Below are 72,089 nucleotides of genomic sequence, written 5' to 3' on the forward strand. Positions count from 1 at the left end.
GGTAATCTTTCTTTACTTCTGCTTATTGCTACTTTCCTTTCCCTCTTGCTTTCATTTTCCACTTATTGTTTTACTTCTTTCTTTTCCCTCTCACTTTCCTTTTCTTCTAACTTTCTTTTCCTTTTGCTTTCCTTTTCCTCTCACGTTCCTTTTCCTCTTACATTCCTTTCCCTCATACTTCCTTTTCTTTCCTTACTCTCCTTTCCTCTTATTTCCTTCTCCTCATTTCTTCCTTTTCTTCCTATTTTCTTTTTCCTCTTACTTTCTCCTCCTTTTACTTTCTTTTCCTCTATCTTTTCATCCTCTCAGTAGCTACAATCATCACCTTTTTTTGCATCGGTTTTCTTTACTGTTTCTCCCACCTTACGTTGTTCCCTCTCTTCTTTCCTTCTTCGTTGCACTTTTTCACCGTTTTCAACATTACCTGCACGCATTTTCTTTTTCACAATCTCTTTTTCTACTCTACCCATTTTTCTCCTTATACTCATTACGTTTTTTTTCCCTCTCTCTTCTTTCCTTCCTCGCCCGCACTCTCCCCGCGCCTCCTCGCCGCCTCAGTCCTCACACCTCTTTAATGGCCCGAGTGCGAGGCGACCAAAGGCATCCTCTGCTCCTCTTTTATCCGCATTACTTCCTCTTTTCTTTACACTTTTCCTTCGCTCTCTTTCTTTCCTCCTTCCTTTGTGTTCATCTCTCTGTTAACTTGTTTCCGAAATAACTAAAGACAACCAGTTTTGTAATGTTTTCCTGACTTCTTTTCATTTTACATCTTACTTTGGTCTTTTTGTCTAATCCTTTCTCTGTTATTTATTTTTCCAGTGTCTCTTCATATTGTTTGTTTCTTTGTGTTCTCATCAACGAAAGGCAGCCATTATTATCCTTCTTTTTTTATTATTCAACTTTCGTTCCACTCCGAGGTTTCTTATCTTTTTCTAATCCTTTAGAAAAAAAGCACAATCCATCTTCACACTTTTCTCAATTTACTCGCATATTTAGCCATAAAAAAGTCATTACTTTTCTTTTATAAGTTTATAATCCATTCGCTTGCCAATTTTTATCAACCTTCCATTCTTTCGCTTTCCCAGACCCCTAAATCTCTTCTTTCCCATTCTCTTACATGTGTTTCTCATCCATATACGACGACGAATACAAAAATAATTTAACCTCTCCTTTCCTAAGCCCTCATTTGTTCCCTTTTTCTACCTGTCTATGAGCGTGTCTATCTATGTTCTCATATTTTCCCAACGTTGATTTCTTTCGATATTAACCCCTTGAATGCGGATTTCCTACAGTTAGACCTCACCAAGCTACTGGAATGGAGCAAAAAGTGGCTGTTACAATTCAATGAAGAAATGTAAAGTCCTGCACCATGGGAGGGGATATCCAGCACACCAATACCACATGGGAAACACTCTACTATCCACCACAGAGGCAGAGAAAGACCTGGCAGTATAATGTTACCAGGCTACCAGGGAAGGCCAAATCCGTGCCAATCGCAGCGGACGGGTTAACAAGCTCAATACTAACTTCAAAAAATGTACGTAATTCCCCAAGGGTCATCTAAAAAAAATAATAATGACAAAATTAAATATATAGAAACCATAATAAAAAGACGCACACGATATATATATATATATATATATATATATATATAGAGAGAGAGAGAGAGAGAGAGAGAGAGAGAGAGAGAGAGAGAGAGAGAGAGAGAGAGAGAGAGAGAGATAGATAGATAGATAGATAGAGAGATAGATAGAGAGAGAGAGATATATACAGAAATATATATATATATATATATAAATATATATATATATATATATATATATATATATATATATATATATATATATATATATATATAAATATTTGATATAGAGAGAGACGGAGTTGAGACTAAATAAAAATATTAAGTAAATATATTAAAAGAGTAATTAAATATAAATAAACTCTATAAACAAACACACCAAAAAACATTCAGTAGATACAAGATATACATGAAGTAGAAAGCACAAAAATACCATACAAATACAAACACAAACATAACATTAAAAAAAAAAGACACAAAAGCTAAAAACAAGACACACCAACAGGTGGATAATTGGCTAAACACACAGGTGAAGCAACAGGTAAACAGGTTAATTATTAGAAGAGAAGATGAAGAAGGAAAAAGGATAAGTGTAGAAAAAGGAAGAACAGGCAGGGAAGCAAGGAAATATGCGTTAAAATAGAAGATAAAGAAGGTAAGAAGAAAGGAAAAAAGGGAAGAAAGGAAGGGAAGGAAGGCTGATCGACGAGGAACGGGAAACAAAAGAAAACAAAACTTACTAACGAGGAGCACCAGACAGGAAATATAAAGAAGGGGATAACGAAGAAACAATGAGGGAGAGAGGAGAGAAGAGAGCGTACGAAAGAAAAGAAATAGGAAGAGGTAAAGGGAAGGGTAGATAATGAAGAAGAAAGAATAGGTGAGCGCATGAAAGAAGTAGGGAAAGATAGAGAGAGTAAGGAGATATTGAAGGAAGAATAAGGGAGAGAGGAGGAAAGAAGGAATGAAGAAGCAGTAGAAAGAAATATAGAAAACGAAGAAAACAAGGCAAGGGAGAACCATGGAGGGATGAAAGAGAAGAATCAGGGACGGATAAGGAGGAAAAATAAAGAAAGGAAGCAGGAGTAGGAGGGAAGGATCAAGGAGGAGAGGAAAGAAAGGTGTGCCTTACGCCCTTCAGTCACCCTGGCACCTGTCCCCTCCACAGGTGTGTTGCGTACCTTTGTGTTGAGCCAGCTAGCAGGGAGTGGGAAGGATGGTGATAACCGACATACAATCACGGGGACTAGTGATGAAGGTGATGGTGGATGACGAAGGTGAAGCTCAAGATAATTATTTTTTTCTGGTTGCTAATTATTAAATACATAATGGAACATCTGTACATAATGGGAGCATACCCTTCAGCTGCGCTTTGACCCTCCCTGTATCCTTTATATTTCCTACCCTTTATTTTGTTCCTCTTCCTTTACCATTGTCTGTTATTTCCGTTAAGTTGCTGCCCCCTTCACCCCCGCTTTAAATACCGACGAAATAAACTGAAAACCTGTAAATAACGGCGATAAAGATTATAGAAATAAGGTAATAGCGCAAATAAAACATGGAAATAGATAAAAAAATGTGATAGTTAAACAAAAAGAAAACAAAACTACTAACGAGGAGCACCAGACAGGAAATAAAGAGGGATAACGAAGAAACAATGAGGGAGAGAGAGAGAAAAAAAAGAGGGAAGAGGTAAAGGAAGGTAGATAATGAAGAAGAAAGAATAGGTGAGCGCATGAAAGAAGTAGGGAAAGATAGAGAGTAAGGAGATATTGAAGGAAGAATAAGGAGAGAGGAGGAAAGAAGGAATGAAGAAGCAGTAGAAAGAAATATAAAACGAAGAAAACAAGGCAAGGAGAACCATGGAGGGATGAAAGAGAAGAATCAGGGACGATAAGGAGAAAATAAAAAGAAAGGAAGCAGGAGTAAGAGGGAAGGATCAAGGAGGAGAGGAAAGAAAGGTGTGCCTTACGCCTTCAGTCACCCTGGCACCTGTCCCCTCCACAGGTGTGTCATACGTACCTTGTGTTGAGCCAGTCACACAAAGGATGGTGATAACCGACATACAATCAGGGGACTAGTGATGAAGGTGATGGTGGATGACGAAGGTGAAGCTCAAGATAATTATTTTTTGCTGGTTACTAATTAATTAAATACATAATGGAACATCTGTACATAATGAGCATACCCTTCAGCTGCGCTTTGACCCCTGTATCCTTTATATTTCCTACTTTATTTTGTATTTCCTTTCAAATGTCTGTTATTTCCGTTAAGTTGCTGCCCCTTCATCTGCTTTAAATACCGACGAAATAAACTGAAAACCTGTAAATAACGGCGATAAGAGATTATAGAAATAAGGTAATAGCGCAAATAAAACATGAAATAGATAAAAATGTGATAGTTATAGAAAAATAATCATGTTTTTGTACAGTTAACAAAGCAGCTAAAAAAAAAAAGGCGATAAGCACTGGCTGGAGTATAGGAAGACACCTACCGAACGGGCGCAACATACTAATCCTTGGTGAGAATATATATAATGAGAAACTGATCCAAAGACCCTTCACGTAATTACTAACGTTTCCTATTGTCTCAACAACAAATTATGAAATATATACATATATATGAAAAGGGCCTTTAACCTGAACTATTCTCGGGCTCCGCACCCGGGGAAAGGAATAATTAAAGAAAAAAAATTATTAGTATCATTATTATTATTATAGCAACACCAGAAAGTGGCATTATCAATATGATCTAAAAGCAATAGTGGTTACTACTATTATGATAACCATTATCTAGCTACTATTACTATCACCATTAGAGGGAGAGGAGCCGAAAATTTTCCTAGCGCATTTCTAGGGCATTTCACACCTCAGTCTAGCGCTTTTGATCCTACACATTTGGCAACACTGCCCGCGAATGACCAGTCTGGGGTTGCCTTGACCGTGAAAGAGACCTTGATTTACTGCGACATATTCTACAGCATATTGCCGAGACTTTAGGATAAATACGTGATTATAGTGACGACACAATGCCGGGGAGGTGTTCCAGCTCTCTGCAGAAGAAATTATTATATTGTTTCTTGTGTTAGTGTCTTCTGAGACTTCTTCAGTAAATATCCAGAGCTGCTGGCCCCATGGGTCCGGGCGGGCCATTCACCGCCAGGAAACTTGTCCCCACAAACCATACCAAAGTAAGTATATCAAATTATTCGTATATGTTATATGTATCTTTCTCTGTCCGACTACACTGTGGATTGAACCAGGCTACTTTGTTGAATCTCACAAGACATTGGAGAAGTATTGGAATCTAATTGTTATTATCAATGTGGCGGGAAGCTGATGAAAACAATGGCTCTCCAGTATGTTCTTATACTGGGAAGGAGGATGGCTATTTTTTTAATTGCATTACTGTTATGAATATTGTTACTAAGGTCCTGATAAAATTCAAGCATCAGCTTTCTAACAAAAAAAAAAAAAAATAACTAGCTGAAATAAAAGACACCCAAATTTTAAGTAAGTTACCCAGCCATATGTCCCGTATACTCAATTTTCTTTAGTCATTTTTAATAGCCTAATCTAATTCTTTTTGACACACACACACACACACACACACACACACACACACATATATATATATATATATATATATATATATATATATATATATATATATATATATATATAAATATATATAAATATATATAAATAAATATATATAGATATATATATATATATATATATATATATATATATATATATATATATATATATATATATATATATATATATATATATATATATATATATATATATATATATATATATATATATATATATATATATATATATATATATATATATATATATATATATATATATATATATATATATATATATATATATATATATATATATATATATATATATATATATATATATATATTTTTTTTACGTCGTTTGCCTGTTGCGCCGGTAGGCATCTTCCTGGTGGGGCTGGATGGTCGGGCCCAAGGCTTCTTCCAGGTGGGGCCTGATGGTCGGCCCAGCCTGTTCTGGCGCAGGCGAGTGTATAGTGGCGCCATCTGCATTGGCTCATGCTGCCCCGGAACTCGTTCTTGATTCGCTTGGACGGCTTCCTCTAGAGTCCAGGTTGATGGGTGGTCTTCAGGACAGCATGTGGGTAGTTTTAAGCCACTCGGCGGTGACTGAAAAAATCCGAGTGGTAGCGTAGGTTCGAACCCGCGTCGTCCATCACGCGGTGAATGTGGGCCCAGTACGCTACCAGTTCGGCCACTGCCTACTCTATATATATATATATATATATATATATATATATATATATATATATATATATATATATATATATATATATATATATATATATATATATATATATATATATATATATATATATATATATATATATATATATATATATATATATATATATATATATATATATTTTTTTTACAGCTAAGGAGACAGCTCATATGCAAAAAAAAAAAAAAAAAAAAAAAGGCCTGCTACTCACTGCTCCTGAACAGAGGTTAAAGGAGTGTCCAAAATCAAAGGTTAATTTCAGGAGGAGAGGTGTCCTGATACCTCCCTTGAAAGAGTTTAAGTCGTAGGCAGGAAGAAATACAGATGAAGGAAGATTGTTCCAGAGTTTACCAGCGTGAGGAATGAAAGAGTGAAGATGCTGGTTAACTTTTTTTTTTTTTTTTTTTTTTTTACGTTGTTGCCTGTTGCGCCGGTAGGCATCTTCCCGGTGGGGCCTGATGGTCGGCCCAAGGCTTCTTCCAGGTGGGGCCTGATGGTCGGCCCAGCCCGTTCTGGCGCAGGCGAGTGTTTATAGTGGCGCCATCTTGCACACAGGTTTCTGAGGCTACTGACAGCAATCTCTACTCTGTTCCCTCCTACTATCTCTATCCTAAATTTCAATCCAAAGCTGGATGTTGCGCCTACGTGCGCAATGAGATCACTTGCTCTCGTGCCCACGACCTTGACTCTTCTGAATTTTCCACCATCTGGCTAAGACTTCATTGTCACTCTATTACTAAATACATCTGTGCTGTTTATCTCTCACCTAACTCTACCAACTATGTAAAATTCTTTGACTATTTGAATTCTAAAGTGGAGCACATTTTGACCCACTCTCCCTTCGCTGAAATCTCCATCCTAGGAGATTTCAATGTTCACCACCAGCTTTGGCTTTCATCCTCTTTCACTGACCATCCTGGTGAACAAGCCTACAACTTTGCTATCCTCAACGACCTACAGCAGTTGGTCCAGCACCCTACACGTATTCCCGACCGTCTTGGAGATCGACCCAACATCCTAGACCTCTTCCTTACCTCAAACCCTTCTGCTTATTCTGTCAAACTGTTCTCTCCGTTGGGCTCCTCCGATCACAATCTTATATCTGCATCCTGTCCTATCGCTCCTGTACACCCTCTGGACCCACCGAAGAGGCGATGCTTCTGGCATTTTGCTTCAGCTCGGTGGGACGACCTGAGGATGTACTTTTCCGATTTCCCGTGGAATGATTATTGCTTCCAGGATAGAGACCCCTCTGTGTGTGCTCAGCGCATCACAGAAGTAATTGTCTCTGGAATGGAGGCATACATTCCTCGTTCTTTCTCTACTCCTCACGCTAAAAAGCCTTGGTTTAGTCACGCTTGTTCTCATGCTGTCAATGATAGAGGTAGCTCACAAAAGGTACCAGAGCCTTCAAACTAATCCTAATTATGAACTTTACATTTCTGCCCGAAATCGTGCCAAATCTATTCTTCGACTAACCAAAAATTCTTTCATTAATAGAAAATGTCAAAACCTTGCTTTCTCTAACTCTTCCCGTGACTTCTGGCATCTAGCCAAAAAATCTCCTCCAACTTCACTTCTGCATCTTTCCTCCACTCCTCAGTCCTGACGGCAACACTGCCGTCTCATCTATCTCTAAGGCTGAACTCTTCTCTCAAACTTTTTCTAAAAACTCCACTCTGGACGATTCTGGGCATATTCCTCCTACTCATACCCCCTCTGACTCCTTTATGCCTGTTATAAAGATTCTTCAAAATGATGTTTTCTACGCCCTCTCTGGCCTCAATCCTCAGAAGGCTTATGGACCTGATGGAGTGCCTCCTATTGTCCTTAAAACTGTGCCTCCGTGCTGTCACCCTGCCTGGTCAGACTCTTTCGCCTCTGCCTGTCAACATCTACCTTTCCTTCTTGCTGGAAGTATGCCTTCATACAGCCTGTGCCTAAGAAGGGTGACCGCTCCAATCCCTCAAACTACCGTCCTATAGCTTTACTTTCTTGTCTATCTAAAGCTTTTGAATCAATCCTTTACCGGAAGATTCAAAAGCACCTTCCACTTCTGACCTTCTATCTGATCGCCAGTATGGGTTCCGCAGGGGGCGTTCTACTGGAAATCTCCTAGCCTGCTTAACTGACTCTTGGTCATCCTCTATTAGCCATTTCGTTGAAACTTTTGCTATTGCGCTGGACATATCAAAGCTTTTGATAGGGTCTGGCACAAATCTTTGCTTTCTAAACTACCTTCCTACGGTTTCTATCCTTCTCTGTACCTTTATCTCCAGTTTCCTTTCTGACCGTTCTATTTCTGCCGTGGTAGACGGTCACTGTTCTTCCCCTAAATCTATTAACAGTGGTGTCCCACAGGGTTCTGTCCTATCTCCCACTCTTTTTCTGTTGTTCATTGAAGATCTTCTTTCCAAAACGAACTGTCCTATCCATTCCTACGCCGATGATTCCACTCTGCATTACTCAACTTCTTTTAATAGAAGACCCACCCTTCAGGAACTTAACGACTCAAGGCTGGAGGCTGCAGAACGCTTAGCCTCAGGCCTTACTATTATTTCCGATTGGGGCAAGAAGAACCTGGTGTCCTTCAACGCCTCAAAAACACAGTTTCTCCACCTATCCACTCGACACTATCTTCCAAACAACTATCCCCTATTCTTTGACAACACCCAGCTATCACCTTCCTCAACACTAAACATCCTTGGTCTATCCTTAACTCAAAATCTCAACTGGAAACTTCATATCTCATCTCTTACTAAATCAGCTTCCTCGAGGCTGGGCGTTCTGTACCGTCTCCGCCAGTTCTTCTCCCCTGCACAGTTGCTGTCCATATACAGGGTCCTTGTACTCCCTCGTATGGAGTATGCATCTCATGTGTGGGGGGGCTCCACTCACACAGCTCTTCTGGACAGAGTGGAGGCTAAGGCTCTTCGTCTCATCAGCTCTCCTCCTCATACTGATAGTCTTCTACCTCTTAAATTCCGCCGCAATGTTGCCTCTCTTTTATCTTCGATCGATATTTCCACGCTGACTGCTCTTTGAACTTGCTAACTGCATGCCTCCCCCTCCTCGGCCCCGCTGCACTCGACTTTCTACTCATGCTCATCCCTATACTGTCCAAACCCTTATGTACAGAGTTAACCAGCATCTTCACTCTTTCATCCCTCACGCTGGTAAACTCTGGAACAATCTTCCTTCATCTGTATTTCCTCCTGCCTACGACTTGAACTCTTTCAAGAGGAGGGTATCAGGACATCTCTCCTCCGTATTTGATCTTACTTTCGGCCACCTCTTTTTGTTACTTTTTTAGAGCAGCGAGTAGCGGGCGTTTTTTTATTATTTTCTTTTTTGTGCTCCCTTGAGCTGCCTCCTTTGTTGTAAAAAAAAATATTAAGAGAGCATTTAATATTATAATAGTGATAAAAAAAACTTCAATATTGTAATGGCAAGTAACAAACATGGCAATGATTAATTAAAGATGAAACAAATACCAGAGCAGGAACACCAACAGCAATGTAGAATAATAATAATAGTAACAATAATAATAATAATAATAATAATAATAATAATAATAATAATAATAATAATAATAATAATAATAATAATAATAATAATAATAATAATAATAATAATAATAATAATAATAATAATAATAATAATAATAATAATAATAATAATAATAATAATAATAATAATAATAATAATAATAATAATAATCATAATAATAATCATAATAATAATAATAATAATAATAATAATAATAATAATAATAATAATAATAATAATAATAATAATAATAATAATAATAATAATAATAATAATAATAATAATAATAATAATGATAATCATAATAATAATAATAATAATAATAATAATAATAATAATAATAATAATAATAATAATAAAATAAAAAATAATTATAATAATAATAATAATAATAATAATAATAATAATAATAATAATAATAATAATAATAATAATAATAATAATAATAATAATAATAATAATAATAATAATAATAATAAACAATAATTATAATATAAAAATGACAATAATAATATAAATAATAAGAGGAAATGGAAGAAACGATAAAATCAATACGCACGACAACGAGGCGTTTGACCCTTGACCTGCAGCAGCCGGCGTCACAGAGGTCAAAGAGATGCGACCCCCCCCCCTCTCTCTCTCTCTCTCTCTCTCTCTCTCTCTCTCTCTCTCTCTCTCTCTCTCTCTCTCTCTCTCTCTCTCTCTCTCTCTCTCTCTCTCTCTCTCTCTCTCTCTCTCTCTCTCTCTCTCTCTCTCTCTCTCTCTCTCTCTCTCTCTCTCTCTCTCCACATTATCTCTGGAAATGATAATAATAATAAAAATAATAATAATAATTATATTATTGTTATTATTATTATTATTATTATTATTATTATTATTATTATTATTATTATTATTATTATTATTACTATTATTATTATTATTATTATCATTATTATTATTATTATTATCATTATCACTTTCATTATTATTGTAACTATTATAATTATTATTATTATTATTATTATTATTATTATTATTATTATTATTATTATTATTATTATTATTATTATTATTATTATTATTATTATTATTATTATTATTATTATTATTATTATTATTATCATTATTCTTATCACCACCACTGACCAACAAACCAACATGCAGGCAGACAGTTAGTAAATCAGTAGGCGAGTAAATTAGCCAATCAGTCAGTCAATCATTCAGGCAGTCAGTCTGTAAGACAGTAACTTAACACTTAACTAGGCAATTAGTCAACCAGCCAATCACTCAGTCACTCAGTCAGTTAGCCAACAATTCAGTTAGTGAGTGAGCTCGTCGCCGGCATCATCGGCCAATTAGTCAGTCAATAAGTAAACCTGTGTCTATGAGCTAGCTAGTCAAGTAGTTAGCCAAACAGTTACCTTGTCTAATGATCAGTCAGTCAATCAGTCCGTCGATCAGTAAGTACGAAAATACCATAGTCAGTCAGTCAGTCAGTCAGTCAGTAAGGTCGTCGCCGCCATGGACTGACCGCCACACCTTGACCTATATTGCTATGTCTTCCTGCCCCTTCTCGCGTGGCCCTTCCAGACGGCCTTGCTTCACGCCACTTTTCCCGATGAAGCCACTTGTCACCTCCAACCTCCTCCTCCTCCTCTTCCTCCTTCATCTATACATCCTCCTCCTCCTCCTCCTCCTCCTCAACTTATCTCGCTTTTCAAGGTATCTATCACCTCTCCCTGTTTCTCCTGCTTCTCAGTCCTCCTCCTCCTCCTCCTCCTCCTTCCGCTTTACCTTTCCTGTTGAACTATTTGCTTTTTCTTTCTCTTAATTAACTCCTCTTGTCTTATACCTCCTCCTTCTTTTCCTCCTCTTACCAAAATCTTTGAATATTATCATTCTAATTCACGCCCTTTTTCATCACCTTTTATTTTTATTTTTTCCACTTTACATATTTTTTCTTGTCCCTCACCACACACCTAATCACACTCCTACATAGCTCCTCCTTCTCCACCTTCCTCCTCCTCCTCTCCTCCCTTTCTCACCGCTTCCCTCAGAAGTAACAACACACTTCAACAACGAAATGTCCGGCTTCAGGCAATTTAATTTTCACGCACTTAATTATGAAGAACTTAATGAAGAGGGATAGCTCCCACGATTACAGGACCCCACCCCGCTCCAACCTACCCCCGACTCACAACACCCTATATGCCTGTCTTTTCTCACCCATCAACTCATTTCCTCACCCATCTAGCCCATCCCACGACTTCCCACTAACCTCAGCCATCTCACGCACTAACATTCATCCACCTACAAAGCACTTACATCCTACTACGTCTCTTCGTCATCCACTTCACACCTACTCGTCATCAACCTTCTCACCCATCTGATACACTTCGTCACCCGTCTCTCCGTGGGGGGACTGCGTGGCACGAGGGTGTCGGAAGAGGAGGTGGAAGAAAGAGGGGGGATGAATGGTGGAGGGAGTGGAGAAAGAAATGAAGGTGGAGGATGATGGATGTGATAAAGAGTGGAGGAAAGAGATAAAGGTGCTGTGGTGGTGGTTGAGGAAGTGGAGGAAAGGTGGAGGTGGTGAAGTGGAGGAAGAGGTGACGGTATTGGCAGGGTGCTGGTGGAGGAAACGTGGAAATGCAGGCAACAGAAAGCCTATTGGCTCATTACGAGGTCGCCCGCTTGGGTGATTTAATCTGCTCGACCGCCACTTGGGGCTTGAGGAGCAGATGAAAGCACCTCGATATTGAGGAGCAGATGAAAGCACCTCGATATTGAGGAGCAGATGAAAGCACCTCGATATTGAGGAGCAGATGAAAGCACCTCGATATTGAGGAGCAGATGAAAGCACCTCGATATTGAGGAGCAGATGAAAGCACCTCGATATTGAGGAGCAGATGAAAGCACCTCGATATTGAGAATCAGATGAAAGCACCTCGATATTGAGAATCAGATGAAAGCACCTCGATATTGAGAATCAGATGAAAACACCTCGATATTGAGAATCAGATGAAAACACCTCGATATTGAGAATCAGATGAAAACACCTCGATATTGAGAATCAGATGAAAGCACCTCGATATTGAGAATCAGATGAAAGCACCTCGATATTGAGAATCAGATGAAAGCACCTCGATATTGAGAATCAGATGAAAGCACCTCGATATTGAGAATCAGATGAAAGCACCTTGATATTGAGAATCAGATGAAAGCACCTCGATATTGAGAATCAGATGAAAGCACCTCGATATTGAGAATCAGATGAAAGCACCTTGATATTGAGAATCAGATGAAAGCACCTCGATATTGAGAATCAGATGAAAGCACCTCGATATTGAGAATCAGATGAAAGCACCTCGATATTGAGAATCAGATGAAAGCACCTCGATATTGAGAATCAGATGAAAGCACCTCGATATTGAGAATCAGATGAAAGCACCTCGATATTGAGAATCAGATGAAAGCACCTCGATATTGAGAATCAGATGAAAGCACCTCGATATTGAGAATCAGATGAAAGCACCTCGATATTGAGAATCAGATGAAAGCACCTCGATATTGAGAATCAGATGAAAGCACCTCGATATTGAGAATCAGATGAAAGCACCTCGATATTGAGAATCAGATGAAAGCACCTCGATATTGAGAATCAGATGAAAGCACCTTGATATTGAGAGTATCAGATGAAAGCACCTCGATATTGAGAATCAGATGAAAGCACCTCGATATTGAGAATCAGATGAAAGCACCTCGATATTGAGAATCAGATGAAAGCACCTCGATATTGAGAATCAGATGAAAACACCTCGATATTGAGGAGCAGATGAAAGCACCTCGATATTGAGAATCAGATGAAAGCACCTCGATATTGAGGAGTAGATGAAAGCACCTCGATATTGAGAATCAGATGAAAGCACCTCGATATTGAGAATCAGATGAAAGCACCTCGATATTGAGGAGCAGATGAAAGCACCTCGATATTGAGGAGTAGATGAAAGCACCTCGATATTGAGAATCAGATGAAAGCACCTCGATATTGAGTAGCAGATGAAAGCACCTCGATATTGAGAATCGGATGAAAGCACCTCGATATTGAGTAGCAGATGAAAGCACCTCGATATTGAGGAGCAGATGAAAGCACCTCGATATTGAGAATCGGATGAAAGCACCTCGTTATTCAGTTTACTCCCGACGCAGCGAAATGACGGTCGATTCTATATTTGAAGGAGTTGATGTTATTCGCGTTTACTACTTCTGAGGGAAGACTGTTCCAGTGGCTGATGACTCGGTTTGAAAAGAAACTCCTTCCAATGTCTGTGTTACATCGACTCGACTGAATGGTTAAACCGTTATTTCTAGTTCTTGAGTTGGTTTGCAGTTCAAAGAATTTGGAGTAATCGACCGAGGAGGAAGTGGAGGTAGTCGAAAAAGTAGGAGAGATGGATGTGGCGGTTGGTGGATGGGTTGTGGTGGCGGGGAGGTGGAGGAAGAGATGGAGGTGGCGGTTTGGTGATGGTGATGGTGGTGGTGAAGGAGGTGAAGAAAGAGGAAAAGGAGGTGGATCGGTGGGGTCAAGCGCGCGCACACACACACACACACACACACACACACACACACACACACACACACACACACTTCAACACTTACATGACGCGGCGGCATGAAGACACAAAACCCACCTTTCTCCTGTAAATGAAAAAAATACAATTAAAATCTTTGGTGGAGAACTTTCTGAATATTTAATGTTATCTCGCCTACACACGCTTGCTTTAATGTTGTACTTTTGTAATGATATGACTCAAATTGACGAAAAAGTACCCACGATTAAATCATGCACAATTGAGGTGTTTTTTTGTTCCTTGTTAATAAGACAAAAATTACAGAGGGGGACAAAAACACCCAAAATCAGAGAGAAACACAAATACACACAAAAAAGATATCAATATATACACACACACAAACAAAAAGAAACAGTTCTACTTAACAGCACACCCCCACGAAAATACAGCAAATATGCAAACAGAAATCACATGATACCGATATATGCACACACACACACACACACACACACACACACACACACGTATAAGGAAAAAAACACGAGAATGCACATAAACTCGTCCCATATTCAGGTAAAGTAAAAATAAAACACACATCCGCAGACTTACAAACGGAACAAGTTAAACCAAACAGAGCAGCACGAGTCACACACACACACAGACACACGCCAGTCCTCCTCGGGTGAGCGGCCCGGCCGCGAAATTTTTTTTCCCAAACGATTTGGAGTGTGGGGGCGGGGCTTAAGTAATGCATGTATTATTGTGCACAAAAAAATCAAACTAAATGACTGAGATGATGCTGAAATGCTCATGTAATGTTGTGTCATTCATGACCACTAAACGTACCCCACACAAAACATTACTGCATGGACACTTCCTGTGGTGCGGAACTCTTAATACTGTGACTATGAACATAATGAGTAGGCTACACATAAGATATAAAGTAAGAGTATTTGAAACATACCTTCAAAGTATTACACACAGGAGAGGGAAACCTTTTCATATCTGCCTGTTGACAGTCGTGCTTGTGATGACGGTACCTGTTTCGTACGCGTGAGAAACGACGCGCTCTATAGAAAACTAGCAAGAGTGACTATTGTATTACCTGTCACGTATCCACAGAATTCCTCTCCAGTAGTTTACCTCAGGAGCTACGTCTACCCCAAAGTTATAGATTTATATTCCATATTCAAGAGAGAGAGAGAGAGAGAGAGAGAGAGAGAGAGAGAGAGAGAGAGAGAGAGAGAGAGAGAGAGAGAGAGAGAGAGAGAGAGAGAGAGAGAGAGAGAGAGAGAGAGAGAGAGAGAGAGAGAGAGAGAGAGAGAGAGAGAGAGAGAGAGAGAGAGAGAGAGAGAGAGAGAGAGAGAGAGAGAGAGAGAGAGAGAGAGAGAGAGAGAGAGAGAGAGAGAGAGAGAGAGAGAGAGAGAGAGAGAGAGAGAGAGAGAGAGAGAGAGAGAGAGAGAGGTGTCTGTGTGTGTGTGTGTGTGTGAGAGAGAGAGAGAGAGAGAGAGAGAGAGAGAGAGAGAGAGAGAGAGAGAGAGAGAGAGAGAGAGAGAGAGAGAGAGAGAGAGAATGTGATTGTTAATAATATATTATAATTAAGTCAGCCATAAAATTCGTTTTCTCTAGACACGCATCACTTAAAGTTACCCATAAAATTCGTTTTCTCTACACATGCATTACTTAAGCCCCGCCCCCACACTCCAAATCGTTTGGGAAAAAAAATTTCGCTGCCGGGGGTGTCAGCCGCCCCCGCATCGGCCGTGGCTGTGCCCAGCTCGTCCCAAACCGACGACTTCACTCACCTCGCTCTCGCCCGGTTTCCTGACCACGCCATTCATTATCTAAAAAAAGCTGAGACCGCCATCGTCTTTCTGGGAAAATTCTTGCATCACACTAGTATGAATTTGAAACAATACTATGAAACCAAATGTACGAAAGTGAGAGATAAATAGAATGGCGCATAAACATTTTCCTGCACCTCTTTCCCTTCAGCTCCTCATACTCGGCTGTTTTTCCTCCATGCAGGAATATTAGCGGCTGATAAATAGATACAAATAATTAAGTAGAAGGTTGAATAGTAACATACAGATAGATAGATACATAGATAGATAGATTGCCAGGGAGATAAATAGTTCGATATAAATATATTGGAAAGAAAGGAATAGAGAAAACAAAAAAACGATAGAAGTGTTTAGGTAGATATATAGAAGACGAAATAGAGAGCTAAACAGATCAAGGGACACAATGACAAGCAGACAGATAGACAGTTAGATAGAAAAGTATAGAAAAAAAAAGAAATATAAATCAGTACTTGACCTGACATTTCATATGCACCCATTGCCTTCTTGCCATCTATAGTCTTCCCAATATAAAGGTGGGGTGAGAAAGATAAAGGAAAAGAAAGACCAGAGAGATAAAGGAAGGAAAGGAGAGAGCGAAAAGAGGAAAGAAGGAGGAGGTTGGCGTGGGAGGAAAGAATGGAGAGAAGGCAAAAACAGAGGGGTGGAGGGAGGAAAGAAGGGACGAGAGAGACACATAAGAGAAAGAGGAGGAAGCAGGGACAGAGAACAAAAAGGTGGATAGACGTAATAGACATAATAGACGGGTGGAGAGACGGAGTGTACGAGAAAGCGAATGAAAGGGAGAACAGAGAGCCAGAGAAGAAAGTGGAGAAATAAGAGAAAGGAACAATATATGAAGGACAAGGACAGACGTTGAAGATAAGAACGTAGATAGAATAACAAGAACAGAATGAGGAGGAGGAGGAGGAGAAGGGAAAGGCGAAGATGTGTCAGCCAGGGCGTGCAGGAGCTAATAAAATGTGGCTATTTATGCGGTTGTGGGTGACAGTTTAAAGGTCATTACGATATTTTGGCCCTTGGGTACATCTGGCTACACTCTTTTCATGACACACACAAAAAAAGTAAAATAAATGGAATACAGTAAAATAAAATAGTAGAAAATAAAATAAATAAATGATTAAGTAAGATTGAAGGAAACATACATCTATCTGGCTACATTATTTTCATGACGCACACACAAAAAAAGTAAAATAAATGGAATAAAATAAAGTAAAATAATAGAAAATAGAATAAATAAATGAATAAGTAAGATTAAAGGAAACAAACTTCTTTCATTGCAATTCCTCCTCTCTCTCTCTCTCTCTCTCTCTCTCTCTCTCTCTCTCTCTCTCTCTCTCTCTCTCTCTCTCTCTCTCTCTCTCTCTCTCTCCTTCCTCCATCCGTCTCTCCTCCGTCCCTCCTTTCCTCCTTTACCTAAAGAAAAAAAGAAATTAGGAGGGGAAACTATTTATGATTTTCTTCCAGCTCACCGAAGCGTATCACACCAAAACATACCCCGCTTTATATAACAAGAAAAACACGTCGATTTGAATAATAAAAATGAATTAATACACTTTTACTTATTTCGCTGGGCGGAGGCGAATGTTAATAAGGAGATCTAAAAACAGTGATATGGAGGTGTATTGTTTCGGCCACATAAATAAAAGCAACATTGATTTGTATAACAATAATAGATTCGATGCTTTCTCGTGCACTGGCGGCGGGATATGTTAAAATAAGACCTTGATTGGGACACAGCACGGACTTAATGCTGCTTTCTCCCTTCCCCAAAACAGCCCAGCGTCTCTTTCACAATGACTCTGGAGAGGAAAATAATGCTGCGAGTGGGTCTTCCCTATTCATAAACTACAGCTCACCTTCCTCATGTTTTATCTTTTAATTCCAACAGCGCTTCACTTGATCGGGACACAGTCTTAATCCTGCTTTCTCCCTTACCCCAAAAAGCCCAGCATCTCTTTCACAATGACTGGAGAGGAAACTAATATACTGCATTTCAACGAGTGGGTCTTCCCTTTTTCATCATAAACCACAGCTCTCCTTCCACTTAGATTATAGTTTCATCTTCACTTGATCGGGACACATTTTTAAGGCTTTCTCCGACACCCCAAAGCCCAGCATCTCTTTTACAACGGTTCTGGAGAGCAAAACAACTCTGCATTTATATGAGTTGGTCCTTGAAACAGAAAAAAAATGTAATTATTGAGATTTATCTTTAATTCAGTTAGATAGCACTTTACTTGAGCGAGACACACACTTAATACTGCTTTCTCCCTCACCCCCAAAAGCTCAGCATCTCTTCACAACGACTCTGAAAAGCAAAACATGAATGCATATATACGAATTTGCTTTTTCTTCCTCATAAACCACAGCTCTCCTTCAACTTAGGCTCCTAAACAAAAAGAAATGCATGTATTAGGTTTTCTCGCCTCAAAAACCACGTCACTTCTTTCGAAACGCTTCTCAAAACACGAAAAAAAAAACTCCGCATTCTATAATCCGGTCTGCTTTCGCGCCCGGCCGGCAGGAAATGTTTAATAAGACTGCGATGCCGTGTTTGGCCGCGGCGTTACACGGCCCGAGTGCTTGACCCTCTGGCTGCCCGGGGGTCGTTGGCCAGCCTCCTCCCTCGGCCCCGGGGTCAGCGGGTCTCATATAAGGCCACGCGTCGCCTTATGAGTGAGCTGCCCGCGAACACAGACCCGCCGATGGACGCCCGACAAGCAGAGACCAGACACACGCCCTCCTTAGCGGCGATCCGGGCCAAGCATTAGACTTCTCTCTCCTAATTTACTACAGCGTTAAATCGGAGCCCAGGGGCGGAGGGTCCTGAGCTGCTTGCATGGCGGGGCGCACACACACACACACACACACACACACACACACACACACACACACACACACACACACACACACACACACACATCGGCCAAACTAAGCAGCTGCGGGAGTGACACGTAATCCCCTGAAATAATACGCAGATTTATTGACCTTGGTCTCGGGAAGGAAGAGATGAGAGCCAGTTAATAGACAGAAAGCAAGTGTCGCATAACAAGGGGATTGGAGTGAGGGGGAGCTAGTTAGGGGGCCTTGGGGGGTCGGGGAGAGCTGCTGGAGGTGTGGGTCAGGGTGGGTCAGGGTGCTGGGTGTTGTACAGGGCGGGGTGGGGTGCATATTCTGAGTCTCTGAAATGGTATGTGGTCCCTGAGTAAAAATGTTCGGCTGTAGCTTCGAAACTAACCACGGGTTGTTCTGGAAAATACTCTCATTGTGATTCGCATTCAAAACTACCCTAATGACTCCCAACCTAACCTAACCTAACGCAAGCTTCCCTGTTCAAGAGTACCGCCACATACCAGTAGAGAGATAGGGAGAACGCGCTCAGGTTAGGTTAGGGAGGCTCACCGGGTATCTGGCTGAGGGACAAGGCCGAGGCAGGGCGAGGTACAGCCAGACGCGTTGCACAATGTTCCCACACACTGACCTCAATACACGACGGCGAAAACGAGTGTAAACAAGCTCTTAAAATACCTGGAGACGAGTTATGTTTTTCAGCGAGAATAAATAAAAGCTGGTACTCTTAACCCCAAAATATATTACACCCACGAGCATTGTAGACATTTACTCGCACTTTTCAGCATCACTTTTAAGATTACGGTGATTAAGCATTTATTTAAACGTGTCTTTATTACTCATTTCAGAAGCATATTGGGAGACGAGTTATGTTTTTCAGCGAGAGGATAAATAAAAGCTTGTACTCTTAACCCCAAAATATATTACACCCACGAGCATTGCAGACTTTTACTCGCACTTTTCAGCAAGACTTTAAAGATTACGGTGATTAAACATTTATTTAAACGTGTCTTTAATACCCATTTCGGAAGCATATTGGGAGAAGAGTTATGTTTTTCACCGAGCGAATATATAAAAGCTTGTACTCTTAACCCCAAAATATATTACCGCCACGAACAATGAAGACTTTTCCTCGCAATTTTCAGGAAGACTTTATGATTGCAGTGATTAAGCATTTATTTACACGTATCTTTATTACTCATTTCAGAAGCATCCACGCAATATGACTTGACCGAGCACTGAGTACACACAATCATCACTGTTTGGAGATGTCATGTGCTCGATTATCATTACCATTCACAGTATTAAAAAGGAAAAGACTTGCAATTATTATCATTTCCTCCTGCGGTTGTGTTCCTTCCTCGCCCTCCCTTTATCAGCGAATGTTTGCACCATCACCATCAGTTAGTATCTTGCGTCGAGTGGCTGCTGGAAAGTATTGGAGAAGGTAAACACAATCCTGAACACTCGATATTGTGTTGACATTAGACACTCCCACGATGAGTATATATAACTATCATTGTTTAGAGCTTGCGTGTGTTAACAGTTAATTTTCATCTCCTGTTATACAAGATTTACAAAGACGCGCCCACGAGGAGTATGTCTGATTATCATTATTGAAATCTTGCATGTGTTAACAACTATTTTTCATCTTCTAGTCATTTGAATCTACTGTGTACGATGATTTAGCGTACTAGACTTGCCAAGACACGCCCACGCTGAGTGTATCTATTCATCACTGTATATAGATATGTTAACCACTAATTTTCATCTCCTAGTAACATGCATCTACGTACTATGTCCAGTGATGCAATATACCCTACTCGCAAAGACTCGCCACACTGACTATATCTAATTATCGTCGCTGAGAGGCGTGTGCGTACAGCTAAATTTCATCAAGTATTTTGCAACCAATGTGTAAGGCGATACAGTACACTTGACTTTCAGAGACACGCCCACGCTGGGTATAATTTAATTTTCGTTTTTTTAAGGTATCATTTGTTTACGTGTAATTATCCTCTCTTAGGATTTTGCGTCTGCAGGGTGAGGTGTTGTTGTATGGCGGTTTCTCATCTATTGTTGTTCTTGTTTTTCTTCCCTTCTTGTTTTCTTCTACTAATTTTCTTGTTTTCCTTGTTTTCTTCGTCTTCTTGTTCTTATTTTAACTCTTCTTGGTCTATTTTTTTCTTGTTTTTCTTCTCCGTGTTCTTGTTCTCCCAGTTCTTGCTCTTGTTCATCTTGTTCTTGTTTTTCTTACTTTTCTTGTTTTCTTCTACTAATTTTCTTGTTTTCCTTGTTTTCTTAGTCTTCTTGTTCTTATTCTTATTCTTCTTGGTCAAGTTTTTTTCTTGTTTTTCTTCTCCGTGTTCCTGTTCTTCCAGTTCTCGCTCTTGTTAATCTTGTTCTTGCTGTTGTTCTCCTCTTATTGTTCCTTGCTAAGACGCGCCCACACTTGAGTTTATCTAATCATTGCTGGAGACACCATTTGTTTGCAACTAACTCTCATCTAGTATTTAGTATCTTCTGTGTCAGGGGATGTAGTATAGTCGGCTTGCAAAGACAGACGCGCCTAGACTAAGCATATCCTATTATCATTTTTAGATATATCATGTGTAAACTAATTTTCGTCTCTTAGTATTACGCATCTACGGGATAAAGCGTGGCAGTAGAGTTAACTTGCTGAGGCGCGCCCTTACTTACGTATTCTTAATCATTTCTAGAGATATCATTTGTTAACAACTAATTATCATCTACTGTTTTGATTCTGTTGTGTAAAGAGATGTAGTAGAGTCGATTTTTTTTTTTTTTTCGTTCTGCTTATGGCGCAAAGACCTGCAAGGACAGACACACCCACACTGAGCATTCCTAATCATCGTTCCTGGAGATATCATTTGCTTAAGACTAATTATCATCTCAGTATTATGCGTCTACAGGACAAGGTGATGCAGTAGAGACGACTTCGTAACAAACGCCCTCACTAAGTACTCCTAATTACCACTCTTTATAAATACCGTGTTCCTCCTGCTAATGACCATCCTCTGGTATCTAATAATTTCTAGGGATATCACTTGCTTGCAACTAATTTTATCATCTCTTAGAATTATGCGTCTACAGAGGAGAGTATCAAGACACCTCTCCACCCTTATTTGACCTCTCTTTAGGCCTCTCGTTCTTGTTTTCCTTTCCCGGAGCTGCGTTTGCGAGCTTTTCTGTTGCTGTATTTGTATTTTTGTCCTTGACTTGCCTCCCTTGCTGTACAAAAAGTGATATAGCATAGTTGATGCGCCCTACAGCTAATTCCTCCTGATTATCACTGTTTATAAGTACCGTGTCCTTCCTCCCTAACGATCGTCCTGTAGTATCTTCCATCCGTTGAGTGCAAGACGTATTGTTGCTCCAAGCGGGCGGGGGAGATGCACGAGTCGGTACATGCGGGTTGTGTTGACATGGGACGCGCCCTCGCTGAGCACATCTAATTATTATGGTTTAGAGGGTCTGTGTTTGTGGGGGGGAGGGGAGGAGGGACTGTGTTTGTGGGGGGGAGGGGAGGAGGGACTGTGTTTGTGGGGGGGAGGGGAGGAGGGACTGTGTTTGTGGGGGGGAGGGGAGGGTTGAATGTGTGTGTATGTGGTGGGGGATAGGGGGTGAATGTTTGTGTGTGGGGGAGGGGGGGTGGATGTGTGTGCGGTGGGGGGAATGTGTGTGTGGAAGGGGAGGAGCTAAATGTGTGTGTGTGTGTGTGTGTGTGTGTGTGTGTGTGTGTGTGTGTGTGTGTGTGTGTGTGTGTGTGTGTGTGTGTGTTATGTCTACGTGCATTTGTGTCCCTACCTTTCTGTCTACCTGTCTGTCTGTATGTATATATGAATGTGTATGTATGTTTATAGGTATGTATGTGTGTATGTGTGGACGTATGTATGTAAGTGTCGAGGGTATGGCGCCAGTGCGTAGTCAGGCCGGTGCATCACGTCCCTCTCGCCCTCTCCGCGGCTAAGTTGTTGGTCCAATCACGCGGCGAATTAAAGCCTCGAGTGATAATCAGAGGCAATGCTTTGTTTGGCCGCCCCGACCCGCCGCTGCTACAGACCTCAAGGCTCCGGTCCGCTGATGCACGTACTATCCTCCCTCCCTACCCACCTGTCTTATCCACCCACTTCGCAGTATTGAAAAGGATTACCACGGATGAAGAGGAGAATAGAGAGAACAATTAAAAGTAGGAGGAAAAATAATGAGAAAAAAATATTAGACGAGACTAAAGAGTATGTTGTGAACTGCGAGGAAGTGAAGGAGACCATATGAAAAGAGGAGAATAGGAGATTAATTACGGTTGTTTCGGAGTACCACAGATGAAGAGGAGAATAGAGAACAATAAAAGTAGGAGAAAAAATTATAAGAAAAATATATTAGACGAGATGAAGAAGAACAGGTGGTGAACTGTGAAGAGAAAGTGACGGAGATGATATGAAAAAAGAGAAAAGGAGATTAAGTACGGTTGTTTCGGATTACCACGGCTGAAGAGGAGAATAGAGAACAATAAAAGAAGGAGAAAAAAATATAAGAAAAATATATTAGACGAGATGAAGAAGAACAGGTGGTGAACTGTTAAGAGAAAGTGACGGAGATGATATGAAAAGAAGAGCAAAGGGGATTAGTCATAGTTATTTTCGTCCCTCTTAAAAATCGCTTCCAGTTCTCACTCTTCCTCGACCTATGAAAGCAGAAAAATGACGTGATTTCTAAAAGTTTCCATCTCTATATAAATTCTTCTTGTGATCGCGTCCCTTCCTCGCCCTCCCGTATCAACGAACGCTCACACTAATAGAAGATCAAGACTTGCGATCATTATATTTTTCGTGGGTTAAAAATGTACTTTAGACCCCAACCGCGTTCCTTCCTTCACTACCCTCCTCCCTCCTCCCTATTGTATGCTCTCTCTCTCTCTCTCTCTCTCTCTCTCTCTCTCTCTCTCTCTCTCATATATTTCTCTCGACAGAGAGAGAGAGAGAGAGAGAGAGAGAGAGAGAGAGAGAGAGAGAGAGAGAGAGAGAGAGAGAGAGAGAGAGAGAGAGAGAGAGAGAGAGAGAGAGAGAGAGAGAGAGAGAGAGATAGAGAGAGTCAATTGTGTTACATAAACCTATGTGATTCTACAGAGAGAGATGGTCGAGAGAGAGAGATGAGAGAAGAGAGAGATTAGAGAGAAGAGAGAGAGAGAGAGAGAGAGAGAGAGAGAGAGAGAGAGAGAGAGAGAGAGAGAGAGAGAGAGAGAGAGAGAGAGAGAGAGAGAGAATCAAATAAACATTAGAGTAAACGAAAATGAAAAAAAAGGGAGAGAGAGGGGGGAGGGGTCGTTCATTATCATGGCTATTATTATTATTATTAAGGGAGTCTAGTTGGTCATTATTAGCATTTCCTATCTCCCATTTCCTTATATTGATAAAATTTGTATTTATTTTGCAGATTTGAGTCAACAGGAGGAAGAAGAAGGAGGAGGAAACATGGAAACATGGAAACGCAGGCAACAGAAAGCCTATTGGCTCATTACGAGGCTGCCCGCTTTGGTGATTTAATCTGCTCGACAGCCTGGGGCCTGGGGAGCAGATGAAAGCACCTCGACATTGAGGAGTAGATGAAAGCACCTCGATATTGAGGAGCAGATGAAAGCAACTCAATATTCAGTTTACTCCCGACGCAGCGAAGTGACGGTCGATTCTATATTTGAAGGAGTTGATAGTGTTCGCATTTACTACTTCTGAAGGAAGATTGTTCCAGTGACGGATGACTCGGTTTGAAAAGAAACTCCTTCCGATGTCTGTGTTACATCGACTAGACTGAATGGGTAAACCGTTATTTCTAGTTCTTAGGTTGGTTTGCAATTCAAAGAAATTGGAGTAATCGACGTTATTGAATTTTTTCAGATACTTGAAGACTTGAATCATATCTCCTCGTAGGCGTCTTTTCTCTAATGTAAAGAGATTGAGTCGCTTGAGTCGTTCCTCGTACGGTTGAGCCCTTAAGGTTGGTATCATTTTCGTGGCGCGTCGCTGAATCCTTTCCAGTAAATCAATGTCCTTTCTGTAATTAGGAGACCAGAACTGTACTGCATACTCGAGGTGCGGTCTTACCATGGAATTATACAAGGATAGCATCACGTCTGGCGTTTTACACTCGAAGTTCCTCGCTATGAACCCGAGCATAGTGTTGGCTTTGTTGTATGCTTTTTTACAGTGATTCGCGTGTTTCAGGTCACTGCTGATAGTGACTCCAAGATCCCTTTCCTCCTGCATCGCTTGCAGAGGTCTCCCATTCATGATGTATGTGTGGTTACTATTTCTGGACCCAATGTGCATGACTTTGCATTTGTCAACATTAAAGGAGGAGGAAGTGATAATAAGAGGAATACCAAAAGAAGAACAAGAATTTGAACAGTAGTAATAGTATTTGCCTCTACACATTCTCTCTCTCTCTCTCTCTCTCTCTCTCTCTCTCTCTCACACACACACACACACAGACACACAGAGAAAACACTTGAAAATTCCTTATTTCTAATGTTTATTAATTTATATTCTTACATCAATTTCCAAGTCAGTCTCAATAGTACATACAACACGAACATATACATACATAAGTGTTTTCTCCTCCCTATCTTTTTATACTCCAGTTAGGTTCCTTCTTCTTGTGCTCAGTTCATTGTATTCCTTCTTTCCTGTTCTATTTCTTCCCTCTCTGTCTCTTCCCTCTCTCCCTCTCCATTCCTTCCTCATATCTGCTTCCTTTCCATTCCATATTTCTATCTCTTCATTAGGTTTTTATCCATTTTTCTTTCATTACACACACACATATTTGAGGCATTTGGAGGGGAGGGGACGTAAGGGAAAGGCCCATTGTGTTCTAGTCTGCACTGGGAAAGGAAGGTCCGGCTATTCTATGCATTCTGAGAAACAAGTTGCAAGGGAAAAGCGACCTTGTGTTGGGCGTACCAAGAGTTGCTTTCCCCTTGTAACTTGTGTTTTGTTCCTCCTGGGATGTGTAGGATAGCCAGACTTTCCCTTCCCAGTACAAACTAGAAAAAAATAGGACTGTTCCTTATGTCCCACCTCCTCTGAAAGCCTCAAATACACATTAACCTTGTATATATTTCCTTTTTCTCAGCTCTGTTTAACTTCCTTATTTATCACTCAAGTTCTTTCTCCCTCCCTTTCATGCATCTTTCTTCATCTGTTTACCTGTCTACTCCTTCCTTGGGCTACCAGTCAGTCAGTCAGTCAGTCAGTCTCTCTCTCTCTCTCTCTCTCTCTCTCTCTCTCTCTCTCTCTCTCTCTCTCTCTCTCTCAGCTCACAGGCCACACAGGATGTCACCCACAGGAAGTTGATAACATCCCACAGACACATGCCCTCCCCCAGACACATAATGGACCCTATCCTGACCCGCCCCCCTACATAGCCACATGACCTTCCTTATGTCACTATGTGTATGTGTGTGTGTTTGTGTTCTAGCAATAAAAATATCAATTTGCAAATTGTGTTTTGTATTACATTCAAATGGGTTTCGAGAAAGAGAGAGAGAGAAGGAAGAAGAGATGAGAGAGGACGGGAGGTAAAAAGGTGACAAGAGAGAGAGGAAGAAAGCATCCAGAACAACAACAGTTTCCCTTGAGCTGCTTCACTAAATAACAATAAAAATCATGATGAAACTAAATCAAAAGATACACCTAATAAACAAATATATAACAGAAAACCCATGAAATTAATACAGGAAATCTCTGGTGTCCAACTAGCCAGGAATAAATAGCATAGGATACCAGTGCCAAGTACTAGTATAATACATGGCTCCATGGTGCTGTGGCTGGCATGCCTACCTACCAATCCGCTGGCCAGGGTTTGAATCCCGGCCTGGGCAGTCAGTATGCAGGTCATCCTTTGTGTCTGGGTGATCATGTGTACCTGGAGACCCCTGGGGAGGCACCTGTGGTAGTCTGAGTGTCTCCCTGTGTCCCGGGGTGCTGGATTCCTGCCCCCACAGCCTCCAGGGGCAGTGTAACAGAGATGAACACTGAGGCCATGCACACCAAACTTTACTTTTGACCTGGCCTAAGGATATGGGATGTCTGGATTTAACTCTACAAGAACACAACTAAATAAGGATTGGCGTACAGCAGCCGGGCTGCTCAAGTGGTGGCCGCAGTCTGCATCTGGACCTTGTGAGTGTTGCGGCTGGACCCCCGGGCCGGGCGTTGGGAGTACAGGAATGTAATAACATAACATGAAGGACGTGTAATGGACTGTATGAGTCTTCTGAGATTATCTTCCTTCCTTCCTTCCTTTCTTCATTTTTCAGAGCTGTGGACAAAGACGTTCATTAATATACCTAGTGTTCTCATTATTATTATTATTATTATTATTTTATTATCATTATTCTTTCTTATTCTCTTTTCTTCCTTCTTGTTCCTCTCTTTATCTTATTTTCTCTCTCCTCCTTCCTTCCTATATTTCCTTTCCTATTCTGTTATTTTTCTTTATTTTAATTTCCCTTCCCTTCCCTTTCCTTTACCTTCCTTTCCTTTCCTTTATCTTCTTTTCCTTTCCTTCCCTCTCCTTTCCTTTCCCTTCCCTCTCCTTCCCTTCCCTTCCCTTCCTTTTCTTTCCTTTCCTTTCCCTTCCTTTCCCTTCCCTTCCCTTCCTTTCCTTTCCCTTCTTTTACATTCCTTTCTTTTACATTCCTTTCTTTTACCTTCCTTTCCTTTCCTTTATTTCCTTTATTTCCTTTCCTTACTTTCCTTGCCTTTCCTTTCCTTTCCTTTCCATTACCTTCCTTTTTTTTACATTCCTTTCTTTCCTTTTCTGTCCCTTCCCTTTCCTTTCCCGAGCTGCCCCTCCCCTCCCAAGTCCCCCGGCAGGATGGATCAACTTTCCCCGCAAGCCCCCGCCACTTCCCCCAAAAAGGAGCCCCCGGACCCCCGCCCGCCAGCCCCGAGGGGAGTCCTACATCAAGATCTCCAACCTCATAAAAGTCCCCAACCTCCTCCTCCATGAAGAGTGATGCCCCGCAGGGAATCAACACTCCAGCCCCACCCCGCCCCGGACACACCCACCACACCCCGCCCCCACTTACAGTGTGAGGGTCCCTCCTTCTCCTTCCCACACAAACAAGGTCTTGGCATTTCCTTCCCCTTTGTTTACATAGCTCAGGTTTACTCAGTATACATCTATGCCTCAGTGTTCAGTTTGTAATTAAATGTACTAACCCTTAGAATGTTAGCTAGTCAGAGCATAGCAGATCCACAAACAAGCCAGCCAGCCAGACAGTTCTCAAAGTAATCTGACCTCCTCACTATTCTCTCCTATGTAAACTAACCCAATTCCTTCTTATATTACTCTCACAAAGGTAGGCGGTGGCTGAGTGGTTAGTGCGCGGGCCCAGCATTCACTGCGTGCTGGACAAAGTTTTTTTTTTTTTTTTTTTTTTTTCAGCTTAGGAGATAGTTCAAGGGCACAAAGAAAAATATTAAAAAAAAGGCCACTACCTACTGCTCCTGAATAGAGGTCAAAGGAGTGTCCAAAAAGAGAGGTCAATTCGGGAGGAGAGGTGTCCTGATACCCTCCTCTTGAAAGAGTTCAAGTCGTAGGCAGGAGGAAATACAGATGAAGGAAGATTGTTCCAGAGTTTACCAGCGTGAGGGATGAAAGAGTGAAGATGCTGGTTGACTCTTGCATAAGGGGGGTGTACAGTATAGGGATGAGCATGAGTAGAAAGTCTTGTGCAGTGGGGCCGCGGAATGGGGGGAGGCAAGCAGTTAGCAAGTTCAAAGGAGCAGTCAAGATGAAAATATCGATAGAAGATAGAAAGGGATGCAACATGGCCGCGGAACTTAAGAGGTAGAAGACTATCAGTATGAGGAGGAGAGCTGTTGAGACGATGAGCCTTTGATTCCACTCTGTCAAGGAGAGCTGTGTGAGTGGAGCCCCCCCACACATGAGATGCATACTTCATACGAGGGCAGACAAGGCCCCTGTATATGGATAGCAACTGTGTGGAGGAGAAGAACTGGCGGAGACGGTACAAAACGCCCAGCCTCGAGGAAGCTGATTTAGTAAGAGCTGAGATATAAAGTTTCCAGTTGAGATTTTGAGTTAAGGATAGACCGAGGATGTTTAGTGTTGAGGAAGGTGATAGCTGAGTGTTGTCAAAGAATAGGGGATAGTTGTTTGGAAGACTGTGTCGAGTGGATAGGTGGAGAAACTGTGTTTTTGAGGCGTTGAAGGACACCAGGTTCCTCTTGCCCCAATCGGAAATAATAGTAAGGTCTGAGGCAAAGCGAATCCCCACGCTACCACCTGGGATTTTTTAGTCACCGGCGAGTGGCCTAAGACTACCCACGTGCTGTCCTGAAGACCACCCATCAACCCGGACTCTAGAATAAATCGTTCAAGTGAATCAAGAATGAGTTCCAGGGGGGCAACATGAGCCAAGAATAAATGGCGCCACTATGAAAATTGCCTGTCGACCACCAGGCCCCTGAAGAAAGCCCATGGAAGCTATAGGCGAACACGCAATTAAAAAATAAATTAATAAATAAAAAATAAATAAAAAAAAACAGTTCCTTTATCTCATCACAGCACAGTAGGTTCCGTAACATGGGGTAATGTTGACTGATTTTCAAGAAAACTCAATAATATCAACCAAATAAAATTGCTTTCATTGAAATGTTACATATGTTAAATTTGTATCTCCATTAGTACTACTTGTACCCACAATGCTAATTGAAAACAAAAATATTTAGTATAGGATGTACCAAAATATATGGGTGGTCAACTTTACCCACACAATTGGGGTAATCATGACCAAGGATCAAAATTGCTAGGGTAAAGGTGACCACCTACTTGAAATGCCTGTATACCCCTCTAATGACTTTGGAGGTGTAATCCTGACCACTTTTTAGATAATGTAGAGTAAACCTGACCATTGGTCATTCATAGGCAATCAAAAAAATTGTTTTTTTTTCCTTTTTAACACGAACTTAAACAATATTTCTTGAACATAAAAAGATTATTTTTCACATTAACTGTAGGCCTTGTAGGCCTATAATTTTAAAGTGTACTGCTAAGCATTATTTTAAAGCATTCTCTTTTTCTATGGATCCAACTTAAATATCCAGTGATTCTGCAAAGACATATTGATCCCTTTGATTTAGTGTTGGCTGTTGCACCTTCACTTTAATATCTCTCAGAAAAATGTCATCTATATCTTTATGATTTGGAATGAATTTTGTCCTATCACTACCAGGAACTGGTTTATAATACATGATTTGAAACTTCTTCTCTGAGCCATCTTCAGGCAATACTGTAGACATTACCTGAGCTAAGAAGACCTTACAACCACCTCGATTTTTTGGCACATTAACCAACACAAAATCAGAAACTGTAAGGTCCTTGTTGCTTTTTTGAACTACTGATGAGACTGAGATGTAATTTGATGTTCCACTTGTGCCACTTGTACTGGGTCTTGGTTCATTTAGGTCCTCTTGGGCTGGGTTCTCTGCATGGCGCTGCTTCTTATGGCGGAAGGTGACATCAGCTAATGATGAGGAGGGGATGACTTGACCAGGCTTAATCTTTGGTCCTCTCCGCTGTGTTTTCTGTTCAGCAGGGTTTTTTTCTTGGGGAACCTAGCCTCTTTCAGGAACTCTGTCAACGATGTATCCATGGCTTCAGTTTCTTCCTCTGGTGACATTTCTTGGCCTACCTTACGTTTCTTGCCAGTCAGCCGTTTCAGTAGTGGATCAATACTAAGTGGGTTGATACCTGTGGCTCTGAGTCCACTCTTGATAGAGGAGTGTACATTGTCATTGATGATAGGGTGAAGAAGTAGCTGCTTCAAAAGGCCTGGGAATAAGATTTTGTTGGTGCAGCTGCTAGTTGGATGATCTATCTTGAATTTGGTGACAACATCAGACCATGCCTGTTTCAGAGGGCGGAAGACTGCTACATCTAGCGGCTGGGCCAAGTGTGTGGCATTTGGTGGCAGGCAAATAAACTTGATATTATGTTGCTCACAAAGGGCCAGCACCTCGTACGAGAAGTTGTCTCCAATAAGTGCTTTTGGTCCGGAAAGTTTTCCTGCATGGGGAATGACGACAGTCTTAAACCACTGACTGAAGCTGATGTGGTCGAACCACCCACTTGCAGTACAACTATAGTTCACACCACCTTTGCAGCACACTTCATTGCAACATGGTTTACCTCTATGTCCATTAGTTGTCCAGCTTTGGTACATGTTTAAAGCCTTGTAAACCACGAAGGGTGGCAAAAGTGTGCCATCTGCAGCACAACAAAACATAAGTGATATTGCTGATTTAGTTGTATTCATAATGTTGTTACAGTGTTTTGCACCCTTTACGAATACATGTTTCTTTCTACCCGGACTGTCTGTTAAGTTTGTTTCATCGTAGTTGAAGATATTTGATGGAGGAACGTCTTTCAGTTCTTTCTGTAGGTCTGTATGATATTCTCTCAACATCTCTTCACTAACTTCTGCTCTAGCGCGTTTGATGTTGTTAGCAATTCTCTCTGTCAGTGATGTACTGTGTCTCTTTAGAAATGAACGAAGCCAGTCAAGACCTGGGAGATTACTTTTAAATTGAGACACATCTCTCCCAGTAGATTCAAGATATGTTTTGATGACGATTCTAAGATCCATCGATACACACATGGTCAACATTACCCAACCCAAATGGTCAACATTTGCCCCCAAATTAAATCCGTCCCTGTGCCATAACTCTTGCAATTAGGTGTTTTTTAATGGCAAAAATGGATTTTTCAGGTATTTTTTTATAAGGAAACCTATTTTTTTTTCATTTATTGGTATTTGTCTTTTAGTTATCAATATGATATAAATTGTCGCTTTCGAACAGTGTAAAATCTCCAAAATATTCTCGACGAACGTTACTTTGGTCAGGGTCGTAACAGTTATATTTTAAGTTTCTTTAATATTTTTAAATAATTCTATAAACATTTCTGATCATTTTGAGCTTTATCCCATGTTTCTAGCTTAAAATGGCAAAGCACAATTAATATTTGAAGGAAAATATTTGCGTTAAAAAAAGTTTTGGTCAACATTACACCACGGGTCAACATTACCCAATGTTACGGTTCATCAGTTAACAAGCTGCCCATTTACTTCTGACTTCATTATACTCTCTAACTGCATCATTTGTGACCTATACTCCCCAGTGTTTAGTTCACGTATAAATCACGTACAAATCTTGCTCTCCCACAGTTCCTTCAGCCAGTAGCTAATACAACAACATTAACAAGCTCGCCATGACGTTTGTAGGTAATTTTCTCCACCAGTAATTAGTGTTTCAGTTCACAAAAAAATCTTGCTCCCCCACAGTTCCTCGAGGCAGCAAGTCCCCGAACAACATCTTAGAGGACAAGTCAGCCACGGCAATCTTGGTTAACTCTGTGCCTTGTCTGGCAACGGCTTGCTTTGATTAACCTTTTAGACTTGAGACAAATTAGAGAAGCTTTACATCATTTTAGTCAGCAAGGAGGCCTGGCTATGTCTGGTATGCAGTGTTTCCCTTCCATAAACACTCCCTCTAGTGCACCTCTCCGGCACATAAACTACTTAACGTTAAGGAATGTGTGAGCCAATTGGTGAGGACTTTAACGGTAAAGTCTTGCTCTGGCCTGACTATGCACTGGGTCTGATAGTGTTGCTTCCATTCTATGATACACCTAAATAGTCTTATTGCTGACCACTACGGCATGACCTGGGACTAATGTATTACTGTTATATGGATTCATGTATGTATGCATGTATGTTCTAATAATGATACAGAACAGAAACAAGGTTGCAAACACACACACACACACACTCACTCACACACACACACACACACACACACACACACACACACACACACACACACACACACTCACTCACTCACTCACTCACTCACACACACTCACTCACTCACTCACTCACTCACTCTCTTCTCTCTCTGGCACTTACCTGTTCTCTGTGTTCTCTGCCTGCATGACGGCATGGCACTCCCCTCCTCCTCCGGCTCCTCCTTCATGCCGGCACACTTGAGGTGGAACACATCTGGCAGCAGGTGAACACGCCTTCCCGATGACACTCCCGGCAGTACTGTCATGGTTCTGGCAGTCCTGTAGGGAAGGGAAAGGTGTTACAAGCCACCCCATGGTAGAACAAGGGATACACAAGCCTGGCAGTACTGTCATGGTTCTGGCAGTCCTGTAGGGAAGGGAAAGGTGTTACAAGCCACCCCATGGTAGAACAAGGGATACACAAGCCTGGCAGTACTGTCATGGTTCTGGCAGTCCTGTAGGGAAGGGAAAGGTGTTACAAGCCACTCCATGGTAGAACAAGGGATACACAAGCCTGGCAGTACTGTCATGGTTCTGGCAGTCCTGTAGGGAAGGGAAAGGTGTTAAAAGCCACTCCATGGTAGAACAAGGGATATACAAGCCTGGCAGTACTGTTATGGTTCTGGCAGTCCTGTAGGGAAGGGAAAGGTGTTACAAGCCACTCCATGGTAGAACAAGGGATACACAAGCCTAGCAGTACTGTTATGGTTCTGGCAGTCCTGTAGGGATGGGAAAGGTGTTACAAGCCACTCCATGGTAGATAGAAGACCCTCTCAACAAGAAGTACACAACTCCAGGCTGGAGGCTGCAGAACGCTTAACCTCAGACCTTGCTATCATTTCCGATTGGGGCAGAAGGAACCTTGTGTCCTTCAATGCCTCAAAAACTCAATTTCTCCACCTATCAACTCGACACAATCTTCCAAACACCTATCCCCTATTCTTTGACAACACTCAGCTGTCACCGTCTTCTACACTAAACATCCTCGGTCTATCCTTATTTCAAAATTTCAACTGGAAACTTCATATCTCCTCTCTCACTAAATCAGCCTCCTCGAGGTTGGGCTTTCTGTATCGTCTCTGCCAGTTCTTCTCCCCTGTAGCAGTTGCTATCCATTTACAGGGGCCTTATCCGCCCTCATATAGAGTATGCATCTCACGTGTGGGGAGGCTCCACTCACACAGCTCTTCTGGACAGAGTGGAGTCTAAGGCTCTTCGTCTCATCAGCTCTCCTCCTCCTACTGAAAGTCTTCTACCTCTTAAATTCCGTTGCGATGTTGCCTCTCTTTCTATCGATATTTCCACGCTGACTGCTCTTCTGAACTTGCTAACTGCATGCCTCCCCCCCTCCCGCGGCCCCGCTGCACATGACTTTCTACTGATGCTCATCCCTATACTGTCCGAACCCCTTATGCAAGAGTTAACCAGCATCTTCACTCTTTCATCCCTCATGCTGGTAAACTCTGGAACAATCTTCCTTCATCTGTATTTCCTCCTGCCTACGACTTGAACTCTTTCAAGAGGAGGGTATCAGGACACCTCTCCTCCCGAAATTGACTTCTTTCGGTCATCTCTTTTGATTCTTTTTTGGGAGCAGCGAGTGGCGGGCTTTTTTTATTATTGTTTTTTTTTTTTTTGTGCCCTTGAGCTGTCTCCTTTGTTGTAAGAAAAAAAAAAAAGAAAAAGAAAAAAAAAAAAAGGAACAAGGGATACACAAGCCTGGCAGTACTGTTATGGTTCTGGCAGTCCTGTAGGGAAGGGAAAGGTGTTACAAGCCACTCCATGGTGGAACAAGGGATACACAAGCCTGGCAGTACTGTTATGGTTCTGGCAGTCCTGTAGGGAAGGGAAAGGTGTTACAAGCCACTCCATGGTGGAACAAGGGATACACAAGCCTGGCAGTACTGTTATGGTTCTGGCAGTCCTGTAGGGATGGGAAAGGTGTTACAAGCCACTCCATGGTGGAACAAGGGATACACAAGCCTGTAAGATATGTTTACACAAGCAGTTGATGGGGAAGAAAAAGGACAGATGACAAATCAGCCTGCTGTGCACTGCTGTAGCAAAAGAAAACAGGACAGAGGCTCAATTTCTTTCCCCTGGAGGTGTCTTGCTCCTGAAGTAGGTCAAGTCACAGGCAGGAGGAGGCTGTTTCAAAGCTTGCCAGTGAAGGGGAGAAAAAAAGAAGCTTAGTTATGTCCAACAATGTTGTGCCCAGAAGGTAGTCAAGTATTTATTGTTCTGGTAATACTGTGTGGCTAGACAGAGTTAGAACAGCTCAAAAAATAATGTAAGAGGCAAATTGGCCTCCTAAGTTATGGTCCCACAATGACAATGGCTTGTTCAGCAGTTATAATTCAGGCAAAGCAAGTCATGAGGCCAGTATAAGTAGGAAAATGGCCCTTAAGCTACATGGTTAAGGCCCCTCAATGGTACATCAAATGCCATGCCGTGCAGTGGCCAGCGTGCCGGGCTGAGTCCACACACAGGCCAGGGTTCACATCCCAGCCCAGGCAGAAAGAAAACACAACAAGGAAAAAGGAATAGTAACCTCAACAAAAACAATAACAAAAATATTAATAACAATAATAATTACAAAAACAAAAATAAACAAATATAGAAATAATAAGCTAGAAAACACCACCACTACACACACACACACACACACACACACACACACCACTTTGGTAGCTCAATCGGTTAGAGCGCTGCACTGCAAGGCTTCACGGCCAAACAGGCGGCGGTTCGAGCCCCGCTTAGGCCGAATTCTTTCCATTGACTAGGAGTGGTTACTGTCCCCCCTTGAGCAAGGGGGATGGGGTGTGTGGTGTGTGAGGTCTTGGCAGTACCCAGAGATCAACGATAATGAGCACTTGCTCATGTCGGCAGGGTACCTGCTGGCGAGAGTGAGTCCAACTTGTGATCAAGCCGTGGTGAATTACACACACACACACACACACACACACACACACCGATATATATATATATATATATATATATATATATATATATATATATATATATATATATATATATATATATATATATATATATATATATATATATATATATATATATATATATATATATATATATATATATATATATATATATATATATATATATATATATATATATATATATATATATATATATATATATATATATATATATATATATATATATATATATATATATATATATATATATATATATATATATATATATATATATATATATATATATATATATATATATATATATATATATATATATATATATATATATATATATATATATACATTCGCTGCGTGATGGACGACGTGGGTTCGAATCTCACTACCACTGGATTTTCAGTCACCGCCGAGTGGCTTAAAACTACCACATGCCAACCTGAAGACCACCCATCAACCCGGACTCTAGGAAAGCGTCCAAGCAAATCAGATTCGAGTTTGGGCGCCACTATAAACACTGCCTGCGCCGCCACGGGCTAGCCGATCTCATCGTTCCCCACCTGGAAGAAGCTCTTGGCTGACCATGGGGCCCCACACTGGAGTTTGGGCCGACCATCAGGCCCCACTGAATAGCCTGGGCCCGACATCAGGCCTCACACCATCAAAGTTTGCCGTTTGCCGATTATCAGCCACCTGGAAGTGCTTGGCCACCCATGGGCAATAGGCAATCCACCAGGAAAAATATATATATATATATATATATATATATATATATATATATATATATATATATATATATATATATATATATATATATATATATATATATATATATATATATATATATATATATATATATATATATATATATATATATATATATATATATATATATATATATATATATCTATATATATATCTATATATATATATATATATATCTATATATATATATATATATATATATATATATATATATATATATTTGTCTTTTGCCTATTGCGCTGGTAGGTTTCTTCCTGGTGGACCTCATGGTCGGTCCTTTTTCCCGGTGGGGCCTGATGGTCGGCCCAGCCTGTTCTGGCGCAGGCGAGTGTTTATAGGCACCATCTTGCATTGGCTCATGCTGCCTCCCGGAATCATCTTAATCCTAGAATCCAGAGTCCGTTGATAGGTGGTCTTCTGGACAGCATGTGGGTAGTTTTAAACTCGGCGGCGGCTGAAAATCCCAGCTTGGTGGCACTGGGATTGAACTCGCGTCCTCCTGAACGCGGGGCCATCTCTCTATCTGTTCAGCCACCGCCTCCCCAATATATATATATATATATATATATATATATATATATATATATATATATATATATATATATATATATATATATATAAATATATAAATATATATATATATATATATATAAATATATATATATATATATATATATATATATATATATCTATATATATATGTTTTAGAGTAAACGATATATTAACTATAAATTAATTTCATCATATTTCATGTGTTCTTTTTTTGCTTAACATATCTTATAAACATCTGACCTTTCTTACACAACTCACTAGACTTCTTTTTCTCTCACCACAAGCAAGGAACAAGCTCCCAGCCCTTGTAAACCCTATGGCAACACCTATTAACTATTTCCAAGCCTTGTATTCACTGAACTAGCTCACTCCTACGTCAATAACCTGAAAAATAATATAATGACAAGCCTTTCTCTCACACCACAAGCAAGGAACAAGCTCCCTCTCAGCCCTTGAAATCCATATAGCAAGACTGTTTTAACTACCATTAAGCCTTGTGATAGCTGGGCTACAATCACTACTACTTGTATAGGCTTGTTAGAAATACATTGACAACTCCCTCTCACACACAAGCAACAAATAAGCTTCCAGCCCTTAAAAAACATATGGCAGGACTGTTTTAACTACCACTAAGCCTTGTAACTGCTGGACTAAATCACTATTACTTGTACAAGCTTGTGAGACCTAAATAAATTCATTACTATCACAGTCCAGTCCTCCAGGCCAGTCAGTGTTAGGTTATCCATGAATATGTATTGAGATCTAAATAGCATGTGGAAATGGAGTTAATACTATTTTGCTCTGAGGTGTTAGGTAACTGTGGGTACTGGGGTAAGGTAGGGAAGGGAAGGGAAGGGCTGGAAAAGGGAAGGGTAAGGGATGGGTAAGGGAAAGGAAGGGTAAGGAAGGGAAGGGAACAGAAGGGAGGGGAGGGGAAGTGATGGGAAGAGAAAGGTAGGGAAAGAAAATAGAATGTAAGGAAAGGAAAGGGAAGAGAAGGGAAAAAGATGGGTAAGGGAAAGGAAGGGTAACGAAGGGAAGGGAACAGAAGGGAGGGGAGGGAAAGTGATGGGAAGAGAAAGGTAGGGAAAGAAAATAGAATGTAAGGAAAGGAAAGGGAAGGGAAATGATGGGAAAGGAAAGGAAATCAAAGGGAAAGGAGGGGATGGAAAAAGAAGGGAAGGGAAGGAAAAGGAAAGGGACAGAAAAGGGAAGAGAAGCGAAGGGAAGGGAAGTGAAAGGATGGGAAGGGAAGGAAAGGAAAGGAAATGGAAGGGAAGGGTAACACATAGGGAATGGGAAGAGAAGGGAAGAAAATGGAAGGGAAGGGAAGTGAAAGGATGGGAAGGGAAGGAGAGGAAATGGAAGGAAGGGTAACAGAAAGGAATGGGAAGAGAGGATGGGAAAGGATGGAAGGAAGGAAGGAAAGGAAATGGAAGGGAAGGGTAAGTCATTGGGATTGGGATGAGAAGGGAAGAGAATGGTAGGGAAGGGAAGTGATAGGTTGGGAAGGGAAGGTGAGGAAATGGAAGGGAAGGGTCACAGATAGGGAATGGGAAGAGAATGGAAGGATATGGAAGGAAGGGATGGGAAGGATGGGAAGGGAAGGAAAGGAAAGGAAGGGTAACATAGGGAATGGGAAGAGAAGGAAGAAAATGGAAGGAAGGGAAGTGAATGGATGGGAAGGGAAGGAGAGGAAATGGAAGGGAAGGGTAACAGAAAGGGAATGGGAAGAGAAGGGAAGGATATGGAAGGGAAGGGATGGGAAAGGATGGGAAGGGAAGGAAAGGAAAGGAAATGGAAGGGAAGGGTAACACATAGGGAATGGGAAGAGAAGGGAAGAAAATGGAAGGGAAGGGAAGTGAAAGGATGGGAAGGAGAGGAAATGGAAGGGAAGGGTAACAGAAAGGGAATGGGAAGAGAAGGAAGGATATGGAAGGAAGGGAAGGGAAAGGATGGAAGGAAGGAGAGGAAATGGAAGGGAAGGTAACAGAAAGGAATGGGAAGAGAAGGAAGGATAGGGAAGGGAAGGGAAGGGAAGGGAAGGGAAAGGATGGGAAGGAAAGGAGAGGAAATGGAAGGGAAGGGTAACAGAAAGGGAATGAGAAGAGAAGGAAGGATATGGAAGGGAAGGAAGGAAAGGATGGGAAGGAAGGAGAGGAAATGGAAGGAAGGGTAACAGAAAGGGAATGGGAAGAGAAGGAAGGATATGGAAGGAAGGGAAGGAAGGAAGGAAGGGAAGGAGAGGAAATGGAAGGAAGGGTAACAGAAAGGAATGGGAAGAGAAGGAAGGATATGGAAGGGAAGGAAGGGAAAGGATGGGAAAGGAAGGAGAAATGGAAGGGAAGGGTAACAGAAAGGGAATGGGAAGAGAAGGGAAGGATATGGAAGGAAGGGAAGGAAGGAAGGAAGGAAGGAAGGGAAGGGAAGTGAAAGGATGGGAAGGGAAGGAGAGGAAATGGAAGGAAGGGTAACAGAAAGGAATGGGAAGAAGAAGGAAGGATATGGAAGGGAAGGAAGGAAAATGGAAGGGAAGGGAAAGGATGGGAAGGGAAGGAGAGGAAATGGAAGGGAAGGGTAACAGAAAGGAATGGGAAGAAGGGAAGGATATGGAAGGGAAGGAAGGAAAGGATGGGAAGGAAGGAGAGGAAATGGAAGGAAGGGTAACAGAAAGGGAATGGGAAGAGAAGGGAAGGATATGGAAGGGAAGGAAGGAAGGGAAGGAAGGGAAGAATGGGGAAGAAGGGATGGGAAGAGAAGAGAAAGGTAAGAGGTAGGAAGGGAAGAGGATTTTTAGTACTTAAGCACTGTAGAAAAAAAAAGGATGATTTCAGGCACTACTTAAGTCATTGTGGATGTGAATGTGTAAGAGTCTTTTTCAGCAGTAATGAGACCACTGGGGCCATCTGGCTGCTGGGTGGGAAGGAGAGAGGCTTGAGGGTTACTTAGCGTTAGGGATGTTCAAGTGTAGGGAGTGACAGTCTTTTCTAAGTGTAGCCAAAGTTGTTCCTGGAAAAAGAAGAAAAGGAGGAAGGAAGAAAAGGAAGAAGAAACAAAACTATAAAAAAAGACCACGAATAATAGTAAGAAGAAAAATAGAAAGGAAAAGCAGAATAAGAAGAAAATGAAGAAGAAAACATGAAGAAAAAAAGAAGACAAAAGCAGAAAAAAATGAAGAAGAAACATGAAGAAAAAAAGACAAAAGCAGAAAAAATGAAGAAAAACATGAAGAGAAAAGAAATGATAAAAAAAGAAATAAATGAAAAAAACTAGGAAAAATCAGGAAAAAACTTCCTGTGCTTGTACCCGGAAGCGAGACCCTGGCCAAAGGTGTTCCTGGGAAGTGACAACAGACAGAAGAAGGAAGAAGGAAGAGGAAGGAAGAAGTAAGAGGAAGGAAGAAGTAAGAGGAAGGAAGAAGAAGAAGAAGAGGAAAAGGAAGAAAACTGATGCCTTCTCGAGCACCTTGACACTTCATGGCAGGAGGTGAGTACTGTGGGAAAACATGACGTTGTACAGAAGGTGACACTCATGAAGACTGGGAGGAGGGAATGTACCACAGGGGAGACTGGAAGACTTTTGGCACTCCCATTCTGAAGAAGTTTAAGTCATGGGAAGGAGGAAAGGACTGTGATGAAGACTGGGAGGAGGGAATGTACCACAGGGGAGACTGGAAGACTTTTGGCACTCCCATTCTGAAGAAGTTTAACTCATGGGAAGGAAGAAAGGACTGTGATGAAGACTGGGAGGAGGAATGTACCACAGGGGAGACTGGAAGACTTTGGCACTCCCATTCTGAAAGTTTAACTCATGGGAAGGAGGAAAGGACTGTGATGAAGACTGGGAGGAGGAATGCAGGGGAGACTGGAAGACTTTGGCACTCCCATTCTGAAGAAGTTTAAGTCATGGGAAGGAGGAAAGGACTGTGATGAAGACTGGGAGGAGGAATGTACCACAGGGAGACTGGAAGACTTTGGCACTCCCATTCTGAAGAAGTTTAAGTCATGGGAAGGAGGAAAGGACTGTGATGAAGACTGGGAGGAGGAATGTACCACAGGGGAGACTGGAAGACTTTGGCACTCCATTCTGAAGAAGCTTAAGTCATGGGAAGGAGGAAAGGACTGTGATGAAGACTGGGAGGAGGAATGTACCACAGGGAGACTGGAAGACTTTTGGCACTCCCATTCTGAAGACGTTTAAGTCATGGGAAGGAGGAAAGGACTGTGATGAAGACTGGGAGGAGATAATGTACCACAGGGGAGACTGGAAGACTTTTGGCACTCCCATTCTGAAGAAGTTTAAGTCATGGGAAGGAGGAAAGGACTGTGATGAAGACTGGGAGGAGGAATGTACCACAGGAGACTGGAAGACTTTTGGCACTCCCATTCTGAAGAAGTTTAAGTCATGGGAAGGAGGAAAGGACTGTGATGAAGACTGGGAGGAGGAATGTACCACAGGGAGACTGGAAGACTTTTGGCACTCCCATTCTGAAAGTTTAGGTCATGGGAAGGAAGAAAGGACTGTGATGAAGACTGCACTCCCATTCTGAAGAAGTTTAAGTCATGGGAAGGAGGAAAGGACTGTGATGAAGACTGGGAGGAGGGAATGTACCACAGGGGAGACTGGAAGACTTTTGGCACTCCCATTCTGAAGAAGTTTAGGTCATGGGAAGGAAGAAAGGACTGTGATGAAGACTGGGAGGAGAGAATGTACCACAGGGGAGACTGGAAGACTTTTGGCACTCCCATTCTGAAGACGTTTAAGTCATGGGAAGGAGGAAAGGACTGTGATGAAGACTGGGAGGAGGAATGTACCAGGGGAGACTGGAAGACTTTTGGCACTCCCATTCTGAAGAAGTTTAACTCATGGGAAGGAAGAAAGGACTGTGATGAAGACTGGGAGGAGGGAATGTACCACAGGGGAGACTGGAAGACTTTTGGCACTCCCATTCTGAAGAAGTTTAGGTCATGGGAAGGAAGAAAGGACTGTGATGAAGACTGGGAGGAGGGAATGTACCACAGGGGAGACTGGAAGACTTTTGGCACTCCCATTCTGAAGAAGTTTAAGTCATGGGAAGGAAGAAAGGACTGTGATGAAGACTGGGAGGAGGGAATGTACCACAGGGGAGACTGGAAGACTTTTGGCACTCCCATTCTGAAGAAGTTTAAGTCATAAGGACTGTGATGAAGACTGGGAGGAGGGAATGTACCACAGGGGAGACTGGAAGACTTTTGGCACTCCCATTCTGAAGAAGTTTAACTCGTGGGAAGGAAGAAAGGACTGTGAGTTTTCAGACTAGGAGATGCCAAGAGGGTATCAACTTTAATAGTTCAAGAGGTCTTTTAGTAACAGTACTTAAGTGCTAGAATACCAGAAATCAAGTTGTTCAAGAAATGGAAGAATTAGATACACTACAACTCTTGAATTAGAGAGTTGGAGGCCACCGGGATGAGCTTGTGTTGAAGATCTTGAGCAGTAAGTATGGAAACACTCATAACAAAGGAAGGGAAGCAGCACCAGAGCTTGAAGGCACTCATTCAGAAGCTACAGGACATGTTGTGGGACCATATACTCTGGCAAGGCTTCCACAATGTTTCATCACGTAAGATTCTTACCTCTAACACTTTGACCGTCACGTTGTTGTCAGTCTTGATAAACCCTCGGCCGTCTTGGCTCTCTGTGCCTCGGTCCCAGAGCCTGGCCACTTTGTTTCCTTGGCCTTGTCCTGCAGAGCCTCCAGGAGTGCCCCAAGCATCTGGTCTAGCGCCGTCATCTCCTTGTTGTTGATCTTCAGCTGCCGGAAACACAGAGCCATTAGAGTTTAAGCCTGTATATTTAAAGTTGTCATAACCACTGATGCAAGCATGATATAAGAGTGGAGGAATGAGACGTAGGCTGTCAGTGTTGGCTGTGAAGAAAGTGACGTGCCATCTTGGAGTACTCCCCCAGCACACAGGTACTCTAGGGGTGACTTTATAACCCACAGGCCACACCTTTCCCTGCAGGTGGAGTGGCCGGCTGCTGCTGTCCAGGACACTGCTGTGCTTACCCAGAGTGCTCCAGATAGTCCCTGGCCCCTTACTGAGAGAGTTTTGGTGCTCTGGGTTTGTACAGAACTTGCCCTTACTTAAAAAAAATCACCTTCATAAACAGATTGCTACACTCATACTTCTTATTTATGGCCACAGGGGAGATCAACTTCAGGAGGTAAGGTAAGGTAAGGTAAGGCAAGGTAAGGTTAGTTAAGGTAAGGAATGAAGGTTGAGAATGCTTGATAAGGTAGAGTAAGGTGAGGAAGGGTTGATTCAGGTGAGGTAAGGTAAGGTATGGTATGGTATTGCAGGGTAGGGTACGGTAAGTTAAGGTAAGTTAAGGTAAGGAATGGAGGTTGAGAATGCTTGATAAGGTAGAGTAAGGTAAGGGTTGATTTACGTGAGGTAAGGTAAGGTATGGTATGGTAAGGTAGGGTAAGGTAAGGTAGGGTAAGGTAAGGTAGGGTAAGGTAAGGTAAGGTAAGGTAAGGTAAGGTAGGGTAAGGTAAGGTAAGGTAAAGCAAGGCAGGGTCAGGTCAGGTAAGGTAAGGTATGGAAAAACTAAGGAAAGTTAAGGTGTGGTAAGGCAAAGTTAGATAATGTAAACCAATATAAAATTAGAAGTAGGGTAGGTTAAGGTAAGGTAAGGTAAGGTTGAGGTGAAGGCAAAGTAAAGAAAGGTAAGGTAAGGTAAGGTAACGTAAGGTAAGGTAAAGGTAAGGTAGGATAAGGTAAGATAAGGCAAGGTAAGGTAAGGTAAAGTAAGGTAAAGTAAGGTAAGGTAAGGTAAGGTGGGTAAGTAAGGTAAGGTAAGGTAAAGCAAGGCAGGGTCAGGTCAGGTAAGGTAAGGTATGGAAAAACTAAGGAAAGTTAAGGTGTGGTAAGGCAAAGTTAGATAATGTAAACCAATATAAAATTAGAAGTAGGGTAAGGTAAGGTAAGGTAAGGTAAGGTAGGGTAAGGTAGGGTAAGGTAAGGTAAGGTAGGGTAAGGTAAGGTAAGGTAGGGCAAGGTAAGGTAAGGTAAGGTAGGGTAAGGTAAGGTAAGGTAAAGCAAGGCAGGGTCAGGTCAGGTAAGGTATGGAAAAACTAAGGAAAGTTAAGGTGTGGTAAGGCAAAGTTAGATAATGTAAACCAATATAAAATTAGAAGTAGGGTAAGGTAAGGTAAGGTAAGGTAAGGTAGGGTAAGGTAGGGTAAGGTAAGGTAAGGTAAGGTAGGGTAAGGTAAGGTAAGGTAAGGTAAGGTAGGGCAAGGTAAGGTAAGGTAGGGTAAGGTAACATAAGGTAAGGTAAGGTAAGGTAAAGCAAGGCAGGGTCAGGTCAGGTAAGGTAAGGTATGGAAAAACTAAGGAAAGTTAAGGTGTGGTAAGGCAAAGTTAGATAATGTACACCAATATAAAATTAGAAGTAGGGTAAGGTAAGGTAAGGTAAGGTAAGGTAAGGTAGGGTAAGGTAAAGGTAGGGTAAGGTAAAAGGTAAGGTAAGGTAAGGTAGGTAAGGTAAGGTAAGGTAAGGGTAAGGTAAGGTAGGTAAAGGTGTGGGTATAAGGTAAGGTAAGGTATGTAAGGTAAGGTAAGGTAGGTAAGGTAAAGGTATAAGGTAATGCAAGGCAGGGTCAGGTCAGGTAAGGTAAGGTATGGAAAAACTAAGGAAAGTTAAGGTGTGGTAAGGCAAAGTTAGATAATGTAAACCAATATAAAATTAGAAGTAGGGTGGAGTAAGGTAAGGTAAGGTAGGGTAAAGGTAAGGTAAGTAAGGTAAAGCAAGGCAGGGTCAGGTAAGGTATGGTATGGAAAACTAAGGAAAGTTAAGGTGTGGTAAGGCAAAGTTAGATAATGTAAACCAATATAAAATTAGAAGTAGGGTAAGGTAAGGTAAGGTAAGGTAGGGCAAGGTAAGGTAAGGTAAGGTAAGGTAAGGTAGGGTAAGGTAAGGTAGGGCAAGGTAAGGTAAGGTAAGGTAAGGTAAGGTAAGGTAAGGTAAGGTAGGGTAAGGTAAGGTAAGGTAGGGTAAGGTAAGGTAGGGCAAGGTAAGGTAAGGTAAGGTAAGGTAGGGTAAGGTAAGGTAAGGTAGGGCAAGGTAAGGTAAGGTAAGGTAAAGCAAGGCAGGGTCAGGTCAGGTAAGGTATGGAAAAACTAAGGAAAGTTAAGGTGTGGTAAGGCAAAGTTAGATAATGTACACCAATATAAAATTAGAAGTAGGGTAAGGTAGGGCAAGGTAAGGTAAGGTAAGGTAAGGTAAGGTAAGGTAGGGTAAGGTAAGGTAAAGCAAGGCAGGGTCAGGTCAGGTAAGGTAAGGTATGGAAAAACTAAGGAAAGTTAAGGTGTGGCAAGGCAAAGTTAGATAATAAGAACATAAGAACATAAGAACGCAGGAGTCTGCAAGAGGCCGGTAGGCCTGTACGAGGCAGCTCCTTTGACCCTAAGCTCCCGTGTATCTAACCCCACCTAATATCGCTGTCCATGAATTTATCTAGTCTATTTTTGAATGTGACAATTGTATTGGCACTCACCACATGACTGCTAAGCCTATTCCACTCATCCACCACCCTGTTAGTAAACCAATTTTTGCCTATGTCCCTGTTGAATCTGAATTTATCCAGTTTAAACCCGTTACTTCGTGTCCTACCCGGTTCTCTTACCAACAAAACCTTATGAATGTCTCCCTTATTAAAGCCCTTCATCCATTTATAAACCTCGATCATGTCTCCACGCACCCTTCGCCTTTCTAGAGAATGCAAGTTTAACTGTTTGAGTCTTTCCTCGTATGCCAAGTTTCTCAACCCCTGAATCATCTTAGTCATCCTCCTCTGCACTGATTCTAACATTTTGATATCCATTCTATAGTAGGGTGACCAGAACTGAACCGCATAGTCAAGATGAGGTCTAACTAATGCTAAATATAGTTTGAGGAAGACTTCGGGGCTTCTGTTGCTTACGCTCCTTGAAATAAATCCCAGTACCCTATTAGCTCGATTTCTAGCTTGAATGCATTGTGCCCTTGGACGGAGATCAGAGCTCACTAAGACCCCTAAATCCCTCTCGCACCCAGACCTACTTATGAGAGTGTCATTTAAGCAATAGTTGTGTGAGGGGTTGTTCCTACCTACACTCAGAATACTGCACTTCCCTACATTGAACTCCATCTGCCATTTATCCGCCCAGTCATATAATCTGTTGAGTTCACCTTGGAGAATACTAGCGTCCTGATCCGACTCAATTACTCTACCGATCTTGGTATCATCTGCAAATTTACTAACATCACTACTAATTCCTGTAATGTAAATCAATATAAAATTAGAAGTAGGGTAAGGTAGGGCAAGGTAAGGTAAGGTAAGGTAGGGTATGGTAAGGTAAGGTAAGGTAAGGTAAGGTAAGGTAAGGTAATTTATGGTTGGGCCAAAGAAGGAGATCAGTCAGGTATTTAGGAGTGGTATTTTTAGTCCATGGTTGAGGAGAAGGGTTAAACTGCCACCAGGAATAACCCCACTTTGTTGTGTAGAAAGTCTCATTAGTAAGGAAGCATAGATGAGTTTTCTGAGTCAAGATGCGTAGCGATTGGGTTTTGTTAAATTATGTTAGGTTAAATTCAGGGTATCTTCAAACACATGATAGCCAGCACCTTATGGTATAAATCAACAAAGAATGATCCCACTTTGTTTTATAGAAAGTCTCATTAGTAAGGAAGCATAGATGAGTTTTCTGAGTCAAGACCTATATAGTGACTGGGTTTTGTTAAGTTAGGTTAAATTCAGGATATCTTTCAACACATGATGGCCAGCACCCTATGGTATAAATCAACAAGGAATGACCTCACTTTGTTGTATAGAAAGTTGGTCTCTCTCTCTCTCTCTCTCTCTCTTATTCCCTTTCTTTTTTCCTATTAATTTTTCTTCCATTTTTCCGTCATTATTTTACTTTTATTTTTATTCTCTTAATCGTTCCTCTCTTCCATGCTGCTCTCTTTTCCTCCTCCTCATCTCCTCTTCTCTCACTGTCACCCCCCCCCCCCCCCCGGTCACCTGATGTACAGGAAGCCGTGCAGTGCTATGGTTATTGTTCATTGGCACAACTCAATGAGGCCTCAAAACAAACACTCATATGAACTTAAGAAGAAAACACCACAGAGTGTGAAGTGGGCAGAAAAGAAATACTTCAGTGGAACCTTTACCCAATTGGCTCCTAAATGTTGTTCTTAAAGTGAACTGTTTGTAAAGTGAAGCCAACTTTCCCATGACACACAATGTGATACAAGCCTGACCCCAAATGAAGGCTTCTCTACCAGTGTCTGGGATTTTCTTGGCCAAATCCTCATGCCAATGTCTGGCTTGTCATAGCCTCAGAAACACTGCCACTGGCAAACTGCTTTCATCTTTTTTACAGCAAGGGACAAAAACAACAACAACAAGCCCGCTAGACGCTGCTCCAACAAAAGAGAGGCCAAAAGAAATATCAATCTCGGGAGGAGAGGTGTCCTGGTACTCTCCTTGTGAAAGAGGCCAAGGAAAGATGTTCAGGAATTCACCAGCACAAGGATGAAAGAATAAAGATCCTGGTTAACTCTTGCATAAGGGGTTTGGACAACACAAGGATGAAAGAATGAAGATGCTGGTTAACTCTTGCATAAGGGGTTTGGACTGTATAGGGATGAGCTAGAGTATAAAGTGATGTGCAGCAAGGTAGGAAATAGGAGAGAAGTAAGGGATAGGAAGAAGGAGGAAAAATAAAGAGAGAGAAGTCACAGCGGCTTACTGACAGAACCAAAAGATAAAAAGCACAAATGTGGGCGTTCACAGATTCCTGAGGCTGTTACCGTTTAGCTTGTTCCTGAACCCAGGCCGAGAGAGAAAACTGGAGCATTGTTCATTATGTTTGTGATCCAATTTGTTCAAAAAGACTGTTCAATACCCAAGGTTTGTCTGTAAGTACAGTAACACCTTGGTTTTCAAGTGCCCTACACATAAGTGTTTTGATTTACTAGCAAAAAAAGATCACAAACAATGGCTTGCTTTAGGAGTGGTGACCTGGTTTAGGAGCATCCTGTTTGTACGAGTGGAGGACACGTTCCCTTTGTTCACCGCAGGACCAGAGCGGAAAACAATGGGAGCGGGGTCTCAGTCCACATTGTACGCTCACAGAGGCGGCACCTGCATGCTCAGGCCTGCTCACGTTTGTGCTCCAGGGTGTGATCTTTGGGTTTTCAGCAGAACAGTCTGCGTTTGTTTTGATTTAAGAGTCAAATTCCGGAAGGAATTAAGCTCGTACACCAAGGCATGGCTGTACCAAATTCAGTCTGGGAGGCGGTGGCTGGGTGGAGAGTGTGGGCACAGTGTGCTGGATGACCTGGGATCAAGTTCCCTCCTCCCCTACAAGCTGACACTGTTCAGTCATTGCACAAGACTACCCGCATGCTGTCCTGGTGCCCGCCTGTCAACCCAGACTATGGGGACACTCTCCCAAGAGGATCAAGTGGAGCTCCTCCAGGGGGACAGTATGGGCCAGGCAAGATGGCACCACTATAAAACACTTGCCAGCACCACTAACAGGCTGGGGCCAGCCAACAGGCCCCATCATGAAAGCCCACCAGCACTATGGACCAAACAAAAATATACAAATAAATAGCCTGCCCTTACCTAACAACCTAAAACACTAAATATTAACTAATCTAACCTGACCTGTGTGTTATGCCTTGATAGCAAGTTGGAAAGTTTCGTAGTCGGCGTTCATTTTCCTGTTTCACTTTTATTTTTAACTTTATTTGTAGGAAGAATTTTGATGCTCTTCTCCCTTGTGTTTACTTCCTCATCTTCCCGCTCCCTTCTCTCCTTTATCCCATTTTCTCTTTTTACTCTGCCAGCTATCTTAATTTTTGGTCTTTCATTTTATCAATTTTATTCCTTTATCTCCCTTCCTCCTCCAGCTGTATTTTTGTCTCTCCTTTCCTCCAGATGGCCGTGCCTTCCCTGGCTTTCATTACATTTTCCTGTCTTTCTCCTGCCTCCTTCCACCTCCATGCGGGTGGCGGCCAGTTTTCACCCGCGCCGTCTGAATGGATACGCGGGAAGGCTCGCGTACGCATTATAAGCGCGGACACGGGTCTCGCCCGCAAGTGTGAGAGGCCTTACCCTTCTCACCAGAAGGAGCTTCTTATTTAGATTAATTTTAACCCCATATATACACTCCAAAAAGTATTTATAATGCTGACAGCGATATATAAAGATTAGGTTAAGTTAGTTTGGTTAGGTTAGTTTGGTTAGATTAGGTTAGTTTAGCTAGTTTAGGTTAGGTTAGGAAATTAGTTAGCTAGGCTAACATGTTTGTTGACTTTTTAATAAGGAAAGTGAGGAAGCTATCCGGAACTTCAAAGCCGACGGTTACTGTGGACCCGCTTTGGAAACTCCAGTCCCTGAAATTAAGTTAACAAGCTTTCAACAAGTGGATGTGGCTGTGGTGAAAACTATCATACACAGGTGAACCTGACGTACTGTGATGGTGATTCCTTGCCGATAAGTGACATCATTAAGAGTGGAAACTTTAGTGATTTATTAAATATTATGACTGTGATGGTTAACACTAGTATTGAAAACAAGACTTTCCCTGAGAGTGAGAAAGCGGCGATCGTGAAACCTATCGTTAAAGGTAAACTGGACCCACAGTGTTTAGTTCCTTTAGACCAGTATCCAACTTGACGTTTCTATCTAAGATACTTGAAAATGTGATCTTAAATCAGCTAATGGAGCATTTGCTAGTGGTGCAGGCTTTACCGGATAATGAATCTGCCTACAAGAGGCTTTACTCAACTGAAACTACTCTCTATTTGGTGGTAAACAACTTGCTTGTGCTTATGGATGAAGGGAAGTGTGGTGTTCTGATTTTGTTAGACTTGAGTGCTGCGTTTGACACGGTGGAGCACAGTCTATTGCTTCGGGATTGCAAGAATATTGGATTTGAGGGTGGCGCGCTGGATTATCTGAGGAGTTACCTTGAGAACAGAACTTACTGTGTGCAAATAGGTAAATCGTTCTCCACTCATAAACTTTTGCAAAGAGTAGTCCCCCAGGGAAGTGTACGGGGTCCAATTTTATTCTGTGATTATACTATTGGTCTTTCACATTTTACTAAGAAGGCATGAAGTTGACTTTAAACTGTATGCTGATGATACACAGTTCTATTTGTCGCTGAGTGACGTGGAAAACACTGAAGATAAGCTGAGCAGAATTATGGATGATGTCGGAAAATGGATGAATTCTAAGCAACTGAAGCTGAATGAGGATAAAACTGAATGCTTGATTGTGGGGAAGAACAAGGATGTCAGGAGGCTAGATGTTTCCACTCTTCGGATAAAAGATGACACTAGGACTGTAAAAAAGTCAGTCAAAGATTTAGGTGTGATACTTGACTGCACTCTATCATTCAAAGAACAGATCAATCAGGTGGTGAGAACGGCAGGCTACCATCTGCCCATTAAGGCAAGGCTAATAAAGGGTCTGCCCCCCCGTGAGAGAATAACACCTGCACTTATAGACTTGCATTGGTTACATATCAAGGCACGCATAGTCTACAAAATATTTGTCTTGACTTATCAAGCAATGACACTTGGTAAACCTGGATATTTGAGAAATACTCTACAGGATTTTCATTTGGACACCACCATGTCAGTGAGACACAGTGCAGAACAGTATAGACTCTATGAGCCCAGGGTCAACCTGGAACTGGGTTTCAGAGCATTTGAGAAGAGTGACCCGCGGCTCTTGGATCAGTTATGTGTAAGCATGGTGGTGCAGAGAGAGTGACAAGAGAAAGGGCATTGCAAGGAAGAAGGGTGGTAGGGTCTTTGAGACAAATCATGAATGGCAGAAGTGTGAGCATGGAGGTAAAGAGGGATTTGAGAAATACAATAATAGTACCAACCCTCACATATGCAAGTGAAATGAGGGCCTGCAATGAAAGTCAGAGGTCTAGAGTGCAGGCATTGGAAATGAGTTATTTGAGAAGTGCTTGTGGTGTGAGTAGAATGGATGGAATGAGTAATGAAAGTGTGTACGAACGTTTTGGAATGTGTCACAGGGGTGAAGGGAAGAAGTGTGGAGTGGTGGAAGAAGTGAAGCGACAGACTTTAAAGTGGTTTGGCCACATGGAGCGAATGAAGGAGAGTAAGATGACCAGAAGGATGTATGTGAGTGAGATAGAGGGAGGGAATGCTAGAGGACGACCTCCAGTGAAATGGAGGGATAGGGTGCAAGAGTACGTTAGGGAGAGGGGGGAAAGATCTTTGAGAAGCTTTAAGCAGGCACGTAGGGAGTGTCTGGATAGAGATAGATGGAAACTCTGTAATGTGTGATGACTCTCATACTGGTGTGTCTGTGGGTTGTGTAAGGTTGTGTGTGGCGTCACTGGCACACTACAACGCAGCAGTGACTGGCAACAAAACACCAGCAACCAAATATTACAAAAAATACCACACAAATGACAGGACTCCCATGAGCTGCACACTGTTCACTGACTGACAAAGACACCCACCTGTGTGCTGGATGATGGAGGCGTGGTTGGGGGAGTTGCTGCGCTCACCCTTGTCAAAGTTCTTCAGCTCCAAGTGGCCGTGATGGATCCACAGGTCTGGAGGCTGGACGCCAGGCTTGTTGCTCTCACTGCAGCTGCCACCAACACTGCAAGGAAGTGATGTATCTTACTAGCTGCTAAATACTACTGAGTGCTGCTGCTGTACCTCGCAGGGCTGTCCAGAGGGAGATGGAAGGGCACATGAAATCTTCAAAACAGGATGGATGTTAAAGGCATGAGGTTTGAGTTCAACAAAGCATATTTGAATTCATTTAAAGAAATAGCTCCCAGCCAGCACACTGCAAGCAATCACAAGTTAGAAACACGTGTTAGCTGCTCCACCAAGAGACACAGATATCACAAACAGAGGTCACTTGTTACCCTGCAACTATGTATAGCACAAAATGAAAGTCCATCTTGAACATTTCCTAAGAACAAGTTTACCTTTTTTTTTCTTTCTCTAATCTTGGCAAACTTAAGTCTTTGTGGACTATGCCCTGCAGCCTTGTTCTCCATATTACAAAGTGAATAAAAAGTTCCTGCAGTCAGTGTCAAGGATTGCTGAAATGAGTCATGGGATGAAACACACCAACAAGAAACTGTCCTGCCACCTTACACAATGCTTGGCCTGGGCTCCGCCTTGACCATGGCAGTACAGTGTGGTGGCCAAGAAGGCCCCAGCTGGTCATGGCTCCTGCCACGCCAGCGATCACCAGCACAATCAGGCCTCTCGCTCCACACACCAGCCAGGGGGCTCACCGATGCTCTTGTCAACAGCTGGAACACAGGAGCAGATGTATAATATTTTTAACATTGGCTTAATCAATCAGTCAATCAATGGGGCCTCTGCCAGCCTGCCTCACCCAAACTATGACACCATTCTTGGGGGTTCCTCTGTGCAGGTCCCCATGCAGGCACCTTCCCCATACCATGTACCTCCCAGCAGGATCCATCAACCTGCTCTAACCCAACTTTCTGGGCACACTCTTTACTAAGGATTGTGTCTTACATAAACAACCTGGTAAGCAGGGTTTACCCACATGTCCACAGAGCCAGAGGTGGCATTCACAGAGCATGCAGGTAATGGGCCTCAAGTCAGCCTCAGGGAGGGAGTGCTCCATGATGAGGGACAGTGTGGTGGGACACAACATGTGCATAACTGGGAGAACAGTGACTGATGCACCACAACACACAGCATGCAGGTAATGGGCCTCAAGTCAGCCTCAGGGAGGGAGTGCTCCATGATGAGGGACAGTATGGTGGGACACAACATGTGCATAACTGGGAGAACAGTGACTGATGCACCACAACACACAGCATGCAGGTAATGGGCCTCAAGTCAGCCTCAGGAGGGAGTGCTCCATGATGAGGGACAGTATGGTGGGACACAACATGTGCATAACTGGGAGAACAGTGACTGATGCACCACAGCAATGACGGCTCCCTAAAACTAACACTTCCTTACCTGGAAGAGTCGTGAAGCTTTCCACGGAGGAGAATGGACCAAAACCTTTGACATTGTGAGAGTGCATCTTGTGCAAATACTTCCTTGAAGGCGTCAGTCCATGGACGGTGAGGGTGAGCCAGTCCCCCGTCACTTCCCCCGTCACCCAGTCACTGACAGTTTGGTCCGTGGTGAGGAATATCACGTAGCCTGGAACAAACAAAATTACTCCCTCAATAATCTTTTTTTAACCGTGTACCAGTGACAGGCAAAATTTGTGGCTTTACCGTGTAGCAGCGACGGGCCTAAATAGATGATGCATAAACTGATCACAAATGCATTAATATATATTATAAAATGGTTTGCCTGAGTGATGATTTTCTCTCTCTCTCTCTCTTTTTTTTACGTCGCGGCCTATTGCGCCGGTAGGCTTCTTCCCGGTGGGTCCTGATGGTCGGCCCAAGGCAGTGCTTAGAGTGGCCTTTCAGAAACATGATCCCTGCAGCTACTGGGTTAAGTGCTGCCCATAGCTCCAGTAGGCTCTTTGGAGGGGCCTCTTGGATGACCCCAGCCCGGTAGTGGCTCAGGCAAATTGTATTTATAGTGGCTGACAAGATGTATGGTTCTTGCTTCCTGCCTGGCCCACCACCATGACCTAAGTCACTGTTTATTTACTATATATCCAGGTCTTTTCCACGTCAGTGAAGGTGTGTTCCCTTAACTATGTAGTCTAGTGCATCACTGTGGTTTGGCACACTGACTCTTTTTTATTTTTATAATTTGAAGATGCCATCCTGGTAACCCATCAGCTCACCTGTGATCCTCCCATTGTTCCGCTGCAGCGGCTGCCGGGTGAAGGTGGTGGTGGACGGCTGCCGGGTGAAGGTGGTGGTGGATGGCTGGCCAGGGAGGGCCAGGACGGCCGGGCCACCAGGCTATAGGGGGACTCACACCAAACCTGATGGGGACAAGTGTGTGGGAAAAAGTGTGATTTTGGCACACCAAAACTTCAAAGTTCCCCCATCATGCATTTTATATATATATATATATATATATATATATATATATATATATATATATATATATATATATATATATATATATATATATATATATATATATATATATATATATATATATATATATATCCTGGTGAGTGATTCATAAGTTTCCATAGGTTACTTTAAGTTTAAGTTTAGGCCTGTAAGTCTGAGCACAGTCAAGGATCCAGATACATACTTGTTCAGTACTTGTTTGTAGTTGGTACAGGAGCAGGTTTAGGACAGATAGAGTTGCCTGAAGTTGTCATTTTCATGACAGAATATTATATTATTACCATACAGAAGAATATCTACTTCTATTCTGTTACAGTTTGGTTGCAAACCTTGGTTGCTATTATGATACATTGCCAGCCAAGTTAGTAAAGACTAAAGGAGGCTGATTTTTTACCTAGTAAAAAACATGTCAAGTTGGCAACATTAGCGCAGGAGGATATAATAATGTAGGAATCTTTTTTTTATACTTTGAAGAGAATAAATGAATCATTGCACATGAATAGGTTGTTTTACTTTATCATCTTTGGAGCACATCATTTAACCTATGGAATACTTTTACTCAGAAAAAATACAAATAAAGTCAATGATTTAATCATTTGATTAAATCAATTTGATTAAATCATTGCCAACCCTGCTGTGCTGTTTCTAATACCATTATGTAAGGTTCATTTTTAAGTATTTGCAAAAGGTCAATGAAAAAATCAATATCTCAAACACTAATAATAGCTCACCCTATGAGTCATAATTTCTCTGTGCCTCATCACAGCAAGGATTCAGCTGTGCAGGATTTCCTTGAGAAGTGTTGCAGGACTGAGTGAATATTTACTGAAAGAAGAACGAAGGCTTCCAGCACTGTGGTCTCACCCTGATGGTCTTCACAGCAAACTCACACACTGTTGATGGCTTGAGGCTGTCAATGAGGCAGGTCACATCCGTGGCGTTGACGTAGCGGCTGGAGGATGAGGACGAGAAGGTGGTGCAGCTGTTGTACTGCAGGAGTCAAAGGTCAGTATTAACAGGGAGTCAGGTACAAGGACGGAGGGAAAACATAAGAAAGGTCACTGGATGAAGGACTGGCTTGTGAAATGAGACATGAATGACAGGAGGATAGGAAGGGTGTGAGGGAGTGCTTGCAGGAAAAAGAGGATGTGTAAGTGAAGGATAAGGATGTATGAGGGAGGATATGAGGTGTATAAGGGACTGTTTGCAGGAAAAAGAGGATGCATGAGTTATGGATAAGGATGTGTGAGGTGGACGTGAGGTGAATAAGGGAGTTTGCTGGGACGAGAGTATGAGTAAGTAATGGATAAGGATATAGAGAGGAAGATATGAGGTGAATGAGGGGCTGTTTGTAGGAGGGAGAAGGATGCAAGTTACGAATAAGGATGTGGAGAGGTGGATATGAGGCGAATAAGGGAGTGTGTGCAGGGAAACAAGAATGTGTAAGTGGTGAATAAGTTCCTTGACAAATGACTAACTTTTCCGCTGCTGTGTTGATGCAAGTGGCAAGTCGTGACACAGTGCACAAAGAACATGAGATAAAACATATATTTTCCAGCTGATGACTGCCCTCCCTGAAGCAGCCCAGCAACACTACCCAAAACTGACCTCTTTTGGCCTCCCATTCTTCATGCTTGTGTTTGGAACGGCATCTAGTGGCCTTTTAATTGTTGTTTAATTTGTTTACCTTGAGTTGCCTCCCTTGAAAAAAAAAATAATAATAATAATAAAAAATAATAAAATAAATAAATCACCTGGTTCTGGCTCAGCATGGTGTCCGCCCACTGCAGCACCACGGTGAAGGGCGTCAGCACCACGGCCTTCACCCACACCGCCGGGTCCAGCGTGGGTGCCACCACCTCCTCCTCCTCTGGCTGGGTGCGGACTTGCTGGTACACCGGTTGCCCGTCACCCACGTTGTTGAAGGCTCGCAGGCTTATCACAAACTCCATGTTGGGTTCTGAGGAGATGGAGAACTTGTTATGGACCTAATCGTAACAATACAACAATTTTTTCACGACCCTTAACCCGTCCGCTGCGATTGGCACGGATTTTGCCTTCACTGGTAGCCTGGTAACATAGTCCCAGGTCTTTCTCTCTCTGTCTGTGGTGGATAGTGGAGTGTTTCCCATGTGGTATTGGTGTGCTGGATATCCCCTCCCAAGGTGCAGGACTACACTTTTCTTCACTGAACTGTAGCCACGGACACTTTTTGTTCCATTCCTGTAGCTTGGCGAGGTCTGCTGCTAGGAAATCCGCAGTCAAGGGGTTAAACTGGGCAGAACAGATAACAAATGAGATAGACTAACAGACAACAGGTAGAAAGACAGATAACAGGCCACGGATAACCAATGAATAACCTGACTAACATTATGACCACCCAGGAAATATCTGAGAGTTCAGGGCAGACAGAGGAATGAGCCTGAACGATGATGAGTCTGAAAATGGCAACTCAGAATACCACCTCCTTTCCCTCAATAATTGCTCTCATGGTCCAGGGTCTTCACAATATGGAGAGCTAACTTTATGATGGTGTGTAAATACTTTTCTGTGTGTGTGTGTGTGTGTGTGTGTGTGTGTGTGTGTGTGTGTGTGAAATGTTAACAGACTCAATAAATGTTTAACTATGATCTACTTAGCAAGATCTCTACCTTCACTTTACTTTGCTTAAATGAAAACTTGTTATGGACTCCATCATCATTTTTTTGGGGGTGAATGTAATGTTAACTCTAGACTCAATAAATGGTTAACTATGATATCATTTAACCCATTGACTGTGGATTTCCTACCAGAAGACCTCACCAAGCTATAGAAATGGATCAAAATGTTTCTACTAAAATTCAGTGAAGAAAAATGTAAAGTCCTGCACCTTGGGAGGGGATATCCAGCACACCAATACCACATGGGAAACACTCCACTGTCCACCAGAGAGGCAGAGAAAGGTTACCAGACTAACAGTGAAGGCAAATCCATGCCAATCGCATTTGACGGGCTAACAAAATCTTTACCTTCTCTTGGCTCAACACAAATGTAGAAGTGGCTAATTCAAAATCCCTGTCTTGTGGAGAATCACACTGCAGGTCTGCATACTACTTGGCCAGAAAATGGAGAATTAGTCACAAATGATCATCTTACACACCCAGCTTATCAATGATGTAACCGTGCTGCTTGCTGTCCACGATCTTGGAGTAGATGTCCGCCACGCCTTGGTCCCAGGCAATGGTGTAGCCGCACAGCATCACATTGTGCTGTGCGGGGGGCTGCCAGCACACCCTGATGTGGTCAGTCAGCGCCACGGCTGTAATGGACCACAAGACACTGCAGATAACACAGTGACTCCACCATCATGATCACTATGTAGGTTTTATCATGGCTTCCAAACATGAATATTTTGTACCATGAAAACAAAATTATACAAATGTATTGTACCTGTAAGTTATCCTAAATTCTATGCACAACACATATATTAGGTTTATACTGTTTGTTGGGAATTAAGAATGTAAGTGATGGATAAGGAGGTAGGAGGTAGGAGGGACAATTTGAAGGGGACAGAGGATGTAAATCACAACACTGAGGGAAACACTCACCCTTCAGACCAACTGGCTTGTCTGGGACCCTGTTTTCATGGAGGTCATTGGTGAGGTCCCCGCCAGGGTGGACTGAGTGTATGGGCAGTGCCGTTGACCGTGAGTGCTGCAAGATGGAAATGGAAAATGAAAATGAGGAGCTGTTAGCATATTCTCAACATGGAAAAACTCCACTTACATTAAAATTTACTCTGTTGAAATGAAATGGGAAAAGTATATTTGTCCCCTTGAATGTGCATTTCCTAGCAGAAGACCTCATCAAGCTACAGGAGTGGAACAAAAAGTGGCTGCTACAATTCAATGAAGAAAATGTAGTCCTGCACCTTGGGAGAGGATATCCAGCACACCAATACCACATGGGAAACACTCCACTATCCACCACAGAGACAGAGAAAGACATGAAACTATATATATGAGACTAGGCTAACAGTGAAATCCAAACCCGTGCCAACCGCAGCGGACGGGTTAACAGACTAAGTTCCCTCCAGTGAGGTATATTCAGAGTTCCAGTCCGTGGGTTTTAGGTCACAGGGTCCACCTGGCTTGAACTATTTTTTTCAATTATTGTAAATTCCGTTTCTCTGGGGCTTGTGGCAATTACACTTCAGTACAATGAGTGACACTGTTGTTAACAAAAATGCAGCAGACCATTCTCGTTGTTTTATTTATTGGTAAACGAGAGGAAATAAATGACCGGTGCAAGGTTCTCCTCTTCAAAATTCTTTTCTGCATGAAATTCAGGCTGTGGAACAAGCAGAAGTGAACCCTTCAGAAAAATTCTGTTTGTATTTCAGTATTTGCTGAGTGCCTGCTTTGGGTGCATCAGTCTCGCATTTGACGGAATTCATCAAAAACATTAGGGCGTCAAGCATCTCGATAACCCCCACCCCCCCAACACAAGGGGGGCCAGGTGTTTGGGTCCACTTCCAGAATATTACGCTCCACCCTCAAATGACTGCTGCATTTTGTCTGGGGTGGTTCAAGACCTTGGGTGGATGCCTGCCGCTGTGAAAAGGGTGGTCAGGTCAGTGGTGAGGCGTTCAAGACCAGAGGTTGAGGGTGGAGCGTTACACTGGAAGCCAAAGCCAGTGTCCCCCAGAGATCAAACAGTGGATGCTATGAGATGCTTGATGCCCTAATGTTTTTGATAAATTCCGACAAATGCGAAACTGATGCACCAAAAGCAGGTACTCAGCAAAAACTGTAGTAGAAATAGATTTTTTAAAAAGTTCAGTTTTGCTTGATTTTGCAAGGCTTTCATGCTGGTGTCCTAATTATTACAGAAAAAGCTTGAATCTTGGAGCTCATTCTCTGCTTCCAAACACCAGTGTTGCCACAACAGTGGTGGACAGCACAGCGACATATTTCTGCCTGGAGGTATTCCTCACAACACCGGCAAGTGTAGTGGGCCACTGCTTCCATGTCCCGTCCTGCGCCGCATATTTCTGCTCCCCGCACTGCCTGCCCAATAAGCCTAAACTAACCAAACCTAACTTGCCCTAACCTACCTAATGAGGGGCCTTCACCCCCCTCAACCCCCCTTCTACTTGCAGCGTCAAGGCAATCCGGCAGTGTGTTGTGTGGACACTGAACACTTCATACAGCACCAAGGTGTTGGGCTGTGAGGCGGCTGACCCTCTGGAACACCCTGGCCTTGACCTCAGGGACTAGCACTTCAGCAACCCAGTCGGTACCACCACAAGACTGACCCTGACCATAACCTGACCTCACTGCCTTCCCCGGTGACCCTGACCCCACACTTTGACCTTCCTCGTAAACTCAGAATAACCCAAACTACCTGCCCCGTCCACGGACCCCCATAGGGCACGGAGGGTAGACGACCGGGGCTTACATGTCAACGCCTACACGCCCCGCCACGGCACCGCTACAAGGCCGGGAGCACGAGGATAACAAGGGGGGCACGTGGATAGCAGGGATAACAAGGCGAAGCACGGAGCACAGCGCCCCTTCCTCTCTTCCCCGCGCGAGGTAAACAAACACTGAACAGCTGATGGCTGGGATTATTGTACAACGTTGCCAGATTGTCGTACTCAGTTTCTCATGTTTCTCAATTTCCATCCCAAAAACTGTTTCCTGGGTCACAATAACGATATTTATTTGTAGTTATTGTTGAAATGGTTTATTATTCATGTTTCCTGGTGATATTTATGCGGGAGAAGCTGGTAAATGTAATGCTCCGAGTACGACAATCTGGAAACGATGCTGGGATAACTTGCCTTCATCATCTCGCCCTCGTGCATTTACCGGTTTTCGACGCTTAACCATTGCCAAAACACATCAGGAATCAACGGTTTTAGTGATAACTATATCTGAGTCTCGTTATTGGGCGCCAGAGACAGGTTTTGGGTGGGAGATCGGCAAATATAACAGGCTGACTGTAACGAGCTGGCAACTTCACGCCCGTGTGACTCGCCAGCGATACGAAAGTGATGAATAGATACACTCAGCGTGGGCGTGTCTTGGCAAGTCTAGGACGCTTAATCATCTTACACAGTAGATTCAAATGACTAGAAGATGAAAAATAGTTGTTAACACATCTATATACAGTGATGAATAGATACACTCAGCGTGGGCGTGTCTTGGCAAGTCTAGTACGCTTAATCATCTTACACAGTAGATTCAAATGACTAGAAGATGAAAAATAGTTGTTAACATATCTATATACAGTGATGAATAGATACACTCAGCGTGGGCGTGTCTTGGCAAGTCTAGTACGCTTAATCATCTTACACAGTAGATTCAAATGACTAGAAGATGAAAAATAGTTGTTAACACATGCAAGATTTCAATAATGATAATCAGACATACTCCTCGTGGGCACATCTTTGTAAATCTAGTATAACAGGAGATGAAAATTAACTGTTAACACACGCAAGCTCTAAACAATGATAGTTATATATACTCATCGTGGGAGTGTCTAATGTCAACACAATATCGAGTGTTCGGGATTGTGTTTACCTTCTCCAATACTTTCCAGCAGCCACTCGACGCATGATACTAACTGATGGTGATGGTGCAAACATTCGCTGATAAAGGGAGGGCGAGGAAGGAACACAATCGCAGGAGGAAATGATAATAATTGGAAGTCTTTTCCTTTTTAATACTGTGAATGGTAATGATAATCGAGCACATGATATCTCCAAACAGTGATGATTGTGTGTACTCAGTGCTCGGTCAAGTCATATTGCGTGGATGCTTCTGAAATGAGTAATAAAGATACGTTTAAATAAATGCTTAATCACTGCAATCATAAAGTCTTCCTGAAAATTGCGAGGAAAAGTCTACAATGCTCGTGGGTGTAATATATTTTGGGGTTAAGAGTACAAGCTTTTATATATTCGCTCGGTGAAAAACATAACTCGTCTCCCAATATGCTTCTGAAATGAGTAATAAAGACACGTTTAAATAAATGCTTAATCACCGTAATCTTAAAAGTGATGCTGAAAAGTGCGAGTAAAAGTCTACAATGCTCGTGGCTGTAATATATTTTGGGGTTAAGAGTACCAGCTTTTATTTATCCTCTCGCTGAAAAACATAACTCGTCTCCAGGTATTTTAAGAGCTTGTTTACACTCGTTTTCGCCGTCGTATATTGAGGTCAGTGTGTGGGAACATTGTGCAACGCGTCTGGCTGTACCTCGCCCTGCCTCGGCCTTGTCCCTCAGCCAGATACCCGGTGAGCCTCCCTAACCTAACCTGAGCGCGTTCTCCCTATCTCTCTACTGGTATGTGGCGGTACTCTTGAACAGGGAAGCTTGCGTTAGGTTAGGTTAGGTTGGGAGTCATTTAGGGTAGTTTTGAATGCGAATCACAATGAGAGTATTTTCCAGAACAACCCGTGGTTAGTTTCGAGGCAATAGCCGAACATTTTTACTCAGGGACCACATACCATTTCAGAGATTCAGAATATGCACCCCACCCCGCCCTGTACAACACCCAGCACCCTGACCCACCCTGACCCACACCTCCAGCAGCTCTCCCCGACCCCCCAAGGCCCCCTAACTAGCTCCCCCTCACCCCAATCCCCTTGTTATGCGACACTTGCTTTCTGTCTATTAACTGGCTCTCATCTCTTCCTTCCCGAGACCAAGATCAATAAATCTGCATATTATTTCAGGGGATTACGTGTCACTCCCGCAGCTGCTTAGTTTGGCCGATGTGTGTGTGTGTGTGTGTGTGTGTGTGTGTGTGTGTGCGCCCCGCCCCGCCATGCAAGCAGCTCAGGACCCTCCGCCCCTGGGTTCCGATTTAACGCTGTAGTAAATTAGGAGAGAGCAGTCTAATGCTTGGCCCGGATCGCCGCTAAGGAGGGCGTGTGTCTGGTCCCTGCTTGTCGGGCGTCCATCGGCGGGTCTGTGTTCGCGGGCAGCTCACTCATAAGGCGACGCGTGGCCTTATATGAGACCCGCTGACCCCGGGGCCGAGGGAGGAGGCTGGCCAACGACCCCCGGGCAGCCAGAGGGTCAAGCACTCGGGCCGGGTAACGCCGCGGCCAAACACGGCATCGCAGTCTTATTAAACATTTCCTGCCAGCCGGGCGCGAGAGCAGACCGGATTATAGAAAATGCTGAGGTTTTTTTTCGTGTTTTGAGAAGCGTTTCGAAAGAAGTGACGTGGTTTTTGAGGCGAGAAAACCTAATACATGCATTTCTTTTTGTTTAGGAGCCTAAGTTGAAGGAGAGCTGTGGTTTATGAGGAAGAAAAAGCAAAGTCGTATATATGCAGTCATGTTTTGCTTTTCAGAGTCGTTTTGAAGAGATGCTGAACTTTTAGGGGTGAGGGAGAAAGCAGTATTAAGTGTGTCTCGCTCAAGTAAAGTGCTATCTAACTGAATTAAAGATATATCTCAATAATTACATTTTTTTTCTGTTTCAAGGACCAACTCATATAAATGCAGAGTTGTTTTGCTCTCCAGAACCGTTGTAAAAGAGATGCTGGGCTTTTGGGGTGTCGGGAGAAAGCCTTAAAATGTGTCCTGATCAAGTGAAGATGAAACTATAATCTAAGTGGAAGGAGAGCTGTGGTTTATGATGAAAAGGAAGACCCACTCGTTGAAATGCAGTATATTAGTTTCCTCTCCAGTCATTGTGAAAGAGAGGCTGGGCTTTTTGGGGTAAGGGAGAAAGCAGGATTAAGACTGTGTCCCGATCAAGTGAAGCGCTGTTGGAATTAAAAGATAAAACATGAGGAAGGAGAGCTGTAGTTTATGAAGAAGGGAAGACCCACTCGCAGCATTATTTTCCTCTCCAGAGTCATTGTGAAAGAGACGCTGGGCTGTTTTGGGGAAGGGAGAAAGCAGCATTAAGTCCGTGTTGTGTCCCAATCAAGGTCTTATTTCAACATATCCCGCCGCCAGTGCACGAGAAAGCATCGAATCTATTATTATTATACAAATCAATGTTGCTTTTATTTATGTGGCCGAAACAATACACCTCCATATCACTGTTTTTAGATCTCCTTATTAACATTCGCCTCCGCCCAGCGCCATAAGAAGTAAAAGTCTATTAATTCATTTTTATTATTCAAATCGACGTGTTTTTCTTGTTATATAAAGCGGGGTATGTTTTGGTGTGATACGCTTCGGTGAGCAGGAAGAAAATCATAAATAGTTCCCCCTCCTAATTTATTTATTTATTTTTTACGTAAAGAAGGAAGGAGAGAGAGAGCGAGAGAGAGAGAGAGAGAGAGAGAGAGAGAGAGAGAGAGAGAGAGAGAGAGAGAAAAGAGGAATTGCAATGAAAGAAGTTTGTTTCCTTTAATCTTACTTATTTATGAATTATTTATTTTCTATTATTTTACTTTATTTTATTCCATTTATTTTACTTTTTTGTGTGTGTCATGAAAATAATGTAGCCAGATGTATGTGTGTGTGTGTGTGTGTGTGTGTGTCATTTATTTATTTTATTTCTACTATTTTATTTTACTGTATTCCATTTGTGTGTGTGTTTGTGTGTCATGAAAAGAGTGTAGCCAGATGTACCTAAGGGCCAAAATATCGTAATGACCTTTAAACTGTCACCCACAACCGCATAAATAGCCACATTTTATTAGCTCCTACACGCCCTGGCTGACACATCTTCGGGTGTGCCGTGTCCTCCTCCTCCTCCTCCTCATACTGTTCTTAGTATTCTGTCTACATTCTTATCTTCAACATCTGTCCTCGTCCTTCATATATTGTTCCTTTCTCTTATTTCTCCACTTTCTTCTCTGGCTCTCTGTTCTCCCTTTCATTCGCTTTCTCGTACACTCCGTCTCTCCACCCGTCTATTATGTCTATTACGTCTACCCACCTTTTTGTTCTCTGTCCCTGCTTCCTCCTCTTTCTCTTATGTGTCTCTCTCGTCCCTTCTTTCCTCCCTCCACCCCTCTGTTTTTACCTTCTCTCCACTCTTTCCTCCCACGCCAACCTCCTCCTTCTTTCCTCTTTTCGCTCTCTCCTTTCCTTCCTTTATCTCTCTGGTCTTTCTTTTCCTTTATCTTTCTCACCCCACCTTTATATTGGGAAGACTATAGATGGCAAGAAGGCAATGGGTGCATTTGAAATGTCAGGTCAAGTACTGATTTCTACTTCTTTTTTTTTTCTATACTTTTCTATCTAACTGTCTATCTGTCTGCTTGTCATTGTGTCCCTTGATCTGTTTAGCTCTCTATTCCGTCTTCTATATATCTATCTAAACACTTCTATCGTTTTTTTGTTTTCTCTATTCCTTTCTTTCCAATATATTTCTATCGAACTATTTATCTTCCTGGCAATCTATCTATCTATGTATCTATCTATCTGTATGTTACTATTCAACCTTCTACTTAATTATTTGTATCTATTTATCAGCCGCTAATATTCCTGCATGGAGGAAAAACAGCCGAGTATGAGGAGCTGAAGGGAAAGAGGTGCAGGAAAATGTTTATGCGCCATTCTATTTATCTCTCACTTTCGTACATTTGGTTTCATAGTATTGTTTCAAATTCATGCAAGTGTGATGCAAGAATTTTCCCAGAAAGACGATGGCGGTCTCAGCTTTTTTTAGATAATGAATGGCGTGGTCAGGAAACCGGGCGAGAGCGAGGTGAGTGCAGTCGTCGGTTTGGGACGAGCTGGGCACAGCCACGGCCGATGCGGGGGCGGCTGACACCCCCGGCACGAGGCAGCGGGATGGGGGACGCGCGCTCTGGCATGTAACTCTGAATGTAAAACTCTGTGATTCAAATATTACCTTCAGGACGATTTACTCATAGATAGAAAGGTTTTAAGTAATGTAAGAAATGTAAGAAATGCAAGTCCAGACAGCGAACTCAAGGCCCGGGTCTAAGGCCTGTCACAGGCTTTTGTGAGAAATCTTGCCCGAACAGGCACTGGTTCATTCGTCTGTGACATCTTCGGTTGTGTTTTCCATCTCGTCATTCATGCCAATGGCATCTTCATCACTGACATTTTCAATTGGCTCTTCTATCTCGTCATTCATGCCAATGGCATCTTCATCACTGACATTTTCAATTGGCTCTTCTATCTCGCCATTCATGCCAATGGCATCTTCATCACTGACATTTTCAATTGGCTCTTCTATCTCGTCATTCATGTCAATGGCATCTTCATCACTGACATTTTCAATAGGCTCTTCTATCTCGCCATTCATGCCAATGGCATCTTCATCACTGACATTTTCAATAGGCTCTTCTATCTCGTCATTCATGTCAATGGCATCTTCATCACTGACATTTTCAATTGGCTCTTCTATCTCGTCATTCATGCCAATGGCATCTTCATCACTGACATTTTCAATTGGCTCTTCTATCTCGTCATTCATGTCAATGGCATCTTCATCGTTGACATTTTCAATTGGCTCTTCTATCTCGCCATTCATGCCAATGGCATCTTCATCACTGACATTTTCAATTGGCTCTATCTCGTCATTCATGCCAATGGCATCTTCATCACTGACATTTTCAATTGGCTCTTCTATCTCGTCATTCATGTCAATGGCATCTTCATCACTGACATTTTCAATTGGCTTTTCTATCTCGTCATTCATGCCAATGGCATCTTCATCACTGACATTTTCAATTGGCTCTTCTATCTCGTCATTCATGTCAATGGCATCTTCATCACTGACATTTTCAATTGGCTCTTCTATCTCGCCATTCATGTCAATGGCATCTTCATCACTGACATTTTCAATTGGCTCTTCTATCTCGCCATTCATGTCAATGGCATCTTCATCACTGACATTTTCAATTGTCTATTCTATCTCGTCATTCATGTCAATGGCATCTTCATCGTTGACATTTTCAATTGTCTCTTCTATCTCGCCATTCATGTCAATGGCATCTTCATCACTGACATTTTCAATTGTCTCTTCTATCTCGTCATTCATGCCAATGGCATCTTCATCACTGACATTTTCAATTGGCTCTTCTATCTCGCCATTCATGTCAATGGCATCTTCATCACTGACATTTTCAATTGTCTCTTCTATCTCGTCATTCATGTCAATGGCATCTTCATCACTGACATTTTCAATTGTCTTTTCCATCTCGTCATTCATGTCAATGGCATCTTCATCACTGACATTTTCAATTGGCTCTTCTATCTCGCCATTCATGTCAATGGCATCTTCATCACTGACATTTTCAATTGTCTTTTCCATCTCGCCATTCATGTCAATGGCATCTTCATCACTGACATTTTCAATTGTCTTTTCCATTTCGTCATTCATGTCAATGGCATATTCATCACTGACATTTTCAATTGGCTCTTCTATCTCGCCATTCATGTCAATGGCATCTTCATCACTGACATTTTCAATTGTCTTCTATCTCGCCATTCATGTCAATGGCATCTTCATCACTGACATTTTCAATTGTCTCTTCTATCTCGTCATTCATGTCAATGGCATCTTCATCACTGACATTTTCAATTGTCTTTTCCATTTCGTCATTCATGTCAATGGCATCTTCATCACTGACATTTTCAATTGGCTCTTCTGTCTCGCCATTCATGTCAATGGCATCTTCATCACTGACATTTTCAATTGGCTCTTCCATTTCGACATACAAGTCAATGGCATCTTCATCACTGACATTTTCAATTGTCTCTTCTATCTCGTCATTCATGCCAATGGCATCTTCATCACTGACATTTTCAATTGTCTTTTCCATCTCGTCATTCATGCCAATGGCATCTTCATCACTGACATTTTCAATTGGCTCTTCTATCTCGCCATTCATGTCAATGGCATCTTCATCACTGACATTTTCAATTGGCTCTTCTATCTCGCCATTCATGTCAATGGCATCTTCATCACTGACATTTTCAATTGGCTCTTCTATCTCGCCATTCATGTCAATGGCATCTTCATCACTGACATTTTCAATTGGCTCTTCTATCTCGCCATTCATGTCAATGGCATCTTCATCACTGACATTTTCAATTGTCTGTTCTATCTCGCCATTCATGTCAATGGCATCTTCATCACTGACATTTTCAATTGTCTCTTCTATCTCGCCATTCATGTCAATGGCATCTTCATCACTGACATTTTCAATTGTCTCTTCTATCTCGCCATTCATGTCAATGGCATCTTCATCACTGACATTTTCAATTGTCTTTTCCATTTCGTCATTCATGTCAATGGCATCTTCATCACTGACATTTTCAATTGTCTTTTCCATTTCGTCATTCATGCCAATGGCATCTTCATCACTGACATTTTCAATTGTCTTTTCCATTTCGTCATTCATGTCAATGGCATCTTCATCACTGACATTTTCAATTGTCTTTTCCATTTCGTCATTTATGCCAGTGGCATCTTCATCGTTGACATTTTCAATTGGCTCTTCCATTTCGTCATTTATGCCAGTGGCATCTTCATCACTGACATTTTCAATTGGCTCTTCCATTTCGTCATTTATGCCAGTGGCATCTTCATCGGTGGCATATTCAATGGTGTCTTCCACCTCTTCATTCATGCCACTGGTATACTCATCGGTGACATCTTCACCTATCTTGATCTAGCCATAGCCTTGCTCTCCTGTTCTCTCCTCGCCATTTCTCGTGCCTGGATAACCCTATGCAGGGCGGCAGCTTCCTGGCGTGTTTTCTGGAGGGAGGAGGCAAGGAGAGCATTTTCCAGCCGGAGGTGTTCGCCGGCCCTTCGGTCCCTCTCCAGGGCAGCACGCAGCGGGAACGTTTCGTCCAGCAGTCCTGTGTGCTGCCGCTGAAGGGCGGCGTGATCCTCCTCCAGGGTGGCGTGCTGGGTGGCGAAGACCATGTGCCTGCCCAGTAGCTCCTGGTGGCGCTCCTGCAGCTGGAGGAGTCTCTGCCCCTGGGATTCCAAGGCCTTCCGCCAACTGTCCTGTTGCTGCAGGAGGCTTGTTAGGACCTCCTGATGAACATTGCTCCTGCCCTGAAGGGCGACGGCGTCCTGTAGGCATAACCGGGCTATGCCCAGCAGCCTGGTCCTTTCTGACGCGCCCGGACTTGTCGGGAAGAGGAGGACCCGTCCGGCGCGGGACGTCGCCCTTGCTGTCCTCATCCTTGGCGAGGCCCTTGGGTGCAATGACCCAGGACTCCTGGGCCAAGGTGGTCATCCATGACCAGCAGAGGAGGCGAGGACCTGAACTAGACGCATAATGAAAGAGCAAGTGGAGCAACTGGAAATGAAAATAAGTGAGTGAGAGGGTGAGAAACAGAGAGAGCGAAAGAGGGATACGTGCCTGACACCGAAGACCGCATGAAAATAGGGAAATTTTATGGAGAAGAACTGTAGGGGAACAAAATAGACTTCAAGAAATGAGGAAAGATAAGTGAAGGATATGGGAGAGGGGGAGAGGAGCAGGCAGTGTATAGAAGAAATAGGGAGATGGGAAAGAGAGAGAGACTTCAAACTTACTTCAGACACACCAACACACGACCTGGTCGGGCCGGCACACCTGTCCAACGCTTACCTATCTGTCCTTCGTTTTCCTCCAATCGTCTGTTCTTCCATTTATCTTCTCATCTCTCCATCTCTCCCTCCTCCTTTCTCCATCTCTTCCTTCGTTCCTCCTTTCCTCCCTCCATCCCTCCTTTTCTCCCTCCAATTCTTTTCTCTTCTCTCCTCTCCTCACGCCCTCCTTTCTTGGCAAATTTCACAGTCCCGCAAAAGAATAGCGTCGGACATTAATACTCTCTTGTTAAATCCGCAAAAATGATTCCGCGTTGGCTGCGTCCGGGAGAAGCTTTTGATATACTGACGCCCGTAAACTGGGGGAAGATGTGTATTAGCGTTGATCTCTCTCTCTCTCTCTCTCTTTCATTTTTTTTTCTTTCACTGTCTTTCTCTTCCTTCCATAAATGTTATCTCTTGTTCTTTTTCTTAATTCTTGTTCATATCTTTACTCATTCTTTTTTTTATTTCTTTTAAATGTTTCATTTTCTTTGATCACTTTCTTTTCTGTTTACTTACTTCATGGTCTTTCTTTCTTCCTTCCTTCCTTCCTTCTCTCAGTCATTCCTCCCTTTCTTTCTTCCTTCATTCATCTCCTTCTTTCTTCCTTCCTTTCTTTATTTTTCTCTTTCTTTACTCCGCCCATCTACACAAAGGCTGTCTCACACACGCACACATACACACACACACACACACACACACACCTGGACTAATTTAGAGGCAGGTATGCACGCCTCTCATCACCAGGTGTACGCTGCCGACCTTCCTTTCTTCCTTCCTTCCCGCCGCTATTGTATTGAAATGAGCGGCCCCACCACAGACCCCATCTCTGCCGCGCCCGCCTCAAACATCCTCCTTATATCTATCCTCTTGCTTCCCTTATTAATCGTCTTTGTCATCGTCGGTGTCTTTCTACTGGTCTTCGTTTTCACCCTCGTCAGACTCCCTTTCTTATCCTGCTACTTGTCTTTCTATTCGTCCTCGTCCTCTACCTCGTCAGCGTTCTCTTACTCTAGTCATCGTTTTCAATCTTTGGCTACATCTTTTCCTCGTTAGACTATTTTACCCTCGTCCTCGTCTTCGTATGCGTTCTCGTTTTCATCCTTGTGAGCCTTCTTTTTGTCCTCCTCCTCGTCTTTTTTTTTCTCTTCTACCTACTTCTGCTCCTCTGCTCTTTCTGCTCCTCTTCTTCCCTCCTCTCTGTTCTCCTGTCCTTCCTTCTACTTCTCTTCTCCCTATTTTTTATCCTGTTCCCCTTCTACTCTTCCTTTTATGCTCTTCTACTCTTCCTCCTAGTCTCCTCTCCCTATTTCTGGTCCTGCTATTTCTCCTAATCCTCGTTCCTTTCTTTCTGTTCTCCTGTTACTTTAGTTTCTCCTACTTATATCTTCTTTTTCTTCTTGTTCTTCTTGTTCTTCTTTTTCTTCTTCTCCTTCTTCTTCTTCTTCTTCTTCTTCTTCTTCTTCTTCTCCTACTTCTTCTTCTTCTTCTTCTTCTTCTTCTTCTTCTTCTTCTTCTTCCAAATCGTCCTTGTCGCCCTCGTCGTTCCTGCTAGTTATCTCCTTCCTCTCCTCCTTCCTCTTTCCCCCTCGCCCCTCTCCTCCTCCTTCTCCTCCTCGTCCATATCAAATTAACACACGGGTCATTTATAACTTCAAAGAGGCCATTACTGTTCTCAAAAGCACCGGAGGAAAAAAACTTACAATGACGATTACTTTTGTCTTTCAATATCAAATAAATACCAGACGCGGAGGCATTTATTTATACACGGGCGAATCGGAATCACTTTGAGGATCACAACAATAAATAGAAGCGAGGAGAAGCTGTACCCAGCCGCGTTGTTAGCTACGTATAGATCGAATGGAATCGTGGGCTGTATTTTTTTCATCATTTATTTCTTTAACTGTTGCTACTTGGGCTTCGTGGAGGAATGTGTGATTGGTAAAGGAGGATATTCGCAAAGGAACATATGACTAGCAAAGGAACATATCATAACATACCTATTTATTGATGTGTTTTAGTTGCACTCCATTATATATCAGTGGCCAGGAGAAAACCTAAACATACATATACCACGGGGCTACATAATTATCACATTCCTGTTCTCCGATATCAAACGTTGGATCGTTACCAAGTTAAAGAATCAGTACTAAGGATCTGAGGAGCTGAGGGCGAATCGTGACCCAGACAATGAGCTACGATGACTGCTCGCCCTCGACCTCCTGATAACATATAACGATCCAAATTCTCATAACTAAATTTACGTGTTTTGTGGTATAAAAATAGACCGAGGACATTATGAGTAAAAGACGGAGTTAGAATGCTGATCAAGATTTTCCTAATTACCAAATATACGTGTTCTGTGGTATTAAGAAAGACATTATAGGTAAGAGAGGGGAAAATTCCCGCATCAAACTGCCCTAGTAATAAGTACCAGAGAGTAATTTTAATCCTCCCTATTACAAGAGCTAAGGTTATAGGGAGGAGGAAAGATCGTCCGAGGGAGGCTGACGACCGGTATGTATGAGTGTTATCTTCAACACTAATGACTGCCGACGAAACGAATTATTAGTTGCCTTCATTACATTGCCAATCATATTATTACATACATATGATAGAAAATTCTCTCTCTCTCTCTCTCTCTCTCTCTCTCTCTCTCTCTCTCTCTCTCTCTCTCTCTCTCTCTCTCTCTCTCTCTCTCTCTCTCTCTCTCTCTCTCTCTCTCTCTCTCTCTCTCTCGTCACGCTATCTTCGCAGCACGAAACACTTTTTCTGTCACTCTTATAATATTCTGGTTATCCACGTCTTGTAACTGAAAAATAATGAATAGATTAGGGCAAGGTCTGCAACATGCTGTGCCCGATTATCATCCTAACCTGACCCTTTGGTAAAATGTTATTCCCGAAAAACGATACAACACGGCCTCTGAAACTCACAAAAGGCAAGACCCAAGAAAAGCCTGAGAGCAAGTTCACGCCTCAGGATACACGGGCCAGGTGGCAGCACGCGTCTCAGGGTCAGGCCACCGCTGCTAATAAGAGCGGCGCCGCTAATTTGGAGAGAGACTAACGCTAATTATTGGGGGGCGGGGGATGAGGGGGGGGGGGCCTCCCGGGGCTGGGGGGCGGGCAGGTGCATGGGCCTTTCCGTGTTTCTCAGTGCTTTATGGAAGAGGAGGAAGAAGAAGGAGGAGAAGGAGAGGAGAGAAGGAAGGAGGACGAGGACAAAGAGGTGGAGGAGGAGGAAGGAGGACGAGGAGGAGGCGGAGGAGGAGATGAGACAGGATGACGATGATGGTGATGGTGATGATGATGATGATGATGATGATGATGATGATGATGATGAGGAGGAGGAGGAGGAGGAGAGAAAAAAAAGAGATAGTACTCGATCTCTTCCCTAACACACCCATTACACATTATATCACGACACACACACACGCACACACACACACGCACGCACGCACATTGCACACATGATTCACGACACACACATGTCCGCGCCGCACCATCTCGCTGCCCACACACGCGCGAGATAAACCTTCCTGCCAGGGCCACTCTGACCACGGTTGATTAATGATACAGAACAAAGTAT

At 42.5% G+C, this 72,089-nt stretch overlaps 2 protein-coding genes across 5 annotated transcripts; both read right to left on the reverse strand.

Annotated features, from left to right (window-relative positions):
• Positions 1-25,158: 25,158 nt before the first annotated feature.
• On the reverse strand, positions 25,159-52,118 carry LOC126998820 (uncharacterized). The gene is made up of 5 exons (XM_050860972.1): positions 52,087-52,118; positions 51,432-51,577; positions 42,495-42,673; positions 32,730-32,887; positions 25,159-27,052 (listed from the first exon to the last, which is right to left on the reverse strand). Exons 1-5 carry the CDS (start codon positions 52,116-52,118, stop codon positions 27,040-27,042), a joined length of 528 nt encoding a protein of 175 aa, XP_050716929.1. The 3' UTR covers positions 25,159-27,039.
• Positions 52,119-52,134: 16 nt separating this feature from the next.
• On the reverse strand, positions 52,135-59,546 carry LOC126996044 (neogenin-like). 4 transcript variants are annotated; one of them, XM_050856079.1, is made up of 8 exons: positions 59,409-59,546; positions 57,557-57,662; positions 57,109-57,267; positions 55,724-55,929; positions 54,860-54,959; positions 53,729-53,872; positions 52,936-53,124; positions 52,135-52,247 (listed from the first exon to the last, which is right to left on the reverse strand). In XM_050856079.1, the coding sequence occupies exons 3-6, from the start codon at positions 57,206-57,208 to the stop codon at positions 53,862-53,864; spliced, it is 417 nt and encodes a 138-aa protein (XP_050712036.1). In that variant the 5' UTR covers positions 57,209-57,267; positions 57,557-57,662; positions 59,409-59,546; the 3' UTR covers positions 52,135-52,247; positions 52,936-53,124; positions 53,729-53,861. The 4 variants fall into 4 exon arrangements, with proteins under 4 accessions (XP_050712036.1, XP_050712013.1, XP_050712023.1 ...); XM_050856056.1 differs by having other exon boundaries at positions 54,701-54,959; XM_050856066.1 differs by having other exon boundaries at positions 54,701-54,959; positions 59,355-59,504.
• Positions 59,547-72,089: the final 12,543 nt, after the last annotated feature.

This window comes from Eriocheir sinensis, chromosome 1 (assembly GCF_024679095.1).
Source record: "Eriocheir sinensis breed Jianghai 21 chromosome 1, ASM2467909v1, whole genome shotgun sequence".
In the NCBI taxonomy this organism is placed as follows: domain Eukaryota; kingdom Metazoa; phylum Arthropoda; class Malacostraca; order Decapoda; family Varunidae; genus Eriocheir; species Eriocheir sinensis.

Coding starts and splice junctions, on each gene's coding strand:
- LOC126996044 (XM_050856056.1), bottom strand. CDS start 57,208: ATGCTGTGCGGCTACACCATTGCCTGGGACCAAGGCGTGGCGGACATC. Junction 55,930..57,108: donor TTACATCATTGATAAGCTGG/GTGTGTAAGATG, acceptor CCATCTCCTCAG/AACCCAACATGGAGTTTGTG. Junction 54,960..55,723: donor CCATGCTGAGCCAGAACCAG/GTGATTTATTTA, acceptor TGACTCCTGCAG/TACAACAGCTGCACCACCTT.
- LOC126998820 (XM_050860972.1), bottom strand. CDS start 52,118: ATGGTCAAGGCGGAGCCCAGGCCAAGCATTGT. Junction 42,674..51,431: donor CTCCATCATCCAGCACACAG/GTGGGTGTCTTT, acceptor TGTTTCCGGCAG/CTGAAGATCAACAACAAGGA. Junction 32,888..42,494: donor TGACGGTCAAAGTGTTAGAG/GTAAGAATCTTA, acceptor CCTTCCCTACAG/GACTGCCAGAACCATGACAG.